Below are 72,089 nucleotides of genomic sequence, written 5' to 3' on the forward strand. Positions count from 1 at the left end.
ACCCGACAAAGGATAGAAAATCTAATATGCCTTATAAAAAAAATCTAAGAACTGGTCATCTATGCAGGATATTATATCACAATTCAAACTAGTAGATGCATGGAGGATTACTCATCTAGATGACAAAGACTTTACCTTTTATTCTGCACCTCACAACTCATACTCGAGAATTGATTATTTTTTTATTTCACAATCTTTAGTTCAATTCATTCACTCCTCAGACATAAAAGAGATCAGTGTGTCAGATCATGCCTTAGTGCAACTTCATCTAAACACTCTTGGTAAACCTATAACACCTTGCCAATGGAGATTCAACAACTCTCTCCTTCAGGATGATGAATTTAAATCTTATGCCAGCATCGCGATTAATGAATACTTTGCCTGCAATTCACCATCAGATACCAAATGGCCCTTCATTTGGGATGCTTTCAAAGCATTTATGAGAGGGATTATCATCTCCTTCGCAGCATCCAAAAAGAAAGCCACATTGTGTGAACTCTCTCATTTAGAGTCTGAAATCAAATCAATGGATTGAGAACAGATCTCCAACCCCTCAGACATAGCAAAATTATGTAAACTGCAGGCCTTGCGCTACTTCTATAATGTCACATTGAGTAAGATAGCAGCTAAACAGATCTTCTCTCAACACGCCACCTACTATTCTGATTCTAATAAGAATGGTCACCATCTAGCTAATTTTCTTAAAGGCAGAGTAGACAAGACTAATATTTTGTCAATTTATTCAGACACTAACACATTGATAATTGATCCTCAAGACATCTTACAATGCTTTCAGAATTATTACAAATGATTATACTCCTCTGAACTGGATCCCAAATGTGACATAACGGGATTCTTATCGCAATTGCCATATGATATGGTATCGGAAGATGATAATCTCAAATTAACTCCAAAATTAACTGCTTCTGAATTACTAGATGCAATCAACTGCATGGCTAAATCTAAAACTCCTGGATCTGATGGTTTAACAGTTGAGTTCTACTCCTTTTTCCAAAACCTCTTGATACCACACTTGCTTGATTATTTTAATTACCTCATAACAACTGGTGAGGTCATGGGATCCTTTACTGAGGGGACCATCATCGTACTGCCAAAACCTAATAAAGATCAACTACGTATTCAGAATTATAGATCTTTATCAATGATTAAAACTGACGCCAAGATATTCGCAAAACTCTTAGCCTCTAGACTCCATCTAGTGCTTTCTAAAATTGTTGGCGTGGAGCAAAATGGCTTCATGCCAAGCAGATTATCTAGTGACAATACCCGCACATTAGCTGATATAATAGCCAGAGCAGATGCCTTAGAGGCTCCTTTTGTCATCATGAGCCTCGATGCAGAGAAGGCCTTAGACAGAATTGAATGGCCTTTTCTTTTCCAAGTACTCAAATGGTATGGATTTCCCCAGACTTTATACAAATGATCAAAGTGCTATATACTTCACTCAGCACAAAGATATAAATCAATGGGCTATTCTCAAAACAGTTTACTCCATCAAGAGGCACACGACAAGGGTATCCTCTTTTGCCTTTCTCTTCAATCTGGCGTTGGAGTCATTACTCATAGCTTTCAAAACCAATACACTTATCAAAGGCATTAGTTGTGCAAGCAATGAAATAAAAGTATCTGCTTATGCAGACGATGTTCTATTGTACATATCAGAAGACTCCATCACTCCCGTTCTGCACACCATTGAATCCTACTCCGCCATTTCTGGTTATAAACTGAACCTATCTAAAACAGAAGTTATGTCCCTGAATGCTCCTGGAGCCCTTGACACAGTGCAAAATATTGGATTACAATGGACAGGTAGAAAAATCAAATATTTTGGAGTCTATTTCGCTCCAACGATTGAAGAAACTATATCCTATAATACTAAACATCTTATTGCTACTGTTCACAATCTTACTACTAGATGATCTTCTCTTAGAATGTCATGGTGGGGCAGATTAGAGACGATAAAAATGATGATAACTATAGTTATCAACTATTTCTTGAGTATGATACCTGTCTTTTTAAAAAAATCTACTTACGAACTCATTGAATCCATGTTAACTAAATTCTTATGGAATAATTCTATACCTGGCATTAGCTTACATAAATTGAAAAAAGACAAGCTCGATGGTGGAGTTAGATTTCCTAGGTTTTTTTTTTAATCTCATACTGCCTTTCTCCTGCACCAGGGTATACGTTGGCTACCCAGGTCTTCTAACATGAATACCCTTTCTTGGACTGCTCTAGAAGACCCTGGAGTTGGTACCGATGATCTGCTCAGCTTTACATTCTCAGATCCTACTTCTACAACACAATATGATCCAGTTAACTCCACTAAGCAAGCACTTGTTGACACAGACAAATTATTAAAGACAAGATGGAATGATACTTCATATGTCTACATCTGGAATAATCCTAAAATCACCATCCAGGGTAAATCTATAAATTGGTCGACTTGGAAAATCTTGGGAATATGGTTTATCAACCAGCTGTATTGCGATGGCTCTTGGATTCCATTTGATGAATTATATCGTAAATATAACCTATCACCCACACACCAGTATAAGTGGTTACAGTTATGTCATGCAATTAAAACCGGCTATGATGTCAAATCACTAAAAGAAACCCTCAATACTGCGAATCTATGAACTTATGATGCTTAAAAGTAAAGGTCAAGCGTCCACTTGGTACAAGATGCTCGTTTCTTTGAAATTTTCTTCACATTTAGGAATTTGTGATGTTCACTTAGAAGCCAAACACTGGCTGAAAGTGTGGAAAGAATCTTTTTCTACTCTACATTCATCAACAATTACACAGTCTGCATTTTTCCTTCTTCACCGAGCTTACTGGACTCCTTACAAACTGTCCAAATTGCCTAATTCAGAAACCAATTGTTGCTGGGCTTGTAAAGCTGATATAGGCACTTTGGATCATATAATATTTACTTGTTCACCTGTCCAAACATTTTGGTCTCAAATTTGGAAAACTATTTCCGAGATCCTTGGCATAAAGGAGAACCTAACCCTTGCCATTATTATTTATGGCAAATTTGGTTTGAAGTCTCACGTTGAAGATGCTAAAGCCAAACTGTTAAAAAGCTTTATACTAATAGCATTAAAGCTTATCTTGACTAACTGGAGAAATGCTGATAATCTATCTCATGCTTTATGGTGGCATAGAGTTTGTTTGATCATGCGATACGAGAGATGTTTTGCAGAAAAGCATAGAAACTCCAAAGCAAATGATGACATATGGCAACCATTAACCAACTATTGTAATGTGATACTGGATTGTGCTCAATCCTCTACCTGATTTATTGTATGTACAGCTCTGTAGACTATCCCTTTCTTTTCCTTGCTCTACAATAGGTCGTTACTACTTTTGCTTTTTATTGTCATCTGGTAGTTTACGATTGTTATTCTTTGTGTACTTGGTAACGCTGTGTACAACTCTGCTATGTACTTTGTTATATTCTTTGATTACAAAATAATAAACATATTGAACTTAAAAAAAAAAATTTCTAATAGATCTAAGTTCTCAAAGCTCCAAATCCTCTTGCCACTACTAAAGAAATCTCCTTCTCAAAGTTCAAACGACTATCAATTATTATTCCCACACAGCACAGGAAAAAAAAATGATGCTCATACAACTAGACCTTACCGCTGCATTCGACTTGGTGGACCATAACATTCTACCTCAAATCCTGGATACAGTAGGTATCACAGATAAAGTATACACATGATTTGAAGGATTCCTTAAATCAAGAACCTATAGAGTAAAATCAGACAAACAAAAATCTGAACCTTGGTCAAACCCCTGCGGAGTTCCCCAAGGATCCCCTCTATCCCCGACTCTCTTCAATCTCTATACAGCCTCCCTCAGCTCTCACCTGGACAAACAAGGCATAACCTCCTATAGCTATGCCGATGACATTACCATTCTCATACCCTTCGATCAACCTGAACTCTCCATGACGAACACAATATACCAAACACTAAAATCAATAGCAACCTGGATGAAAGATCACAAACTGAAATTGAACCCAGATAAAACAAAATTCATCCTCCTAGAAAACAACAAAATACCAACCATAACCAACATTGAAATCAACGCAATCAACTACCCCATACAAACCACCCTAAAACTGCTAGGAATAACTATTGACAGATGCTGCACCATGCAACCGCAAATCAATAAAACAATACAAAAGTCATTTTTAGTCATGAGAAACTTAAGACAAGTTCAGAAATTCTTCGAGAAAACTCAATTCCAGCTCATAGTTCAGTCCTTAATACTAGGCCTACTTGACTACTGTAATATCCTCTACCTCCCATGCACTACAACCATAACAAAACAACTACAAACTATCCAAAACACAGCACTAAGACTCATCTACTCATTAAAGAAACATGATCACGTTACAGAAGCATATCTCCAATTTCACTGGCTTCCGATCCCAGCAAGAATACAATTTAAATTCTACTGCCTACTATTTAAGACTTTATACGGAGACAGTCCAAACTACCTGAATAACCGCCTCATCCACAACACCGCAACCAGACATAGGAAAACTCACACCCCATTCTCATACCCCCCAATTAAGGAGGTCAAACGGAAAAAACTATATGATGGCCTCCTGGCCACTCAAGCAGCCAAACTAGACAACCAAATCGTAGGAAACGTAGGGAGAGAGGAGACATGATCGAAACGTTTATTACCGGCCATATCGAGATGGAAGAAGAGATTCTCTTTCTCAAAGGACCCTCAGCCACAAGAGGGCATCCGCTCAAACTCAGGGGCGGGAAATTTAATGGCGACACCAGGAAATATTTCTTCACCGAGAGAGTGGTTGATCCTTGGAACGAGCTCCCGGTGCAGGTGATCGAGGCAAACAGCGTGCAAGAATTTAAGAGCAAATGGGATGCCCATGTGGGATCCCTTAGAGGGTTAAGCCAAAGGAACCTGTCACCAGGAGTGGGATCCCTAGGATAGTAGACTTGGGGGTGGGTCATTAGAGTGGACAGACCTGACGGGCTATGGCCCTTATCTGCCGTCATCTTCTATGTTTCTAATCTACTGATGGCATCCCTCAACTACAAGACTTTTAGAAAATAAATAAAGATCATACACAAAGTGTGGAGGGCCATGTATGTTAATGCACACAGTTTAGGCAATAAAATTCTAGAACTGGAAACTGAAATAAGGGATGCCAACCTGGACGTAGTGGCAATATCCGAGACTTGGTTCACGGACACACATGGGTGGGATATGGCTATACCTGGGTACAATCTACTTCGTCAGGACAGAGAGGGCAGGTTAGGTGGAGGGGTAGCACTATACATTAAAGAGGACATCAAAACCACCAGGATCACTGATGTCAAGTATACCGGGGAGTCCCTCTGGGTAAACCTGGCAAGAGGTGGCAAAAAATGCCTGTATCTTGGTGTGGTATACAGACCTCCAAGACAACCGGAAGACATGGACGCAGAATTAATTGAAGACATAGAGAATATAACTCTACGGGGCGACACTGTACTGCTAGGGGACTTCAACATGCCTGATGCAGACTGGAACACATTTTCGGCAACAACCAGCAGCAGCAGGAGGCTTTTGACCTCCATAAAAGGAGTACATCTCAGACAGATAGTAAAGGAGCCCACTAGGGCCCAGGCGATCCTAGACCTGGTACTCACCAACGGCGAAAGCGTCTCAGAGGTCTCGATAGGAGATACGCTAGCCTCCAGCGACCATAACATGGTATGGTTCAACCTTGAGAAAGGGTCCACTAAATCAATTACAAAAACAAAGGTACTCAAATTCTGGGGCACCGACTTCGCACGCATGGGAGATTTCGTTCATCAGACGCTGCAGGACCAAGCAGAGACCGGCAATGTGAAAACTATGTGGTCGTACCTGAAATCATCCATACACGAAGCAACTAATCGCTACATAAAATCAGTAGATAAACGACAAAGAAACAACAAACCCCAATGGTTCACTGAAGAGATCTCGCACCTCATTAAGGAGAAGAAAAAAGCATTTCTTTCCTACAAACGTACACAGAGAAGAGAAACTAAAGTAGAATATAAGACCAGATCTGCAGCGGTTAAAACAGCAGTTAGGGAGGCCAAACTTCGAGTGGAAGAAACTCTGGCAAAAAACATTAAAAAAGGGGACAAATCCTTCTTTAGGTATATCAGCGATAGGAAAAGGAACACAGACGGTATAGTACGCCTTAGACAACCGGACGGAAACTACGCGATGGCGGATTCAGAAAAAGCAGAACTACTAAATGAATATTTCTGCTCAGTTTTCACCTGCGAAGCACCGGGACACGGACCACAGTTGATGATAAAACAAGACGTGGATGACCCGTTTCAGAATTTTGTGTTCACACCTGGGGACGTCTACAACGAACTGGCAAGGCTAAAGGTAAACGAGGCCATGGGACCGGACAATTTACACCCAAGAGTGCTCAGAGAATTGAGAGATGTTCTGGCGGAACCGTTGGCAGTGCTCTTCAATCTCTCACTAAGTACGGGGAAAGTTCCGTTAGACTGGAAAACAGCCAACGTCGTTCCTCTACATAAAAAGGGTTGCAAGGCTGAGGCTGCGAACTATAGACCGGTAAGCCTCACCTCAATAGTGTGTAAACTCATGGAAACACTAATTAAGTATAAATTAGATACAATCCTGAACGAGGAAGATCTCCGGGATCCCAGCCAACATGGATTCACCAAGGGTAGGTCATGCCAGTCCAATCTAATCAGCTTCTTTGACTGGGTAACAAGAAGACTGGACTCAGGAGAGTCCTTGGACGTCGTGTACCTGGACTTCAGCAAAGCGTTTGACAGCGTCCCACACCGCAGGCTGCTGAACAAGATGAAATCGATGGGATTAGGAGAGACTCTAACTGCATGGGTTAAAGATTGGCTTAGTGGCAGACTTCAGAGGGTGATGGTTAACGGTACCCTCTCTAAAATGTCGGAGGTGACTAGCGGAGTGCCACAGGATTCAGTCCTGGGCCCACTCCTCTTCAACATATTCATTGGGGATCTGACTCAAGGGCTTCAAGGCAAAGTAACCTTATTCGCTGATGACGCCAAACTATGCAATATAGTAAACGGCTATAATCTACAGGATGCTATGGAGCAAGACCTGCATACTTTAGAAAGTTGGTCCTTGAACTGGCAGCTGGGCTTCAACGCCAAGAAATGTAAGGTCATGCATCTCGGTAACGGAAATCCTTGCAGAACTTACACCCTGAATGGAGAAACTTTAACCAGGACTACGGCAGAACGAGACTTAGGAGTAATCATCAGTGCTGACATGAAAGCAGCCACTCAAGTGGAGAAGGCTTCATCTAAAGCACGGCAGATGATAGGTTGTATCAAGAGAAGCTTCGTCAACAGGAAACCTGAAGTCATGATGCCATTGTACAGAGCCATGGTGAGACCTCATCTGGAATACTGTGTGCAATTCTGGAGGCCACATTACCGTAAGGATGTGCTCAGAATTGAATCGGTTCAGCGGATAGCCACCAGGATGGTCTCGGGGCTAAAGGGTCTCCCGTACGAAGAAAGACTGAGCAAATTGCAGCTCTACACTCTCGAAGAGCGTAGGGAGAGGGGAGACATGATTGAGACATTTAAGTACATCACGGGACGGATCGAGGTGGAAGATGATATCTTTCTTCTCAAGGGACCCTCGACCACAAGAGGACATCCGCTCAAACTCAAGGGAGGGAAGTTTCGTGGAGACGCCAGGAAGTACTTCTTCACGGAGAGAGTGATTGAGCATTGGAACAAGCTTCCAGTGCAGGTGGTCGAGGCACGCAGCATCCTAGACTTCAAGAACAAATGGGATACCTATGTGGGATCCCTACGAGGTCATGCTAAGGGATAGGGTCACTAGGACTTGAATGAGCGGGTAAGTAGAGTGACAGTATAATTACAATTATACTTTAGGGGGTCAGTAGACTTAAGAGGGTGGGTAAATAGTGTGGGCAGACTTGATGGGCTATAGCCCTTATCTGCCGTCATCTTTCTATGTTTCTATGTTTCAAGAAAACTCTGAAAAAAGAAATAATACCGCAAGTCTCAAACTCCACCTCTCACTAAAGCCAACTACCCCAAACAAATAACCTTACCCATTTCTTACTCTTTTTGAAAATTACCAATTTTTTTTTTTTTTGTAAGTTCTTGTTGTAATACATCTTGGATAATTCTTTTGTAATCCTCCTTGAACTGCAAGGTAATGGCGGAATAGAAATCCCTAATGTAATGTAATGTAAATATTGAAAACTATCTACCATCTCCATGGGGCTAATCACAGTCATGGTCTCTGAAAAAAACAACTCCACAAAGCATAAATGTCCAAGACATCAATCTTCATATATTCATGAAGTACTATTTTTAAACATAGGAATACTGAAGGACAAAATCCAAAAAAAGTTCACAAAATAGTATAACTTATTCAGAATACACAAAATTGGTTCAAAAAACAGAAGAATAATACCGGGATGTAAAAAAAAAAAACAATTTCAGTATTCATCAGCCAACAAAGTTTCTTCAGCCAGATCCGATAGCGGCCCTGTTTTGCATTTCAGCTATTTCAAAGGATCTGGCAAAAGTCTTTTCTCCAATCTACCAACTTTTCAAAACAAGAAAAGAAAAATCCCATATCGGGCTGACCAGCAAATTACAGCTTCATTCAGTTATCCAGTGTGTTAAATCCTCTTCTTCAAGCTCTTACTGGTAACGCCCAATGCTGTGCACATCAAATGCTGTGCTACAATGTGATATCACAAGTTATGAAAAGCGCCAAAATTCAAAAATTACAGAAAACAAAAATTACTACCGTGTTTCCCAGAAAATAAGCCCTAGCATGATTTTTGGGGTAGGTTTTAATATAAGCCCTACCCCAAAAATAAGCCCTAGTTAGATCGACCCCCGAAACCCGTCCCAAATGTCCCCTTCACTCCCCGACTCCATCCTTGGATTCGCCGGCAGCAGTGCTCCCTCCCCCCCCACCATGCAGTCGAACCCTGCTGACCCTCCTGGGAGGGGGGAGTCACCAGCGTGTTTCCTGCCTCCGTGTTCGAAAATGGAATTTGACACGGAGGGACACAGCACACTGTCAGGAAACACACTGTCCTAAGTGCACATGCGCTGCGCTGTGCTGTGCAGCTTAGGGAGCAGGTGAAGGCATCTTGACTGGTAAGTTGAATACTGTCAACAATACTTGACTATAGTCATGAATCATCTCTATCATTTTTGGCTATCCATTTGGTTGGCATGGTGGTGACATCACAACCAGCATTTAAACATGGGTAACTGGAGCCTGCACAGAATGGCAGGTGCAACTCTAGCCCCCTATTTGGGGAGACTGGATGGAGTGTGAGGGTCCTTTTCTGCCATCATTTACTGTGTTACTATTAGTATTACAGTATTATTATTACTTATGCATTTCTAAGGTCCTTAGGAAAATAGGAAGAGCTATCTAATTGTCTATCAGAGAGATTGTGAAAGATGCCCAAGTAGGCCAAATACACTTTCAGTGAATCAGTGCTCTGAGAGAAACAGTCTGAAAGAGGGCAACAGTCTTTCTGAATGAGAAAAAAAGCAGTAGCTTGTATTTACAATAAGGAGTCCATGGAGGAATCCTTCTGGCATGCTTCCTGTCTAATGGCTGTAGTCTACACTCTTTGAAATAACTCAGCCTCATAAAGTGCCAAATTTCTAATGATATTGCAATCTCCTGAATTTTTCCCCTTGGGCAACATCATAGGGTCTCCAACTTTGCCCCACATAAATGTACTACTGTGAATAATTTTACGTACATCTCTGTGAATCACAAAAGAGAGGCCTAGTGTGTTTGGTTCTTCCAAATAACTTATCAGAAGAAAACTTTTCTAGGAAATAATAGCACTGTTAGTTTGAGAGATACTTACTTGCCTATATACAATATATATATATATATATATATATATTTTTTTTTTTTTTTTTGGGGGGGAGGGTTAGGGTTAGGATAAGATATTTATTTATATTTATTACTGAATGGCCTTATCCACTTCAGAATGATAGACTAAAATGAGTGCTCTCAGTAGGGTTATCAGATGTCCGGGAAAAACCGGACATGTCGTCTTTTTAGAGGACTTTCTGGGCTCCTGGACATGCTTTTCAAAACCCAGCATTTGTCTGGGTTTTGGAAAGCCCTGATGAACTCCGGCTGCATATGGAGGGCCTCTGAGCATGTGCAGATGACGTCACATGCATGCTCCAGGCCCTCCAGATATGACTAAAGCTCATTGCAGAAGAGAGGAGGCTTGCTGGGGGTGGGGCTGAGGCAGAACTAGGCAGGGCTGGAGATGGAACTGGGCAGGGCTGGGGCAAAACAGGACAGGGTTATGTGTCCGGAATTTTCCTTTGTAAAATAAGGTAACCCTTGCTGTCAGTCTCAGGAAAATGCACAATCATGATTCATAGGTCAAGCCTACAAATGACTTCGTGGTTCTGATTATCCTGTGGAGTCAACTCTCAAGGCTGCACATTAATATTAATTTCTAAGATGCTTTACATAGAACATGCTCAGTTCTTTGTTTTGTATCATCAATGTGGGAACCTCCCAAACCTAGGATTATTCAGAAAAGAAGGGAGCCATTTTCAAGGTCTCCACAAACAGTTTATAACTGTGTTTCTCAAGTTGGTCCTGGAATGCCCCCTTGCCAATCAGGTTATCAGGATATCTATGGTAAATATGCATGAGATTGCTTTGCATACAGTGCCTACATTGTATTCAAATCTCTTTCATTGATATTCATTGTGGATATCCTGAAAATCTGACTCCAGGACCAACTTGAGAAATGCTGGTTTATAGGAACTTGTAATCTAATGTTCTAAGGGAAAATCCCCAAAGAGTTTTCCTTTGGCAAATTTGTGCTGTAAGATTCTATGTGCTGCTATTTGGGATTCTGGAATCTTGTTACCCTTTGGGATTCCAGAATCTTCCTGTTCTTTGGGATTCTGCATGGAATGTTGCTACTATTTGAGTTTCTGCAAGGTACTGTGACTTGGATTGACCACTGTTGGAAACAGAAAACTGAGCTAGATGGACCATTGGTCTGACCCAGTATGGCTATTTGTATGTTTTTATGTCCCATCCTCATGAACACTTCTACTGCTAAAGCCTTGACAAATTTCCCTTCCCTGGACAGAATGAAGGTCAAGAATATTCACGTAACGCTATTGCATTTACTGCAGATCCATGAAGCTGACTCTGACAGAAGATGTGAAAAAGTAAATTAGACCCTCCCTCCTTTCTTATAAATCCTGCCTGTAAACTTGCTTGGGTTTGTATTTTTGTCACTACTTATGTATCATCAGTTGTAATACATGTCACGCAACTGGCAATGAGTGGAGAAACTGTGAAAAGTAGGGGACTGAGGATTATATGATTATCTTGTAATACTTATGAATTCTACACAAGAATTAGAATCAAGATATTGGAATTTTGAAGGTGCATATTAATTTGGGATTATGTGTATTCTATATCTAATTAAGTACAAAATCTATGAGAACATGGCTGTATTTATGGGATCATTATATGACAGTTTATTATTGTGATATGACTATAGGCCTTCCAAACTTTTTATTCATAGACATGGAATAAGAGAAAAAACATAATTAATCAGCTCATGTGGGTCTAAGAATATTAAATGCATTTATCATGAAGAAATAATCTATAAGGATGAAAGAAGGAAGAAGGTATTCTACTACTGGAGTGTCTACCAGTGAATCAACATTTTAGCCATGAAACAGTAAGGGGTAAATGGGGGAACCTAGTTGGAACCTGGACTGTAAAATAAAAACTTGTATAGAAAAAGTCACCTATATGTATTCAAGTAAATTTTGAGAAGCCTGAAAATACATGCAACCTTCTACCATAGAGATCTCCCTGTGTAGTCCAGGAAACACTTTTAAGAACTCAGAATGCTGAGAAAACCTACTGCAGTTCTTCCAGCAAGGAGGGGGATAGGCACAAAAGGAGAAAATGATCAATGTTGGCTACCATTATGACATGTTATTTTACTGTTAACCCCAGTTATTAGTAACTAGATCCAGTGATGTAGTGAAGGTGAGAGGCGTCCAAGGGGGTGGTGCCCCTCCCCCACCTCCACATGCTCCTCCCCGTCTCCTCCTGCCTTGTGCGCACTGCTTCCTTTCACCCATACCTCTGTAACATTCCTGGTACAAGCAGCAACCCCCAAGCTGCTGTTGCACCAGTCGGATATTCCTCTGCCAGGTCCAGGAAGTGATAGAGGAAGAGCCGACACTGTCGTGACTGCAGGTTGGGGGTTGCTGTTTGCACCAGGAACATTACAGAGGTATGGGGGAAGGGAAGTGACACGCTCACGCGGCAGGGGGTAGGCGGAGAGGAGGATGGGTGCTTGTGCCCTCACCAAGATGGTGCCCAGGGCAGACCGCCCCTCCCCCAACTCACTACACCACTGACTAGATCTTATTGCATAAAATGGGACCTAGGCTAAAATAGCACAAGTTCATGATAGAATCTAAAATGAGTTTTTCTCCATTCTTTTTATTATTAACATATAAACACAAGCCATTATAATGAACTGCATCATTTAACAAAAAAAAGCAAGTTTAGTTTATGTAATTTAATTTAATAATAGCACTTATTCACTTTTTCTAGTTTTAAACCATAAATGAATTTTAAATCAAATACTGTACAAAGATAAAAAGCAATCACTAAAATGTAACAGTATAATAATTCAAAAAAATAAAGTCTTCTCTGCTCTCCCCCACCCCATCGCAGCTTCAATATCTATTGAGTCCATACTACTTAATCCATAGAAAATTATCTTTGTTTTAAACTGTCTTGAAAAAGTCATATAAATGTGTGCATTCAAACAACAGATGAAATTTGATTCAATGAAATCAAAAGTGATGCACATAGGGAAGAATGATTCAAATTATAGCTAGGGTCTAGAGAAGAGCGACTAAGATGCTTAAGGGCTGGAAGAGTTGCCGTACAGTGAAAGATTAGAGAAACTGGGACTCTTCTCCCTTGAACAGAGGAGACTGAGAGGGGACATGATCGAAACATTCAAGGTACTGAAGGAAATAGACTTAGTAGATAAGGACAGGTTGTTCTCCCTCTCCAAGGTAGGGAGAACGAGAGGGCACTCTCTAAAATTGAAAGGGGATAGATTCCGTACGAACGTAAGGAAGTTCTTCTTCACCCAGAGAATGGTAGAAAACTGGAACGCTCTGGAGTCTGTCATAGGGGAAAACACCCTCCAGGGATTCAAGACAAAGTTAGACAAGTTCCTGCTGAACCAGATCATACGCAGGTAGGGCTAGTCTCAATTAGGGCGCTGGTCTTTGACCAGAGGGCCGCCGTGTGAGCGGACTATTAGGCACGATGGACCACTGGTCTGACACAGCAGCGGCAATTATGTTCTTATGATGCTGGACTCTACATTAGGAAATACCACCCAGGAAAAGGATCTTAGTGGTACTTGTTGACTGTGAGAGTGTAAGTACTATAGCGACAGGTGACCCCTAAGACCACTCCCTCACTGGTGATGCAGTTATGCAGTTAAGCCTCCATACAACAGGAGGCACTAAATGGCTGTTATAGAGACAGAATCAGAGGGGGTGGAGCTCAGGCAAGGATGGATTTAAATGCCCTCAGTCAGTGTAGGCTTCAAGGACAGAGGACTTCTGCAGGGTTCTTGAGGGCAAGGATTCTCCCAAAGGTGAGCTTGCTTAGGATATCGTACCTGGTGGAATTCCAGGGAAGGATGAGGGCCCTAGCTCAGACCTTGTGTGCTGAGTGAGAAGAAGTCTGAAGCTTATGCTTGAGGGAATTTCAGGGTTGAGTGCTCATAAGAGAGAAGACTGCCAAGGTAGGCTTAGAATCTCTTGGCTATTGAACTGCGGTTGTGAGTAATGAGGACATTGTATATGGAAGAGAGTAGCCACGGCAGAGGCAGTCTATTGAAAATGAGATTGTGTTTGAGAGACATCCATGAAAAGTATTGAACATATAAGGAAACAGGCTTGTTTATTTCCCTTGTACATAGTAATAAAGTTTTCCATTTTGTTCTTATACTGCCCTCTGGTGACACATGTCTAGTTTGCCCATGCTTTAATCCTGCCCTGAAAAAAGATTTGCCTGTTCTGTTCTTCTGTTGATACAGATAGAGGGCAAAGAGGTTATAGAAACATCGTTTCTGGGTTTTATTAATTCACATTAGCTCAATCCATCTCTAATTACAGCATTTATTTAGATAACACATATTCTGGGAAAGAACATAGTTTGAAGGACATGCAGCTCACCTGCAAACAGCTTTTCTGTTAGGAATTGACCGAACAGCAGTGTCCTACCCATATTTTAATGAAATGGCTATTGAGTTAAAGAATTAAAGTATTATCTTTCTTAATTAAATTGCTGTGAGTTGTACTACTTGTTTCATGCTTTAAATTAATTGTTAAAAAGTGCAGTGGGGGAAAAAAAGGTCTAGCTGCAACATGACTGGATTATCCAAGTCATTTTATTTTGCTAATTCATGGGAGTTAATGATAAAAAAAAAGAAAATCATAAAATAAATTTATAAAGCCAGCAAAATTAAGGTGATTTCTCTTTTCACGATAAAACATTCTCATTTGTAGCAAGGTCTCATTTGTAGCAAGAGTCTATCGTTAATTTAAATGATAAAATCTAGTATGGCATTAAAAACATTTCCAGTAAATTAATATTTGGTGGTGTTAACTGAACTCTTAGGGCTTCTTTTACAAAGATGCGCTAGCATTTTTAACGCATGCACCGGATTAGCGCACTATTGCGCGCGCTAGCTGAAAATCTACTGCCTGCTCAAAAGGAGGCGGTAGCAGCTAGCGCGCACGGCAATTTAGCGTGCGCTATTCCACGCATTAAGACTCTAGTGCAGCTTTGTAAAAGGAACCCTAAAAGTCTGCAAATGTTTTCCAGGGCCCTTTCCAGTAGGTGCTACCTGATCTTCTATATGAACTGGGCTAATCCTCTCCCTTTTATGACATTGTCTATGGGTGGGCACAGAAAATACTTCCAGATCATTTTGAATCTTTTGAATCTGCTTGGGTTTCTCTGTTTATACTTTTTTTTTTTTTTTTAAATGATTTTGAATTTATTTTAAGCTGTTGCTTCAGGGTGATGTATATTTGTCAATTGTATGATTTATGTTTATTATGTATGTTGTTATATGGAAATCGCTGAGATTTTAGGTGGTATAGAATTTTTTAAATAAATAAATACCCCCCTTTTTACTAAACCACGATAGCGGTTTTTAGCACAGGGAGCCGCGCTGAATGCTGCGTGCTACTCCTGACGTTCATATGAGCTCATATGCGCGTTGGGAGCAGCGTGCAGCATTCAGCGCGGCTCCCTGCACTAAAAACTGCTATTGCGGTTTAGTATAAAGGGTGTATGTAAATAAATAAATAAATCTTTGGACATTTTTTTTAAAATTTAATTTCAGAAATTAATACATGTAAGATTTTAAACTTGCAAATCAAATTTGGAGATTTTATGCTTGTCTGCTGATGGCAGAAAAAAAGAGGAGGAGAGCAAACACTTCCCAAAGAAGTCTGTCTCTTCACCCCACCTCGTGTATTGTCCTTCCATCTGTAGGAGGTGCTGGCAATCGATGCTTCTTAAATTTTGTTTTCTCTTATGTTGATGTTCCTCTGCTGTCAGACCTGGACAGGCCCCGGTTGTTGCAGTTGTCCAGGTCTCGCTACGTTTGAGTAGGTAGAATTGACCTTTCATCTATCATGCTGTGACTTTCTTCGGGCCTCCATTTGCTTCTTTGCATAGGGCCCACAAAGAGTTAATTCTGCCCCGCATACATGTCTTTTTTACACATATAATATTTTCAAATGAAAACTGCAAACCAAAGGCACACCACATTAACTCCTTTCCTGTTGCTTCCCCATGTATTTTATTTATTTATTCAATTTTGTAAACCATTCTCCCAGGGGAGCTCAGAATGGTTTACATGAATTTATTCAGGTCCTCAAGCATTTTCCCTATCTGTCCTAGTGGGCTCACAATCTGTCTAAGGTACCCGGAGCAATGAGGGGGATTAAGTGATTTGTCCAGGGTTACAAGGAGCAGCGTGCATTTGAACTCCCAACCTCAGGGTGCTGAGGCTGTTGCTTTAACCACTGCTCCACTCTAGAAATCTTAATGTAGCAAAAGTGAGCCAAGTATAGGTCAATCAAGCCATTGTGACATCACTGTTGAGGCTGGCTCTCAGGCATTGGTAGAATGAGCCATTATGATGTCACAATACCAGCTCTGTTCAACGGATGAAACTTTTCACACTACTTATTTATTCAAATTTTCTAAACTGTTCTCCCAGGGGAGCTCAGAACAGTTTACATGAATTTATTCAGGTACTCAGGCATAATTCCCTGAATGTCCCGGTGGACTCATAGTCTATCTAATATACCTGGGGCCAGTGGCGTAGTAAGGGTGAGCGGCGCCCTTCCCCCATCCTTTTCTCTGTCCCCACCCCCTGCATGCCACTTTCCCTTTACCTTTTTAACCTCTTTGGTATGAGCAGCATATCCACGTCGGTGTTAGCTCACCCTTTGGTGTCACTTCCTAGGTGCGGATCCCAGATGTGATGTCAGAGAGAGCACCAATGCTGATGGGGATAGCAACCTCACACTGGAGAAGTAAAAAAGGTATAGGAGAAGGCAAGGAATGCATGTGCGCGGAAGGAGAGGAGCGGGATGGAGGAGAAAATGTGGGGTGCCGCATCCTTAGCAAAGCAGCTCCTGGGGCAGTGGGGGAGCAGGTGACCCACCCAGGGTCACAAGGAGCAGCGTGAACCTGCATGCACAACCTCAGGGTGTCTAAGCTGCAGCACCAACCATGGTGCTGCATTCTCAGACATAGTATGATAATGGATAGCAAGGTAAACTTAGACAAGATGCCATAACATACGGTAGCTAACAGCATGGTAAAACATGAAACAGTGAGACATAGCATGGCAAGCACAGTTCGGCAAAGCAGCATAACAAACAGTTTTACAAAGCATGGTTAATATAGTATGACATTATTTAGCAAAGGTATGCCTTTTTAAGTTCTTAAGATTTGACTAAAGGCAGGTCAAGGGTGGCTTTTAAGCCCTACCACCTCTAAAACACTGCTTAGAGTTCCATCTCATTTCTTTCTGTTTGATTCAACTTTATTGCAACCAATTTGTCTCTGTTCTTAGGCTATCTGGCTTTCTTTGTCTTGCCAAAACATAGAAACCAAGGGGCAGGTTCAGGAGGGTTACCAGCCGTCCGGGAAAACCTGGACATGTCCTCTTTTTAGAGGACTGTTGGGGCGCCCAGAGGGTTTTGGAAGTCCTGAGTTCAGAGGCCGTGTCTGGAAGCCTTGGCACATACGTGGCCATCACTGTGCGCACATTCATATGACATCATTGCCTTAACATCCGCACATGCACAAATGCTTCCAAATGCAGCCTTCGGACTCGGAAAGGTTCTTGTGGGGGCGGGGCTGGGAAGGAACGGGGCAAAGCCAGAGTTGGAATGGGGCAGGGCTGGGACAGAATGGGGTGCAGCCAGGCGTCTTCTTTTTTTTCAAAGAGGAAATCTGGCAACCCTAAGGTTCAGTAAATGGTGCCCAAAGTTAAGTGCTTGGATGATGTATACTAAGCACAAATTCTACAAAGAGAGTTCTGCTTGGGAACTGTCTTTATATAATACTAGCTTAAGTAATTCTCATGCCTAGTATTAGGCAAGAAAAAACTAGGGATGAGTCCGCCACATTCAGCCCTGGGTGTATAAAGAGCGGTTGAATCCTTCAGAGTCTTTATTGGCATATATCAATGAGACCCGACATGGTTAGTGTTTCAGCTCTCATGAGCCTACCTCAGGAGTCTTAAAACCAAGTTAAGTAAGAAAGTCTCATAATGGCAAGTTTAAATGTGATCCCATTTTGGAATGTCTGGAATGTGGTGCCTTCCATGGGATGTTTAAACATATACTTGCCTTTGCAGAGACAGATGCTGGTGATCTTTTTAATCAAGTGAAGACTTTCTTTTTGAACTTTGTTTTAAGATCCTTGAGGTAGGCTCTTGTGAGCCGAAACACGAACTGTGTTGGGTCACAGTGATATATGCCAATAAAGACTCTTCGAAGCACTCAGGGCTGAATGTGATGGACTCATCCCTACTTTATTTTTTGCCTTCATTTCATACTCGTGGGGATTCAGTTCCAGTTTTTTTATTGTTCCCTAACATTAGGCACAAGCATTTATGCCTTCCAAAAGCCGGTGTAAATGATTGTACCTAACTACTGTCATTTAGGCACAGAAATTAACATATTCTAGAACACCATGTCCTGGGAACATCCTTGGCCCACCCCTGTCCCTGCCTTGGCCACACCTCCTTTGGAGATGTGCATGAGATGAATTAGGTACTCATGTTATAGAATAGGTACACAGAGCAGATATGCAGGTAACCAGTAATTATTGCCAATTACGAGTGCTTGTTAAGGCCAATTATTGAGTGCTATTACCAATTTAACCAATTACTTTATGCTTGTATCTGCGATCCATGCCCAAAACTGTGTGCTTAACTTTGGACAACCTGTATAGAATTTGGAGACAAATCACCTTTTGAAGATACAATTAAACCAGCTGTTTGAAGATGTTATCAGCTTACAGTTTAAAGCCTGAGTGCACTAGTCCAAATGAATGTACAGACAGATTATCAACAATGAATGCATGCAGTACAATGAGGAAAAAAAAGTTGCTTTATTTTCTAAGACATTAGTCAATCAGCCATAGGTACTAGTAACTGTTAGGGGTGTGCATTTATTTGAAACAACATTGGAAACACCAGCAATATTATCCTTCTCATTTCATAGTGAGAAGACAATATCCAACCAAAAAAAGTCAAATAACCTTATATCTTGAAAGGTCTTAATGATAGCAACAGAAAATCACAAGGTACTCTCACTGAATGACATATGTTGGTGGCATAAGAGATCGGGCTCAACACAGCTCTGTTTCAGGTGTGACACTTGCATCAGGAGTTAAACAGTCTAGTATTGTTGACACAAAATTATATTATAGTGAGCTTCTATTTGTAGTCAACCCCGCTACAAAATAATGAAAAACCATGGCAAAAAAACTCTAGGAAGCTACTTTTTTTTTGTCTTACCCTGTATGTGTGTCTATATTATAGAATTGCTCCTAAATATGCATATGTGCATTTTTAAATTAAATATGCATGTGAATGTTAACTCTTTCCCAACCTTAGCATTGAGAGAATGCCTCTATTTTGTCTGAATAAACTTATATGCGTAGAGGTTATATGCATATAAGTGAATTCAGAAATCAAAAAGATATTTTTGATAAAATCCTATTTCACTGCATAAAAACACTGCATTTCCAGCACAAATGTTTGTTAAAATTGCCTTCTAATGGTGGAGGTTATCTACATGGGCTACAGTTAAGATATATTATTTTACCATTAAGCCATGCTATTTTAGCCTAGGTTCCATTTTATGCATTGAGACCTAGTTACTTATAACTGAGGTTAACAATAAAATAAAATAATATGTTTTAATGTTAGCCCATGTTGATAACTTCCCATTTAAGTAAAGGAAAAAGAAATGTCTCTAGAAATCGAAATTGCTGCTTCATGTAATAAAAGTGAGCCACATACTGGACAATCAAGCCATTGTGACATCACTGCTGAGGTTGGCTCTTATAAATTGCTGGAATGCAGCATTATGACATCACAATATCAGCTCTGTTACCAGAGACTGAAATTCATCACACTAAAAGGGGAAGTTATCAATGTGGGCTACTGTTAATACATTTTATTTCTCCTCTAACTCCTGCCATTTTATCCTAGTTACTAATAACTGGGGTTAACAGTAAAATAATACAGTGGCACCTTGGTTTACGAGCATAATTCGTTCCAGAAGCATGATCGTAATCCAAAGTACTCGTATATCAAAGCAAAGTGCCCCATAGAAAATAGTAGCAACACCGACGATTCATTCCAGAACACAGGGTCTGTACCTGTCGGGTGCTGCAGCGCCATCTCCTCCGTCCGTCATCCAATGAAGAACCCCACAGTGCCGCTTTGGGGGGATGCTTCTAATGTCTGCCAGCCGCTGGAGAACCCTACAGTGCCGCTTCAGAGGGATGCCTCTACCGTCCGCCGGCCAGCCTCCCACGTCAGGTACCTTCCGCATGTTGGAGAGCCTCTATCTGAGCCTACGCAGCTGAGTGCTGTCCCACCTATAACATGCACAACGTCGATGATTGACGTTGTGCGTGTCATACGCAGCGTGCACTCGGTTGTGTAGGCTCAGATAGAGACTCTCCAACTTGCGGAAGGCACCCGACGTGGAAGGCTGGCCAGAAGATGGAAGAGGAATCCCCTGAAGCGGCGCTTCCTGGGCTGTAAGTGCTTGTTTATCGGGGCAGTGCTCGGTTTGCGAGTCAAAAGTTTGCTGAGTGTTTTGCTCGTCTTGCAAAACACTCGCAAACCACATTACTCGCAAACCGAGGTTCCACTGTACTTCTTAACAGTGGTCCACATTGATAACTTCACCCCTAAACCCTTAAACCCTATACCTCTTCCTGCAGCACCTACTATTCCATAGAGGCCACCAGTTCATATCCTAGCCAGGCCCAATCTCGCTTAACTTAAGACATCACCTGATCAGCATACAAATCCATAGGCATAGACTATTAAACATACTCCCCCCACCCTTTTACAAAACTGTAGCGCAGTTTTTAGCGCCAGCTATGGCGGTGAAAGCTCTGACGCTCAAATGAGCATCACAGCTGTTACTGCCGTGGCTGGTGCTAAAAAACGCACTACAGTTTTGTAAAAGGGGGGGGGTATAATTAGGGTTATTTGTTAAAGAATAATATGCTTTTGCAAATCAATTAGCCATGCAAACAATCCCCCCCCCCTTTCTATTGTCATGTTCTATAATATATGATTTCATCAAGGAAAAATGGTAAGTAGGTGGGATAAGTCCTCTATGCCGAATCTCAACTAGCTTCAAATGCCAATCATTACCAGCAGACAAAATCAATAGACTTCAGAAAATGTGTTCCATGTCCTGATGAAACAATTACAAATCTTTTAGATTTCTCGCTCTGCAAAGTAGTTATTAGACTTTATTTGTGGAAGGATGCTAGCCAGAGAAAAATCCATCGCAATCATTAAACAGTAAGAACGATTATATTTGCAAGGAAGAAAACACTAAATTGTTCTCTTACTGGCAACTGTTGCCTCCCCCCCAAAAAAAAACAAAATTACTAGTATTCTAAGAGATCACATGAGCAGCACAAGTCACAGTTCTCAAGGCTCTGTATAAAATAATGCTCTTTTACAATTTTTGAGGGGGGATTTACTGAATCTGGTGTAATATGAAAAAAAATACTGTACTAGATTTGATTCCTTGAGCCTCTATGGCTAAGGGAAATAGTAAAGAGCTCCTAGGGTGAAGGAGTATTAGTCAACACTCAGTGATAACACCTGCTGATTGTACCAGCCAATCACTAGTAACTCTGCATGGGACAGAAGCAAGGGAAGACAGCTCCTGCTCTGGTTCATCACTGGACCACTGGGGATTTTAAAGGTATTCTAGGGAGGTGAGGGAGGTAAAAGTTTTAACTGTTGTCCAGGACAGAAGGTGGGTGGGATCCCTCCTGTCCCAGCCCACCACTGGACCACCAAGGATTTTAAAAGTATGCCAGGGAGGTGAGGGAGGTAAAAGTTGTAACAGTTGGCCAGGACAGGAGGTGGGTGGGGTCACCAAGTCTTACGTCAGGCCCGGCTGAGACCTGAAACAGGTCTGGGAGAGGGGCAGGTAGGCACTGACCCAAATATAAGCTGAGACCCCCCATATTAGAGCCATTTTTTGGTCCCAAAATCTCAACTTATATTTGAGTATATATGGTAGTAGAAGATGCAGAAAGAGAACATAGTCAGATTTAAGCGGGAGAAATGCAAAGAAAGTGAGATATAGAACTAGAGACTGAGGAAGGGCGCATCAGAAAGATGAGGAGAAAGAGTTTCAGTGGATGGGATGGCAAGATCAAAGGGAAGAGAAAAAAGTTAGGGATGATGGGAAAGGTAAGAGGAGTACTTTTTGTGTGGAAGAAAAGAGAGAAAAAAATCCATGATGGTGAGACAGAAGACCAAGAATAGAGAGGAATGGAGGGAGAGGACCCTACATTGAAGGAGGAAGGGAATAAATCCAGTAAGATAATTTAAGAATCATGGAGAAGAGATGCACGAGGAGGGATGGGTAAAAGAAACCAGTCACAAAGAGGAGAAAAAGATGAAAAAGTAGTGCCTTGGGTATTTGGGGTCTGGTAATTCAATATGACTTGATACCAATTTGTTCTCTGGTTATATGATTGTTATTTATTTGAACAAATTTCTATTTTCTTCAATTTGAGTTGATTCACCTTCAATCTATGCAACATCGCATTTAGGCTCCAGTTTATAAAATTACACAAATCCAGAATATTACCATGCATGCAGACACAGTATTCTGGTCCTTTATGCATATTTTTGGTGCCTAAATATTGGCATCCTCTTTATAGAATTAACCTCCCTAAAAGGCTTGCTACTGAGCGGGAAAGTGCCTTGTGTATAACAGCATACAGTGCCAAGACTAATATGTGATGAAGTTTAAGTTATTTTCCATTTTTTAATAATTGATGTTAGATTAGGCTGCAGGCCAGAGAGAGTGCTCAGCTGTCTTATCCGTGGGCTTACAATGTGAATAAACCAGGGGCCCCCCACAGTCACATCTCTGCCTTCCAAGACAAATACATATGAGTTCCTGTTATAATTGCATAGGGAGAAGTATTCTAATGTTTGCTAGGTAATTTAAAACAGTAAAATAAACAAATAAACTATTCGGAAACACAGGTGTTTTTGTTTGTGATTAGCGGGTGGGTGACTTTGAAATCTATCCACAGAGATGCAAAGTCAACAGGTGCTTCGTCCACTGGCTCTGAACCAGTTTTTAAAAGACAGTATGAGCTGACGTTTCCACTGAGAATCATCTAAAGAAAGTGCCCATGGAGATTTGCTCCTGTGGATACTTCCTGGAGGTGATTTTAGAAACCTGCCGACTGATATTTTTAAAACAATGACCATCAACAGATAGATTTGCTCCAGATATTCAGTGCCAGGCACCAGCAGTGAAAATCAGAGTTTAATTGCAAGGGGTCCGGCTGAATATCAGCCGGGACTCACATAGCTTTGTTTTGTTCTTTCGAAGCCCCCGATCTGCCTCCTGGCCCCTGAAAAAGCCTCCCCTCCTTCCTTCCCCCTTTCTCCAGCATGTGCAAAACACAATTCCCCCCCCCCCTCAGATCTTCCCGCCAACCCCCCAGACCAAATTGGGCTCCTTGCTGGTCTAAACGGGGGCAAGAGCAAAGCCCGCATGCTCCTACCTCATGTGGCTGCCATTGGAAAGTGGCTGCTACAGTCTCTCACTGCAGCTTGCAATATTTGGTCCAAGCTGTCATGAATTCACCAGCCTTTCTTGAAGAAGCATTTCCTCAGGTTTCACCTTCATCCTATGTCCTCTCATTCCAGCCTCTTTTCAGTTGAAAGAGACTTGACTCCTGTACATTTATCCCACAAGGTTTTTAAACATCTTTAGCATATCTCCTCTCTCCCGCCTTTCTTCCAAAGTATGATTTGAGATCTTTAAGTCTGTCTCCATCTGATTTATAATGAAGAGCACTGACCGATTTAGAAGCTCTCTGGACCAACTCCATACTGCTTATATTTTTTGAAGGTGCAGTCTTCAGAATTGCACACAGAGCTCTAATTGAGCTTTTACCAGAGAGAGGAATTATCACCTTCATTTTCCTGCTAGCCATTCTTCTCCCTATGCAGTGGCGTAGTAAAGGGGGGGGAGGGCAGTTTGCTCCAGGCACCGTCTTCATAGAGGTGCCAACCCCTTGCCCATGCCTTCCCTCCCCTCCGACACCCCAGACACCAAGCACCCCTGCCTTCCGAACTCCCTGACCCCTCCCATAAAATCCTAGTGGTCTAGTGGGCTGGGGGGGTCAGATCAGACCCCCCCCCCAAAATCGAGGACCCTACACCCCCGACATCACCCTCCCCATCAAAAATCACGCAAGAGGGATACCCACTCCCTCCTGCCTTGAAGGGCCTCCTCTTTATAATTGCGGCCCTTCCCCCTCCCAGTGCATTCTGGATGCACTGGAAGGGGCCTAAGGTCCTGATTGGCTCAAGCGGCTAAGGCCCCTTCCCTCGCTACGTTACTATCCCTATGTAGCCAAGTATCTGGCTTTTCTACCTGTTTGGCCACCTTAAGATCATGACATGTGATCATACTCAAGTCCCATTCCTCTTTCATGTTTAGAAGTACTTCAACCTCTAAACTGTGCTAGTTCCTCAGTTTTTATAGCCCAAATTCTTGACCCTGAATTTTTAGCATTAAATCATAGCTGCCAAATTCTGGACAACTGTTCAAGCTTCGCTAGGTCCCTCCTCATATTATCCTGTGTCCCTCCAAGCCTACCTGTAATTATGCCTTTGATTTGAGTGTTGTTCCTCCTCACTCAGTGCCAATTCAGTCAACTCAGAAGGGTGGCAGAGAGCCAAGAGAGGTGGAAGGCAATTGGTTGTATGTAGGAATGAATCAGCTTGAGGTTCAGTATCAGAAAGGGGGAGGAGGTTCATGCAAAATATGGAAACAGCAGGAAAGCAGCATTTTCTCACATTTGAGGCAAGGTTCAAATTCTTTAGCAACTGCAGCTGCTGTAGAAGAACAGAAAACATGGTGCCCTCATTATGTCATCTCCTATTATATATTTCTATGCCACTGTACATATACAGAAACAGTTTTAACTGTTAACAGTTTATAATGTCTAATATAGCAATTTAATGTAATGGTAGCAATCATTATAACTAGAAAAGAAATGGGTATCTTCAGAGAACTGGATTAAATACAAAGCCAACACGTAAAGCAGTATTCTTTAAATATGCATATTTGTGGATAAGCATTTGTGGGGCAGTGTCTGAGTGGTGTGTAGGCAGAATGCACAGGCACATTTGTAAATTGCAGAATAATCTTAAACACATATGACTGGAGTTTAACTCTATGGCTTATTGCAAGTGCTTAAGCCTAACTTATGGGAAACACCCCAGGGAATTTTATTGGGGTGGCTTAACATAGCTGAGCCATCCCACAATTTTATTCTAGATACAATGAGCCAGGATAGAATTTTGAAAGTTGGGGGGGGGAGGGGAGGGAGTAAAAGGGTAGAGTAGGAGAATGATTGCTGCAAATCTGAACAGCGTTGCAAGTGGAAGGAAAATTAGGATATGATTGGTGCTTGTGGTGGAAACCTAGAACCAATCAGATCTGAAAATTAAATTTTGGTGGGCTCAGAGGGAGTGATAAGTTGTCCTTTCACCTGCCCACCCTCTGTTTCTGAGTTAGGCAGTTAATGGAGATGGATCTCCTCTCATATGAGGAAAGGCTTTAGAGGCTAAGACTCTTCAGCTTGGAAAAGAGACAGCTGAGGGGGGATATAATTGAAGTCTACAAAATCCTGAGTGGTGTAGCATGGATAAAAGTGAATTGATTTTTTTACTGTTTCCAAAATTACAAAGACTAAGGGTCACTCGATAAAGTTAAATGGAAATACTTTTAAAACAAATAGGAGGAAACCTTTTTTCACTCAAAGAATAATTATGCCCTGAATCTTGTTGCCAGAGGAAGTGGTAACAGTAGTTAGCATAGCTGGGTTTAAAAAAGGTTTGGATAAGTTTCTGGAGGGAAAGTCAATTAGTCTGCTGTTGAGATAAACATGGAGGAAGCCACTGCTTGCCATGAGATCAGCAGCATTAGGGTTTCTGCAAGGTACTTGTGACCTGGATTGTCCACTGTTGGAAGGATGCAGGGCAAGATGGACCATTGGTTTAACCCAGTGTGGATATTTTTATGTTCTTATGAATTTTAATAGTGATTAAGATACATTACTTGTCTTTTGGGGAAATGGGGAGGGACTGTTACAGCAGAGTGGGTTTTTGCCATCCTCATTTAAAATGACTGGAATTAGGGACCATGACAAGAAGACTTCGTTTAAGGAATGGAAAAAGACAAAAACGGACAAAAACTGGAAAAAGCACAAACAACATCAAAGCAAGTGCCATAAGGGGGTAAGAGGGGCCAAACGAGACTATGAGGAAAAAATAGCCAAGGAAGCAAAAAATTTTAAGCTGTTCTTTCGATATATTAAGGGGAAATGACCCGCAAAGGAAGCAGTGGGGCTGTTAGATGACCATGGAATAAAGGGAGGACAAAGCAATCGCCGACAAACTGAACACATTTTTTGCATCTGTATTTACCGACGAAGATATAACCAATATACCAGAAACCAATAGGCTATACACAGGAAATGAAGACGGGAGACTGACAGGGTCGACGGTCAGTCTAAAAGAGGTATGCAGACAGATTGATAGTTTTAAAAACGATAAATCCCCGAGACCGGATGGCATCCATCTAAGGGTAATCAAGAAACTGAAAGGGGTTATAGCTGAACTGCTTCAACTAATAGCCAATCTGTCGATCAAATCAGGAAAGATTCCGGAAGACTGGAAATGGTGAATGTTACACCGATCTTCAAGAAAGGTTTGAGGGGAGATCCAGGAAACTACAGACCAGTGAGTCTGACATCGGCACCGGGAAAGATGGTAGAGGCGCTGATAAAGGACCGCATCATTGATCACCTTGACAAACACAAACTGATGACATCCTGATGGCTTCAGCAAAGGAAGATCTTGTTTGACAAACTTACTGCACTTCTTTGAGGGAGTAAATAGGCAGATAGATAAGGGTGACCCAGTCGACATCGTTTGTCTAGATATTCAGAAGGCATTCATCAAGGTCCCGCATGAATGTCTACTTCGAAAAATTGCGAGCCATGGACTCGAGGGTGATATACTCACGTGGATTAAAAACTGGTTGGCGGATAGGAAACAGAGAGTGGGGGTAAATGGACAATACTCGGACTGGAAAAGCGTCATGAGTGGAGTGCCGCAGGGTTTGGTGCTCAGGCCCGTGCTCTTCAACATATTTATAAACGACCTAGAAATTGGCACGACGAGTGAGGTGATTAAATTTGCAGATGATACAAAGTTATTCAGAGTAGTGAGGACACAGAAGGATTGCGAAGACCTACAATGAGACATAAACACACTCGAGGAATGAGCTGCGAAATGGCAACTGAGGTTCTATGGGAATAAGTGCAAGGTGATGCATGTTGGCACAAATACAGGATGTCCAGTGCTACACTCGGAGAGAGCCCCCAGGAAAGAGACTTGGGAGTACTTGTAGACAAGTCAATGAAACCGTCCGCGCAGTACGCAGCGGCGGTGGCGAAAAGGGCAAGCAGAATGCTAGAAATGATTAAGAAGAGAATCATAAACACATCTGAGAAAGTTATCATGCCGCTGTACCGGGCCATGATACACCCCCACCTGGAATACTGCTTCCCACACTTGTTGCCGTACATGAAAAAGGACATAGTACTACTCGAAAGGGTCCAGAGAAGAGCGACAAAAATGGTTAAGGGACTGGAGGAGTTGCCGTACAATGAGAGGCTAGAGAAACTGGGCCTTTTCTCCCTTGATAAGAGGAGACTGAGAAGAGGACATGATTGAAATATTCAACATATTGAAGGGAATTGACTTAGGAGAGAAAGAGAGATTGTTCACCCTCTCCAAAGTGGAGAGAACGAGAGGGCACTTGCTAAAGTTAAAAGGGGATAGATTCCGTACAAATGTAAGGAAGGTCTTCTTCACCCAGAGAGTGGTAGAAATCTGGAACGCTCTTCCAAAGGCTGTTATAGGGGAAAACACCCTTCAGTGATTCAAGAAAAGGTTAGATAAGTTCCTGCTGGACCAGAACATATGCAGCTAAGGCTAGACTCAAATAGGGCACTGGTCTTTGACTTAAGGGCCGCTGCGTGAGTGGACTGCTGGGCACGATGGACCACTCATCTGACCCAGCAGCGGCAAATCTTATGTTCAGCCTTGCTGACAGAACACTGGAACATGATCCCAGACACATAAGAATAGCTTTACTGGGTCAGATCAACGGTCCATCAAGGCCAGTAGCCCGTTCTCATTGTGGCCAATCCAGGTCACTAGTACCTGGCCAAAACCCAAAGAATACCAACATTCCATGTTACCGATACAGGGCAAGCAGAGGCTTCCCCCATGTCTTAATAGCAGATTATGGACTTTTCCTCCAGGAATTTGTCCAAACCTTTCTTAAAACCAGCTACGCTATCCACTTTTACCACAACCTCTGTCAAGACATTCCAGAGCTTAACTATTATTCTTTGAGTGACACAGACTGTCACTGCACTAACCAGGCTGAAGTAAGCTGAAAAGAGGTATGAAAAGGGGGACGGGACAACCCCCGATCTCAAGCCAGCCAAAATCAATGAAACTATAAAAGTCAATTTACACAGTTTTCTTATTTTGCCCAAATATTGAAGAATCGAGCGTGGCCCATTCACATTGTCTCTGAAGTTTGAAGTACTTTCTTTCTCATTTCATAGATCAGTCATTTATCACATTTTCAGACAAACCTCAGGATTTTAAGCAGTTCCATTATCTTCCAAAGCAGACTCTGTATCTCTTTGCACAGCTGCAAAGTCCCATTTTGCTGTTTTGTTATTCTTACAGTAACTGTGCCTTCCCGAATGTTCAGCAGTCGTTTACTGAGTTATCGCCATCTGGTTTCCTATTTTTGCTGCTGTTGTAAATGAATTCTATTATTTACTGTATCTGTGCCTTGCTCCCATCTGCTCTTCTCATTGTGCATTTTTACCTGTATATGGCAGAAACTTTTATGCATTTAAATTGGGAAACAAGATTGCCTCTTCAAGAACTAAAGTAGTAAAGGTCGATACAAAATTTAAGATGATTATGCTAATGGAACATATGTAGGTCCACTGTATAAATACGCATTTAATTCAGGCTTCCCAGAATCTTGTCATCTGCGGCTCATCCATACAGCAATATTTGTTTACAGGAGTAAACCACTCATGGCATAGAAAAGAAGGCTGTGGTTTTGAGCCCTGTGTCCAACTGAACTATACAAATAAAATAAATTAATTGACCAGTCTCTCTTCTCCCTCACCCCACCCCAAATATCTTCTACAACTAAAAGTTAATCTGATTTTTCTAATTTATTAACTTCCTGTAAACCTATTCAGAACTAATAACAATTTTATTAAATTTAACCAGGAAAAGTAATTCTTTAAGGATGGGCAAACAACCCCCTCCCCCTTTTACAAAACCGTAACGTAGTTTTTAGCACTGGCTGCAGCAGTAACAGCTCCGACGCTCATAGCAATTCTATGAGTGTCGGAGCTGTTACTGCCATGGCCAGCGCTAAAAACCTCACTATGGTTTTGTAAAAAGGGGGGGGGGGAGTATATGTTTTATGGAAATATATGCTGAAATGATAAGTAGAAACCATAGTTGATATAAAATCAAATATCTCAATATTGTTGGTTCCATTCCTACAAAATTCAGGTGATAATATCAAGGGATAAAGATCCACCACAATTTTTAAGGTAGTACAGTAAATGGTATTCATACTGATTTTGAAACTATGAGTTCTATTTATTATTTTAGCATATATTTCATATATATCATTTTAGCAGATATTCAAAAGGTTAAACAAGGCATAAGTGATGCCTGCTCAGTTAAACCCAAATATTTAGCAGCACTTAACTAGTTAATGCCACTGAATATGTCTGAAAACTGGCCATCTTCTAACCAGGTCAGAGGTGGAGTTAGGGCCGAGCATCGACTTAGCCAGTTAGCAGTGATATTTGGTCTGCTGGCAGCTATCCTAACTTTAAGTCCCAAATTAATCAGACTGTAGTTTGAATATTGGCTGGTGCCCCATTAAACACACACACCCCTAGACAATGCTGGGAGCCATACATATCCAGGACAAGTTCAGCCCATGTTTGGGATGAATATTGATCTTTTTATGTTCAAATACGATGCTACTACTTATATGGAACCTTAGAGGTCAATCATCAGCTGTCATGGTCAGTGTTTCTTTTAAATGCTGGCTGCAGTGGTCAAAATATATCTGGATATTCAACAACTTTATCTAGACAATGGCCAGTACTGAATATAAGAATAGCCTTACTGGGTCAGACCAATGGTCCATCGAGCCCAGTAGCCCATTCTCATGGGGCCAATTCAGGTCCCTAGTACCTGGCCAAAACCCAAGGAATAGCAACATTCCAAGCTACCAATCCAGGGCAAACAGTGGATTCCCTCCCGCCTCCCAGACCCATTATAGGCCTCCCATGGGCCTGCCTTAAACCCTGATGGTCCATTGGTGAGCCAGGACAGGAGTGGTCCTTCCCGTGTCCTGTCCCTGCCAACTGTTAACCACCCTACTTCACTTCCACCTCCTGGACCTCTCTACAATATACCTTTTGAACCCTGGTGGTTTAGCAGTGAAGCAGGGTAGAAGCGATTTTTCTTCACTCCTGCCCCGTGCGGAGCTGCAATCAGAAATAGCTGTGCAAGATCCAGGGACAGCCTCCTGAGACGTTGCGAGATTGCCCCAGGAACTTGTGCAGCCATTTCTGATCATGGCTCCACACGGGGCAGGAGCGAAGAAAAATTGCTCCTGCCCTGCTTCACTGCCATATTTTTGGCCAAAAATCTCAGTTTATATTTGAGTATATACAGTAAGTCCAATTGAGGCCAATTTTGAGGTGTTGAGTGCCAATATCAGCACTGATTAAGCCTATTGCTCAATTAAACTTTTGGCAGATTTTATAGAATCAGGGCCTTAATGTCATTGTTTGGAGGCATATAGAAATGAGTTTCTTAGAAAACTCTCTAGGTAGGGCATACTAGTAAAATTTAGCTCTTAAAAGCTGAGGTCCATCTATAAATTGTGTTTTAAAACCAAAGTCAAGATTCTAAAATCAAACAGAAACCCATCCAAACTCCTGAATACAGAAGATATATGATTGCTAGTTTCATATCTATCAAAATACAGGCAGCTATACTTTGGACTAGCTGAAGCTATATTAATTGCTTTTTTTCCCAAGCTGTAAATAAAGTACGGTATTTCAGAAATCCATGTGCCCATTGATAACTGCCTGGATGACTGTGGTCGTATATTCCCTAGATAAATAGGGTTTAAGATTATGAGCCAAACACAATTGAAGAAAATAAATTTGACCACTTATTTTTTTTTTTTTTTTTTTTTGGGGGGGGGCGGGGGGATAGAGCTCAAATGCTCCTTTTCAATAACAGCTCATGCAGAGTTACATTAAGGTATACCAGGTATTTCCCTGTCCTTGGAGGCCTAACACTCTAAGCATGTCCCTTAGGTAACAGCGCATTAAAAGGGTAGGTCTATCTGGCACCTGAATTTGGATAACACTTGTACACATAAATGTACAGAGTATCAGCTCTTTCATGGGTAAGAGTACACTTATGTGTGTAGCAAGTCAAGGGAGCACATAGGGGACTATACCATGTACATTCAAGGGGGGATGTTAACATGGGCAGTTCATAGACTTTGCAGAAAAAGCAGATCCCTATTGAATTATTGCAGGAAAAAGTACTTTATTAAAATAAAGCAACCCAATGTGGTCCACATTTCACCCAATTGGGGCTTCTTCAGGGTATAACTAAAACACAGGTTTAGGATGTCCAAAAGCATACACTCCCACTAGTGGAAAGTAAGATACAATCCACTTATCAATGGTTTCCAGCCAATTGAAAAAATGTAATAGTACAGCAGAAACCGAATTATTCAAAAGCAGTTTCCAAAGCTTGAAGCAGTCCTGATTGGGCAAAACGTGGGCCTCGTCAGGTTGTTTTGGTTTAATAAAGTACTTTCTGTACAATAATTTTTTTTTTTTTTTTTTGCATTGCTACTGACAGATAGGGTTACCGGACCCATAGTCCCACCCACAGCTCCTCCCAGTTCTACCCAGCCCTACCCCATTCTGCCCCAGCCTCACCTCCCAACCCCGTCCCCTCAACCTGTTCTTGTGTTTGGAGCCGCATCAGGAGGGCATCTGCGCATGTGCAGGTGTGATATCACTGCATTGCATCTATGCATGAGCAGATGCCTTCCCGACATGGTCCCTAGGTGGAAGCTTATTAAAATCCAGATAAAGTGTCAGGTTTTGAAAAGCCATCTGGAAACCCTGACATCTGGTAACCCTACAGATAGAGATCTGAAGAATTTCTCTCATATCTGGACCTTTGTAGATAAGCATGTTGGTCAGTTTTGCATTGTTTATTTATGTATTGGGGTCTATTAACAACCTTTATGAAGAGATTTACTACTACTACTTATCACTTATATAGCACCGAAAGGTGTACGCAGCACTGTACATTTTGACATTTATATTTATCCCTGCTCGGAAGAGTTTACAATCTAACTTGGACAGACAGACATGACATATAGGGTTTGGGATGTAGAACCCAAGGTGAAAGGAGTTAGGAGTCAAAAGCACTTTCAAAGAGGTGGGCTTTGAACACGGCCAGAGATAGAGCCCGCCATTCAGGCAGCATGTTCCAAGCATATGACGCAGAAAGGATGGAGTCTGGAGTTGGCAGCTGAAGAGAAGGGCACAGATATACATCATTAGCAGCACTGTAGAACAATCATATAACATGCTATAGGTTGGTACAATACAAATGACACCATACTAGATAGCATGGAAGAGCATTCAAATAAAGATACTGTATAATACAATGATAGGCTGATACTAATTAAATACCTAATAAGCATACATTAAAACATTCAAATAACACTGAACAACAAATTTTTCCAAAAGTTTTGCTTCCTTAAAACAAATTTGTAATTATGATAGACCCCTTCAAAATAAGCACAAATATAATTTCCCACTGACTGACTGTATCATGTAGCCATGGGAGTGGCTTTAGCTATCTGGCCAGTCGTAGTCTTAGGCTACTCCCAGTGCATCCCATAAGACTCTGGTTGGCCCAGGTGCCTAATGTTCCTCCTATGGGAGGGTCCTTAGTCACCTTGGCCAGTCAGGGCCTTAGGCCTCACCCTGGCTCATCCCAGGATGCACCGGGAAGGGGAAGGCCCGCCATTCTGAAGAGGCAGACCTGCCGGCCAGAGGGATATGGCATCCCTCCGGCCGACCTTGCTGTTAAAGGTACGAGGGGGTCCGGGTGGGCTGTGGGAGGTCGGGGGGCCGGCAAGATGGAGTGGGCATCCCTCCTGCCAGGGATGTTGAGGGGATTCCGGTAGGAGGGAGTGGGCATCCTTCCTACCACGAACAGTTTGGGGGAGTTCGGGGGGGGGAGGTGGCAGGAAGGTGTGGGCATCCCTCCTGCTGGCCAACTTGCGGTGAGATTCAGGGGTTCCCTGCTGTGGCCGCTCAGCTGATCGCGGCAGTGAGATTCCCTTGCAGCAATCAGCTCAGTGGCAACATGATTCTCTAAATGGTGCCTGTAACATGGACGTCGGATAGAGAATTGGGGTGATTAGGCATCTGTCCATTAGGATAGATGTGATTCTGTATAGGACGCCTGTGTATGATTCTCAAAAGCCAATTAGGTGGCTACTGAGACCGGGCATCCTATACAGGATCAGACCCTTAATGTGTTCTAACAAATTAATGTGTCATGCAGCTTATAGGAATAGAGTGGCATGGCATTTATTTATTTATATATTCAATTTTATATACGGTTCTCCCAGGAGAGCTCAGAACGGTTTACATGAGTATATTCAGGTACTCAAGCATTTTTTCCCTGTCTGTCCCGGTGGGCTCACAATCTATCTAATGTACCTGGGGCGATGGGGGGATTAAGTGACTTGCCCAGGGTCACAAGGAGCAGCGTGGGTTTGAACCCACAACCCCAGGGTGCTGAGGTTATAGCTTTAACCACTGCACCACACTAATTGTTAGTACACCTTACTAAAAGTACCCCTATATATTTTGCGTATCACATTTTGTTAACAGCTTTCTTATTTTTACCAGTATGGCTTTTTAGAACAATAATTCACATGGATTTTACAATTTTATACGTTATTTATTGTGTCTATTGTTTCAGTTTATAACCACGAGTTTCATATTGTTTTATAAATTATGCTGAATGTCATCCTGGTAGTTTGATCTTCGATTCTCAACTGTCTGGGTTGCCCCAGACCTGGTCCGTTGTTTTAGATCACTGTTTGTGGCTTTCAGCCTCTCCACTTTGGACTTGATCTGTAGGATCCAGTCCTACTCTCTTCAAAAGAGGGAAATAATCATCTCCTATAATTGTTAGGAAAACACCAGCCTATAAAGAGGTATTAATAATCTGACATTCTGATTTTATTATCCTCACATTCTTCAGTAAGCCAGGCCTTGGCAAGCATCAACTTGACTCCCACTAGACTTGGAAGATGTCAGAATTGTTTTCATCAATTCAAGCATTACAATTTATAAAGAACAGACTCTGGGAACTGCAGCCTCTTCAAATGTAGAATCACCTGACTCTACAGCAGACCAACGATTAACACCATTATTAAGAATAGTTAATTCTTCCCCAGTTTCTCAATTTTAGACCAAAATAATTGGCCAAACTACAGGTAGTTGATCTAGTATTTAATGCTCTTCCAGTAAGGCCCTAGGCACACTATTGGAGCACCTAGACTGAAGAACCAGTTTATAGAATTGACTTTTATATGTGCAATCAGAATTAGAATGTAATGTTGCCCCTTGTATACCATGTACCATATGAGTTAATTGGCTGAGTTTACAAATGATGTCCTGATTGTAGGTGACGGTAGACATCCTACTGCCATCTCACCAGCCAATCTTGACACATGTTTTTGTTTGTTTTTTTAAAAATCTATGTGGTGTATGCCTACAATATAGCAATCTGGCTCATGCCTGTGGGGGCATCTTGGGCCACCTACTGATGCCTAACACTGGTGTGTCCACTGGAAGTGAACTTGGGCGTCCCTTTGCATCTCCGTAGACGTGAGACAGGTCTGTAAATGTGGGCCTGTAAAATGCTGGCCCAAATTTAAGGCATCTTTTAGAGAGAAAAAAAAAGATGCAATTCTCGAAAGGACGGCAATGCACGATTGACACGTGATCAGCGCCCACTTCTAGGCAGCTGCCGAAATCAGTGTCCTTTAGAGAATCAGGCCCTCTGTGTCTCTAATAACATAACTGCAAACAAACTTCCCTTTCTGTCTCTCCAATAACATAACTGCAAATAAGCAGTGAGGGGTAATTTCCATTGGGTTTAGCACTCCAATCTTTTTCAAAAGTTGGCTTCTACTGTATGTGTATGAGATATATACACAGAAAAAAAAGAAGCCAGGCATAGGCTCATTCTTAAATGTCATATTTTGTGTTTTATATTTCTCTATCATTTTTTCCTGAGAGAGAATCGCCCAGTCCAGAACCCGGCTATTTTCTTTACTAATCACCATGTCAGTGAATCAGACATGTAAAGCCTCAGCATGGAAGCCCAGATCAATTCTTCTTCTGCAGGTTCTATCATTATCTCCCTATTGATGATCTTTGTATGTAATGGGGACTGTTTTCCTAAGGTGCTTCTTTAATGTGTCAGATCTCTCAGATGAATTTTCTATATGAAATGATTTCCAGTCTGAAAGGAACTTTTGGTTTGCAGTTATGTTATTAGAGAGACAGCACTCATATGATAAGGGCAACAGTAAATTTTAACACTGATGTGGATGAAGGTGAGCCAGTTGATATTGTGTATTTGGATTTACAAAAGGCATTTGACCTCATGAAAGACTCCTGAGAAAATTAAAAAGTCATGGGATAGGAGGCATGAATTAAGAACTGGTTAAAAGATAGAAAACAGAGAGTAGAGTTAAATGGTCAATATTCTCAATGGAGAAGGGTAAATGGAGGGTTCCCCAAAGGTCTGTGCTGGGACTGCTGCTTTTTAACGTATTTCTCAGTGATCTAGATATGCAAATAACTGGTGAGATAATTTAAATTTGCTGATTCACAAAGTTGTTAAAAGTTGTTAAATCACAAGAGGACTGTGAAAAATTGCAAGAGATATATTTAACCTCCTTAGGGAAAGAGGTTTTTCACTTACTGAATAGTGAATGTAGGAAAGGCTTTGCCCTTGAAGACAGTCCTGACTCTGTAGGCATTAAACAAACAATCACAGATTGTATATAAATCTCCAGTTTAAATATATGGAGTTCAAAAATATGCACCAAAATTTGTGTTTAATCCTTGGATGTGCACTGTCGTGAGCTATGCCCCTGTTCAGGTCAGCAGGTGGCGCTAGCCATGACTTTCTTAGGGCTGGCATGTTCCCTTAGAACTGGGGAACCCTTCAGGTAGGTTCAACTTAGGCAACTGCTTAGTGAAAAACGGTGTAGTGCAGTGGTCCCCAACCCTGACCTGGAGGACCACCAGCCAGTATGGTTTTCAGGATAGCCCTAATGAATATGCACGAAAGAGAGTTGCATATAGTGGAGTTGACAGGCATGCAAATCTTCCCCATGCATATTCATTAGGGCTAAGTTGAAAATCTGAGTGGTTGGTGGTCAACTGGTATAGTGCATAAAAATGACCCCAATGAAAAATAACATCCAAATAGCAAATAGCAGTTTTTATTCCAACCATTAACTGGTAATAGAAATATAGAATATGACGGCAGAAAAGGGCCTTTGGCCCAACAAGTCTGCCCACTCAAAATAACCCTCCCCCCCCCTAAGTTCTTCTTTGAAGTGAACCCACATGTTGATTCCATTTGTTAAAATCAGTCACGTTATTGGCCTCAACTACCTGAAGTGGAAGATCATTCTAATGGTCAACCACCCTTTCGGTGAAGAAGTACTTCCTAGTGTCACCATGAAATCTACCGCCCCTGATTTTTAGCGGATGCCCTTTTGTCGCCGTAGGTCTTGTAAGGAAAAAGATGTCTTCTTCCACCTCAATACGGCCAGTAACATATTTGAATGTCTCTATCATGTCACCCCTCTCTCTGCGTTCTTCGAGAAAGTATAGCTGCAACTTACCTAGACGTTCTTCATATGGGATATCCTTGAGTCCTGAGACCATCCTGGTGGCCAACGGTTGAACCGATTCCATTCTCAGCACATTCCATTCTCAGCACATCCAGCGGCCAAGAAAGCTAACAGGATATTAGGCATGATAAAGAAGGGAATCACGAGTAGATCAAAGGAGGTCATAATGCCGCTTTATAGAGCAATGGTCAGACCACACTTGGAATACTGTGTCCAACACTGGTCTCCTTACCTGAAGAAGGATATAACACTGCTGGAGAGGGTGCAGAGGCAAGCGACTAAGCTAGTAAAAGGTATGGAGAACTTGAGCTACAAAGATCGCCTCAGAAAACTGGGATTATTCACTCTTGAGAAGAGAAGACTGAGAGGGGATCTGATAGAGACTTTTAAAATACTAAAAGGAATCGACAAAATGGAGCAAGCTTACTCACCAGCAGGGGAAAAGGATGGTGAGCAAGAAACAGCGTTATTCACATTGTCAAATGTGACTCAGACTCGGACCAGAGGTCATGGACTGAAGCTGAGAGGGGACATGGCCAGGACAAATGTCAGAAAGTTCTGCTACACACAGCAAGTGGTGAACGCCTGGAACTCTCTCCTGGAAGAGGTGGTGGAGGAAACCACCATTCTAAGATTTCAGGAAAAATTGGACGCACATCTTGCAGGACGCATTGAGGGATACGAGTGACTAAGGTATTCGCCAGGGTACGCCTGGCTGAGCCTCCGCATGTGCGGATCACCAGACTAGATGGACCCCAGGTCTGATCCGGTGCAGGCATTTCTTATATTCTTATAATGTGGCCTCCAAAATTGTACACAGTATTCCAGATGTGGTCTCACCATGGACCTGTATAGCGGCATTACCACTTCGGGCTTTCGGCTGACAAAACTTCTCCGGATGCAACCCAGCATTTGTCTAGTCTTGGATGAGGCTTTCTCCACTTGATTGGCTGTCTTCATATCTTCACTAATGATTACTCCCAGATCCCGTTCTGCAACAGTTCTAGTTAAGGTCTCACCATTCAGAGTGTAGGTTCTGCATGGGTTTCTGCTACTAAGGTGCATAACTTTACACTTCTTGGCATTAAAATTCAGCTGCCAAATAGTAGACCAGTACACCAGTAAAAGTATGTCCTGTGTCATAGTGTCGGGTACAGTACCTCCACCCACTATATTGCATAATTTAGCGTCATCGGCAAATAATGCAATTTTACCCCAAAGTCCCTGAGGCAGATCTCGTATGAAGATATTAAATAGGATTGGACCCAGGACCGAGCCCTGCGGTACTCCACTGTGCACTTCTGACTTTTCAGAGGGAGTTCCGTTTACCACCACCCTTTGATGTCTGCCACTGAGCCAGTCTTTAACCCATGCAGTTAATGTTTCTCCTAGCTCCAATGAACTCATCTTGTTTAAAAGTCTACGGTGTGGGACGCTATCAAAAGCCTTACTGAAGTCCAGATACACTACATCTAGGGACTCTCCCTTATCTAGTTTTTTTGTTACCCAGTCAAAGAAGCTGATTCGGTTGCATTGGCCGTATCTCCCCCTTGTAAATCCATGCTGGTGGGGATCCCTCAGTCTCTCATCGTCCAGAACTGTATCTAATTTATGTTTAATCAATGTTTCCATAAGTTTACACACTATTGATGTGAGTCTTACCGGTCTGTAGTTTGCAGTCTCTAACCTGCATCCCTTTTGTGGAGCGGAATGACGTTAGCTGTTTTCCAGTCTAATGGAACTTTTCCCGTGCTCAGAGAAAGATTGAAGAGTGCGGCTAACGGCTCTGCCAGGACATCTCTCAGTTCCCTAAGCACTCTGGGGTGCAATTTATCTGGTCCCATGGCTTTATTCACTTTGAGCCTTGACAATTCTTAGTAGATGCTGCTGGTGGAAAATTCAAAATTCCTGAATGGATCTACTGAGCTCTCCCTTGTTTGTAGCTGTGAACCGGATCCTGGTGCCTCACAGGTAAAGACTGAGCAGAAGTATTTGTTCAGTAGTTCGGCTTTATCGGAGTCCGATTCTGCAAAGCTGCCATCGGGTTTCCTCAGGCGCACTATCCCGTCTGTATTCCTCTTTCTATCACTAACATACCTGAAAAAGGATTTATTCCCTTTTTTAATATTCCTATCTAAATTTTCTTCCATCTGGAGTTTGGCATTTCTGACCGCTATTTTAACAGTTCTAGATTTCTCTAGATAAGCTTCTTTGGCTTCTGGTCGTTGTGATCGTTTGTAGGCTACAAATGCTCTTTTCTTCTGTTTTACGAGTTCCAAGATCTCTGCACAGAGCCATTGGGGTTTGTTATTTCTCCGCCGTTTATTCACGGTTTTTATAAAGAGGTTGGTTGCTTCCTGTAGGGTAGATTTCAGAGCTGACCACATTACCTCCACATTATCTGCTGTGTCTTGGTTTTGCAGCGCCTCATAGACAAAATCTCCCATGCTCTCGAAGTCAGTGCCCTTAAAGTTAAGGACCTTCGTTGACGTGTTCAACCTCGTGGATCCCTTCCTGAGGTGAAACCACACCATGTTGTGGTCGCTGGAGGCCAACGCCTCACCTAACATAGAAACATAGAAAAAGACGGCAGAAAAGGGCCATAGCCCATCAAGTCTGCCCACTCTAATGACCCACCCCCCTGTCCACTCTAGCGTGTCCCCCCCCCCCCAGCTTTACCCTCCTAGAGATCCCACATGTACATCCCATTTACTTTTGAAATCTAGCACGCTGCTGGCCTCAATCACCTGTAGTGGAAGTTCATTCCAACGATCGATCACCCTTTCGGTGAAAAAATACTTTCTGGAGTCTCCATGAAATTTCCCTCCCTTGATTTTCAGCGGATGCCCTCTTGTGGCCAAGGGTCCTTTAAGGAAGAAGATATCATCTTCCACCTCGATACGGCCCGTGATATATTTATACGTCTCGATCATGTCTCCTCTTTCTCTTCGTTCCTCGAGTGAGTACAGCTGCAATTTATTCAGCCTTTCTTCATACGGAAGATCCTTGAGCCCCATGACCATTCTGGTGGCCATCCGTTGAACTGACTCAATTCTCAGCACATCTTTTTGGTAATGTGGTCTCCAGAATTGTACACAATATTCCAGATGAGGTCTCACCATGGATCTGTACAACGGCATTATGACTTCGGGCTTCCTGCTGACAAAACCCCTACGGATACAACCCATCATTTGTCTTGTCTTGGATGAAGCCTTCTCCACCTGATTGGCAGTTTTCATGTCATCGCTAATGATCACTCCCAAATCACGTTCTGCTTTGGTCCTGGCTAAGGTCTCACCATTTAGTGTGTAAGTTCTGCACGGATTTCTACTGCCAAGGTGCATGACTTTACATTTTTTTAGCATTGACGCTTAGCTGCCAAGTCGAGGACCAGTGTTCCAAAAGAAGTAGGTCCTGCGTCATACTGTAGGGCAAAGTGTTTTTACTTACTAAGTTGCATAGTTTGGCGTCATCGTCAAATAATGATATTTTACCTTTAAGCCCTTGAGTCAGGTCACTCACGAATATGTTGAAGAGGATCGGGCCCAAGACCGAGCCCTGCGGCACTCCACTGGTTGCCTCCGACGTTTTGGAAGGCGTACCGTTTACCACTACCCTCTGAAGTCTACCGCTTAGCCATTCATTAACCCATGCAGTTAATGTTTCCCCTAATCACATCGACTTCAGCTTGTTCAATAAACTGTGGTGTGAGACGCTATCACAAGCTTTACTGAAGTCCAAGTACACGACGTCCAGGGACTCCCCCGCATCCAGCTTTCTTGTCACCCAGTCAAAGAAGCCAATTATATTTGATTGGCAGTTCCTTCCCTTGGTAAATCCTTGTTGATGGGGATCCCGTAGGTTCTCTTTGTCCAGGATCGTATATATTTCTGTTTGATTAGTGTTTCCATGAGTTTACTCACTATGGATGTGACACTCACCGGTCTGTAATTCGCAGCTTCTGTCCTGCAGCCCTTTTTGTGGAGTGGAATAACGTTAGCTGTTTTCCAGTCCAAGGGGACTCTTCCTGTACTCAGGGAGAGATTGAAGAGCACGGATAATGGTTTCGCCAGGTCATCATATAACTCTCTAAGCACTCTGGGATGTAGGTTGTCCGGTCCTATGGCTTTGTTTACTTTAAGTTGATAATTCACAGTAGACGCCGCTGGGCGTGAACTCGAAATTTTGAAACGGGTCTTCCTAGCTTTTCCTTGTCTGTAGCTGTGGACCGGATCCCGGCGCCTCGCAAGTGAAGACTGAGCAGAAGTATTCATTCAGTAGTTCGGCTTTATCGGAGTCTGATTCTACATAATTCCCATCTGGTTTTCTGAGACGTACTATCCCATCTGTGTTTCTTTTTCTGTCACTAATGTACCGAAAGAAGGATTTATCCCCTTTCTTAATGTTCTTTGCTAGGTTCTCCTTTATTCGAAGCTTGGACTCTCTGACTGCCATTTTGACAGCTCTAGACCTGGTCAGATAGTCTTCTTTTGTCTCCCTTTTACCTGATTGTTTGTAGGAAATAAATGCTTTCTTCTTTTCTTTAACGAGGTCCGAAATCTCTGCAGTGAACCACTGGGGGTCTGTTGTTTCTCTGCCGTTTGCTTACTGTTTTTATATAGCGGTTTGTTGCTTCGTGTAGGGTAGATTTCAGGGTTGACCACATAACCTCTACATTATCGGTTTCAGCTAGGTTTTGCAGCGCCTGATGGACAAAATCTCCCAAACCTCTGTGAGGCTATCTCCATTGGTGAGTATCAGGTCCAGAATCTTCTGATCCCTGGTGGGCTCCAGTACCATTTGTTTGAGTTATGCTCCCTATATAGAGCTTAGTAGCCTTCTGCTGCTGCTGGTCGTAGCTGAAAGTTTGTTCCAGTTTATATCTGGCATGTTGAAGTCCCCTAACAGTACAGTGTCTCCACGTAGAGTGATGGTCTCAATGTCTTCAATTAATTCTTTGTCTGTGTTGTCCTGTTGTTTAGGAGGTCTGTATACAGTGCCCAGATACAGGCATTTGCCACTTCCCCTGGCAAGGTTCACCCAGAGGGACTCCCCTCTATACTTGACTCCTGTGATTCTGGTAACTTTGATTTCTTCCTTGATATATAGTGCTACCCATCCTCCATTTTTGCCTTCTCTGTCTCGGCAGAGTTAGTTATAACCTGGTATAGTCATATCCCATCCATGGGAATCCGTGAACCAAGTTTCAGATATTGCCACCACATCTAGGTCGGCACTCCTCATTTCCGTCTCTAATTCCAGTATTTTATTGCCTAAACTGCGGGCATTAATGTACATAGCCTTCCATACTTTGTGTTTGCCCGGTCTGCATGGAGATTTTCCCGCTTGACTTAGTTTGCCCCTTATTTCCCTTTTTGAGTTAGTTTGTCCCTTTTGAGTTAGTCTGTCCCCTGCAGTACTGGCTGCAGCGTAAGTACTTACCTCAGACTCAGTAATGGAGTAGTTACTTACCATATAGGGATGGTTACTTACCACACCAGGATGAGAATGGGTTCCCTCCCCCAACTCACCTAGTTTAAAGCCCTCTGGAGCAGGTGAGCCAGTCATCTACCGAAGACATTCTTCCCTCTTCTGGTAAGGTGGAGCCCCTGTAGTGCCTCTCTGTGGTCCAGGAAGCCAAAGTTCATCTCTCTGCACCATCCATGTAGCCACTCGTTTGTCTTCTGGATACGATCTTCCCTGGCTCTACCCTTGCCTCTCATTGGAAGGATGGAGGAGAAGACCACCTGTGCTCCCATTCACTTCAGCTTCTCACCCAGGGCTCCAAAGTCTTCGAGTATCTTCTTTGGGGTGTTCCTGGCGGTGTCGTTCGTCCCGACGTGGATGAGAAGCATTGGATAGCCAATTTCAGCAAAGCACAACAACAAAAATTCTGTTTGTCTCAAAAGAAGAAATACAGAACCTTTTAATTGCATTGGGGCTTTTAGGCTCTAGCAGGCAAGTCCTCTTCACCCGGGCACAGGAACACGTGTCCGCTGTAGTCCATAAACCAAAAACTTATCACAAAGAGAAGGGAACCAACACCCCCACAAAAAGGAAAAACTCCCACCACTGGGGGCACATGTTTCAGCTGAGCCCAGAGCTGGAGAAACTCCAGAGCCTGTTCAAATCTTTTGCTTAGCTAGCAAAACCCTCAGAATCATAATTCCGCCCTGATGATCAAAATTTCAGGTTATTTCTCCAAATAGAGTTTTTCCAAACTAAAACAGTTGTAGCATTCTCACATACATGTGGTGGGACAGTTCACTCTGGGTAGGTATCCGAAAACAAATTTCATTAAAGTAATATCCAAGTGCTGCAAACATAGCTTCACAGTTCCACAAACCTTCTGACCCAGCTCACTTGTGCGCAAACATTCACAAGTAAAAAACAGAAGAAAAAATAAAACGATGTCCAAAATACAGTTCAACAGTTCATGCCTTCTTTGTAGAGCTGTTAATTATACTGAAGCATCTCTCAGGAAGGAGTATAATCTTTCAGAGGATAAAGCCCAAAAATAATCCTCTCTCTCAGTCTTAATTGAAGGCAACTACCTTTTAAAACACAGCAAAAGAAACTTCTCCACACAAATGGTTGAAGTTTAAGCACTCGCATTATCATGGTCCTACCTCCGTGAACTCTTGAGCCACTTCTGGCTCTGCTGGCAATTCCACTATGTCCGTTGCTTTAAAAGGTTCTGGGCTCTCAGAGGCTGGAGGAAAAGACTGTTCCTCTCCTTCTGACATTTCCATCTCCCGGCCCCACCTTGGCTCAGGTGATGTGTTCCACTCCTCACATGTCTGAGCTCTCTCCTTATTCTTTTCCTAGCCACACCTCCTGAGCAGGGGGATGGGATTGAGCTCTCTTCTCCTGTCTTCCCTGTACTGGGGCTGCTTTAAAGGGACAGGATTCCTTTTGGCACCAGAAAACTTGCTGGGCTTTCTAACAGCTTTATTCTGGGATATAGCTTCATGGCTGTTGTTAATGTACCAGTCCTTATCCTGCTCCATCTCAGAATCAGAGGGGTAGTCAGCTGATTCTAGGTCAGCTGTTCTAACCAGGGACCTAGTGCTTTTTCTACCTTTCTCTGGGACAAAGCCATGTATAGCAATGGGTTTGTCACAGCATGCATCTCAATTGTTTAATGAGCCAATTAATTCCAGTAATTGAGCATTAATAATTATTAGCATTAATTGGTCTTGATTGGGAGTTGCACGCCTTGTAGTCTATAAAATTGCCCACAGAAAAATTATGCTGTGTAACTCAAAAGGGAGCATGGCTATGAGAGGCACATGTGCAGGTCAGGAGTATTCTTCCAAGATGCACACGTTATTGAATCTGGGGCATCCGCAGTTGGCATAAATCATCACTACCAAAGTTTGGTGCGGGAAAGTGCTATCTTATAAATGACATGCAACTCAGAACAAACTGGAAGCAAACCACACAGGAGAATGGACGACAAAACTAAAAAAGTGGGGACAAGTCTGAAAAAATCAATACATCATCCATTCAATTAGTAAGTTAATATATGTTTTATGTTTTTTCATGTATTTAGATTTTTGATTACTGATTATTCATGTTCTTTATATTATACATTATTTGGTTTTAAATTCTAATTTTAACTTTTTATATACTGTATAGCCTACGGCCTGGCTGTCCTGGGTAGGCCTGCTCATGCTATTAGAAGCTAAGCAGCGTCAGACCTGGCAAGTACATGGATGGGGGACCACTGGGGAATACCACATGCTGTAGGGCCCTATGTTGGGCAACAGCAACATAGCAGAGCCATACACTGCACAGGAGAAGGCATTGACAAACCACTCCTGTACTCTGCCTTGAAATATCAGAGGGATGATTCCTCACTGTGTATGCATGGTCAACTCAAAGGCATGCACACACACACACATATTGAATATGTTCTATAGATTTTCTTGCTGTGACCCCTGAGGTAGGCCTCTGCATGGGCTGAAACACGGATCATGATTTTCAGACTTAGAAACATAGAAACATGACAGCAGATAAAGGCCAAATGGCCCATATCTAGTCTCCCCATCCACAGTAACCATTATCTCTTTCTCTCTCTGAGAGATCCTATGTGCCTAGCCCAGGCCCTCTTGACTTCAGACACAGTATCTGTTTCCACCACCTCTTCCTGGAGACTGTTCCACACATCTATTACCCTTTCTGTAAAAAAAAGTATTTCCTCAGATTACTCCGGAGCCTATCACCTCTTAACTTCATCCTATGCCCTCTCATTGGAGAGTTTCCTTTCAAATGAAAGAGACTTGACTCATGCACATTTATATTACTTAGATATTTAAACATCTCTATCATATCTCCCCTCTCCAGCCTTTCCTCAAAAGTATACAGATTGAGATCTTTAAGTCTGTCCCCACACACCATTTTAGTAGCCTTCCTCTGGACCAACTCCATCCTTTTTATATCTATTTGAAGGTGCGGCCTCCAAACTCGTACACAATATTCCAAATGAGGTCTCACCAAAGTCTTATACAGAGGCATCAATACCTCCTTTTTTCTACTGGCCATATCTCTCCCTATGCAGCCTAGCGTCTTTCTAGCTTTCACTGTCACCTTTTCAACCTGGCCACCCATTTACTGAATCTAGTCCAAAGTCTCAAGGCTAAATTCTATCAGATTCTTTCTTCCTTCTCTTTTTGTGTTTCCCTTCATTTTTTATAACATATCATTTACAATTTATTTTAAATATTTATGAAATGAATATAGCATGCACTTGATAAGCTACTAAAAGCTTTACAAAATAAATAATTGGTACTGGGATAACACCGACACTAATGGATGAGAAACTGATAAGTTATGCTTTTCCTTGGTGGCTTATATCCTATTTCTAGACAGTTAACTCCTCATGAATTAACATCCAGGCCTCTCAGGCAGGAGAAGAGAGACCAAAATATAAAGCTAAACAAGTGGAGCTAAGGCACAACATTCCAGGAAAAGTGCTAAATCATGGAACTGCATCTTGTGGTCCATTAGATAGTCTCCTGCTGACTCGGAGACGAAGGTAAATCCATGCAGAGAATGTAAAACAGCTTAAATTGTTTTTACTCCAGTCTGGTGCATGGCTGTAAACCAGTAGCATGGAGCCTAAAGTGTTTCAATTTAAAACTTTATTGTGTCTAGGAGCCAGAAATGTACTAGTCTAAACTAGAAAATGACATAGTGACAAAATTCATCACCGTCCCCATCCCCGCGGATAACTGCGGGAAACCATCCCGTGTCATTCTTTAGTGTCTATCTCAACCTCAGTCCTTCTACACCAGCATTCTTCAATGCAAGGCTTGAGGATCAGTGGTTGGGCCCATTCATACTCTGATTCTTATGTGAGCCAAGTACAGAACAATCAAACCATTGTGATATCATTGATGAGGTTGGCTCTTAGGCATTAGTGGAATGAGGCATTATGACATCACAATCTCGGGTCTGGAATGTTGTTACTATTTAGGTTTCTGTCAGGTACTTGTGACTAGGTTTCTGTTAGGTACTTGGGATTTTGGACTTTGGACGTATGGTGCTAAACGTCCAAAGTTGGCAGTAAGAAAATGCCTATTTTTGAAAGGCAAACCACTATACGTCTAGAAATATACTGTATATATATATTTTTTTATTTTTTTTTTTATTTTTTTTTTTTAAATCCTCTAGCTCAGGGATCTCAAAGTCCCTCTTTGAGGGCTGCAATCCAGTCGGGTTTTCAGGATTTCCCCAATGAATAAGCATTGAAAGCAGTGCATGCACATAGATCTCATGCATATTCATTGGGGAAATCCTGAAAACCCGACTGGATTGTGGCCCTCAAGGAGGGACTTTGAGACCCCTGCTCTAGCTAGACTTCCAGGGCTTTGGATTGCCCAGACCACCAGGATGTCTATCTTTATACCACATTTTTGACCATGTCCCAAATGCCCAGAACAAGACCATTTGGACATGGGAGGGGCCAGTCCTGTAATGGACTGCCCACCCAGACATGGCAATAAAGCAGTGGGGGCACCTTAGAGGACACTACTATGAACTTCACACAAAGGGTGCCAGATAAACATCTCACCAGAACTCCCTTATAGATTATGGTGAGCCCCCCCCAACCCACTATACCCACCTGTCTACAACCCCAATAGCGCTTAAGGCTGCAGGTGGCACCTATATGGCAGTAGAATATGGTTTGGGGGAGGGTTGGAGGGATCACATTTTCCACCATGAATGTAGTGGTTAGAGTGGCTTATGGGACTTGCTACTCTTCTCTGTGTTTCACTAGCCCACCCACCTGTGTGGAGCTCTGCTATGCTTTCCTATACCAGATGCTGATGTTCTGGAGACAGGTATGTATATTTGTATTCTGATCTTTGTGAGGGTGAGGGGTTCCATGAGCACTGGAGGAGTGGTGATTGGATGTCCAAGTGATGATTTAGGATGCTTTTTTGGGGTGTCTGTCTTTTGATTATGGGCCCCAAAGTTACATTAACATGGCAATCACACTATTTTTTGTTAAACAATAAAAAGAAATCAGCTAATTGCATCTTGCATCAATATTTAATTTAACTTAATTTATCATTCATTGACGGTTGTTCCCATATGAAACCAAGTAAAACAGATGGAATAATCGTATCCATAGCGATCCATCATAAGGAAGAGAATCAACCTTGATCTATGACGTAAATATATTTGACAGGTTAGATCAAGCACTGTTCCCTCTGAGTGAGAGTCCTCCACCTACAATCCTGCCAGCGGGGAAGCTGTTCCGCCATCACATTTTTAATAACGAGTGACAGGCAAGCTCTACAGGACTTCAGGGAATCTGCCCGTCTCTAATGACTGAAAACACAATATTGAAGCACCCCCCACCCCCACTGGCAACAATGCAATTGGTGGACTCCCGCTCACTTTAGAGGGAACAGTATGATTAGGTGGGCTTTGTGGTCTTTATATGCTGGAATTTTCTTCTTAAATATATTTTTTAAAAGTGCAGTATTGGGCGAAATAATATACAAAGAAAGAATGCCCTAAAAGAGTTATTTGCAAGTGGTTTAGAAATGATTATCTTGTTCACAAGCCTTTTAATGTGTGCCTTTCTAAATAATTATGATTGCTCACAAAACAACAATACAGAGAAGACAAGTGACTGACAGAATTAATGGAGAAGGTTGTATTAAAATGATTACACTTTGATCTAAATCAGTAACAATGTGCAATTTTCTTTGTTACAAACCAACTATAATTTGCTTCATTTGCTGCTCACAAAGAGAGTTCTACTTTTCCTTGCTAATCGCAGTAGGTTCAAAGCAGTGACTTGTCAGACATTGAAACTTCATAGCGCCAGTTAAAGAGAACACTTTCATACATCGACAAGAAGCTGAAAGGTCACGTTCCATTATGATCTGTTATTGCTTAGGACCAACTGTGTGATCTTGCTTAGATTAGACACTTAATTATATCCTTTTACATAGGTTAGTACCAGCATATTGGACCTGTTCAACATAGCACTAGAACAGGGGTGTCAAAGTCCCTTCTCAAGGGCCGCAATCCAGTCGGGTTTTCAGGATTTCCACAATGAATATGCATGATATCTATTTGCATGCATTGCTTTCATTATATGCTAATAGATCCCATGCATATTCATTGGGGAAATCCTGAAAACCCAATTGGATTGTGGCCCTCAAGGAGGGACTTTGACACCCCTGCACTAGAACAATATATACTGTGAAAAAACTGGAAGGAAATACTGGAAAGCTTTTAAAATTCCAAGCCAAGCTACCTTGTGCTATCACTATACTATTGTTTCATTGCGTCTATGTTAATTATATGAAAATCAAAACAGCACAGCTATAGAAAAAGAGCAAGTTTCAAAAACAGGCAGTCCCCAGTTTAAGAATGCCTGACTTACGTCAAACTCATCCTTCCTCCCCCTTTCTGTGCAATGCGCCCCTTCTTCCACCCTTCCGTGTCCCAATGCGTCCATACCTAAAGAAGGATATAAAACTGCTAGAGAGGGTGCAGAGACGAGCAACGAAGCTAGTGAAAGGTATGGAGAACCTGGACTACGAGGAATGACTTAGGAGACTTGAGTTGTTCTCCCTTGAGAAGAGGAGACTGCAAGGGGATCTGATCGAGACTTTCAAAATACTGAAAGGATTCGACAAAATGGAGCAGGGAAAGCAGTTATTTACAATGTCCAGTGTGACACGGACAAGAGGACATAGACTGAAGCTGAGGGGGGACAGGTCCAGGACGAATATCAGGAAGTTCTGTTTCACGCAGTGAGTGGTGGACACCTGGAATGCTCTCCCAGAGGAAGTAATTGCAGAATCCACCGTTCTAGGATTTAAGGGTAAACTAGATGCGCATCTCCTTAAGAGTGGCATAGAGTGATACGGGTAAGGGTAAATTAGATGCACATCTGCCTTGAGAAGCATACAGTGATATGGGGACTAAAACTACACCAGGGTACATCTGGCGGGGCCTCCACGTGTACAAATCACCGGATTTGATGGACCCAGGGTCTGATCCGGAGATGGCAATTCTTATGTTATTATGTTCGTCATTTTTCCCCCAGTCTGCATCCCAAATTCATACCTCTCAAAGGTGTTTACCTTCTGACCGGCTCCCTCACAGTCACACTTCTGTTTGCAAAGCCGCAACCATGGTTCCTATATACAGCTCACGGATGACCCGGCAGCCCAACCCTTTGACCCTCCCGAGGGTGTTTACCTAAGAACATAAGAACATAAGAAGTTGCCTCCGCTGAGGCAGACCAGAGGTCCATCTCGCCCAGCGGTCCGCTCCCGCGGCGGCCCATCAGGCCCATTGCCTGAGCAATGGTCCCAGACTATCCCTATAACCTACCGCTACTCTTATCTGTACCCCTCAATTCCTTTATCCTCTAGGAACCTATCCAAACCTTCTTTGAAGCCTTGTAACGTGCTCCGGCCTATCACAGCCTCCGGAAGCGCGTTCCATGTGTCCACCACCCTCTGGGTGAAAAAGAACTTTCTGGCATTTGTTTTAAACCTGTCTCCTTTTAATTTTTCCGAGTGCCCCCTTGTACTTGTGGTTCCCCGTAATCTGAAAAATCTGTCCCTGTCTACTTTTTCTATACCCTTCAGGATCTTGAAGGTTTCTATCATGTCTCCTCTAAGTCTCCGCTTTTCCAGGGAGAACAGCCCCAGCTTTTTCAGTCTGTCAGTATATGAGAGGTTTTCCATACCTCTTATCAGTTTAGTTGCTCTTCTCTGGACTCCCTCAAGTACCGCCATGTCCTTTTTGAGGTACGGCGACCAATACTGGACACAGTACTCCAGATGCGGTCGCACCATCGCACGATACAGTGGCAGGATGACCTCCTTTGTCCTGGTCGTGATACCCTTCTTAATGATACCCAACATTTTGTTTGCTTTTCTTGAGGCTGTGGCGCACTGTGCCGATGCCTTCAAAGACGTGTCCACCATCACTCCCAGGTCTCTTTCAAGGTTACTTACCCCTAGCAGTGATCCTCCCATTTTGTAGCTGAACATCGGGTTCTTTTTCCCTACATGCATGACCTTGCATTTCCCTACGTTAAAGTTCATTTGCCATTTTTTGGCCCATTCTTCTAGCGTCATTAGGTCCCTATGCAGATCTTCGCAGTCTTCCATGGTTTCAACCCTTGGTGTCATCCGCAAATTTAATAACTTCGCAATTTGTTCCCGCCTCCAGGTCATTTATAAATATATTGAACAGGAGCGGTCCCAGCACCGACCCCTGCGGAACTCCGCTCGTGACCCCATGCCAGTCTGAGTAATGGCCCTTCACTCCAACCCTCTGTTTCCTGTCTGCCAGCCAGTTTTTGATCCATCGGTGGACCTCCCCTTGCACCCCGTGTCTCCACAGCTTTTTAAGCAGTCTTTCGTGCGGTACCTTGTCAAAGGCTTTTTGAAAGTCAAGGTAAATGATGTCAATGGATTCCCCTTTATCCACCTGTCTGTTTACCCCCTCAAAGAAGTACAATAAGTTTGTGAGGCATGACCTACCCTTGCAGAAGCCGTGCTGGCTCGACTTTAGCTGTACATTGTTTTCTATGTGTTCACAGATACTGTCCTTAATCAGTGCTTCCATCATTTTTCCCGGGACCGAGGTCAAGCTCACCGGCCTGTAGTTCCCCAGGTCCCCCCTTGAACCCTTCTTGAAGATGGGTGTGACATTTGCAATTTTCCAATCCTCCGGGATCTCTCCAGTTTTTAAGGATAGGTTACATATTTGGCGAAGTGGCTCTGCTATTACGTTCCTTAGTTCCTTGAGTACCCTTGGGTGAATGCCGTCCGGACCTGGCGATTTGTCGCTCTTTAGTCTGTCTATCTGCCTGAGGACATCCTCTTGGCTTACCTCTAGTTTGACCAGCTTTTCATCCCGATCCCCATTTACGATGTCCTCCGGTTCCGGAATATTGGATGTGTCCTCCCTCGTGAAGACTGACGTGAAGAACTTATTTAACCTGTCTGCTATCTCTTTTTCCTCTTTTACCACTCCTTTTTTGTCTCCATCATCCAATGGCCCCACTTCTTCCCTTGCCGGTTGCTTCCCCTTCACATATCTGAAGAACGATTTGAAGTTTGTTGCTTCCCCCGCCAGTCTCTCCTCATATTCTCTTTTAGCTTTTCTAACCACACGGTGACACTCCCTTTGGTGTTCTTTGTGCTCCTTTTCGTTGTCCTTTGTTTGGTCCTTTTTCCATTTTTTGAACGATGCTTTCTTGTCACTTATCGCCTTTTTCACTGCAGTTGTTATCCACGCTGGGTTTTTTGTTCGGTTTTTTTTGCACCCCTTCCTGAATCTGGGGATGTACAGGTTCTGTGCCTCTTGCACCGTGCCCTTGAGTAGGGACCAGGCTTTTTCTACAGACTCCATCTTCCTTGCGCTACCGTTGAGTTTCTTTCCCACCAGTTTCCTCATGCCATCATAATTCCCTTTTTTGAAGTTGAGTGCTGTCGCTGTGGATCTTTTCACCTTTGATGGTCCAATTTCCAGCTTGCACTGGATCATGTTGTGATCGCTGTTTCCTAGGGGTTCTAGCACCGCCACCTCCTTTGCAGGTCCCCCTAGCCCATTGAGGATTAGGTCAAGAGTTGCATCCCCCCGTGTTGGTTCCGTGACCAGCTGTTCCATGAAACAGTCCCTCGTGGTTTCCAGGAATTTGGTCTCCCTTGTGCAGTTTGAGTGTCCAATACTCCAGTCTATCCCAGGGTAGTTGAAGTCTCCCATCACCATCACGCTTCCGCTTTTGCATATCTGCCTCAGCTCAGCCTCCAGGTCCTGGTCGAGTGCTTCCGGTTGTCCAGGTGGGCGATAGTACAGGCCCAATTTTATGTCTGATCCAGCTCCTCCAGGTAGCTTAAATCCATAGTGATTCCAAGTCGTCCGCCCTTACTATTGTTTCTATCCTGGTTGAAGGTATGGAGTCCTTTATATAAAGCGCTATTCCTCCACCCTTCTTGTGTGTCATGTCCCTCCTGTAGAGTTTGCACTCTGGTATGGCCACATCCCATTTGTTGTCGTCAGTCCACCACGTTTCTGTGACTCCTATTATGTCCAGATCCTTTGTATTGGCTATGACTTCTAGTTCTCCCATTTTGGCTCTTAGGCTCCTAGCATTAGTGTATAGGCAATTTAAGTCCTGGTTGTTTGCCTTTTCCGCTGGTTTTCCTCGTGGTTTGGCGCCCCTGCCAACCTCCTCATGGGTTGCCAGCCCCCGAACTTTGTTGTGTTCATCCCCATCCTGTGGTGTTTCTATGTTGTCCTCAGCCTGCTCCCCCATGTTTGGATGACCCTCTGGCTCCTGTTGCTCTCTCTTAATTCTGCTTGCTAGGTTCGTTTGTGCATTGGCTCCCTGCATTGCGTCCTTGTGTCCTTTTCCCAAAAGTTCCCTCTCAGTCCCGAGCCCTCTTTTACAAATTTCTGGTTCAGTATCCTCGTTTGATACTTTGGTCCGATGTGTCGAGGTCAGGTCGACTGTCGGCTTTCCCCTTCTCCTCAGTTTAAAGCCAAGTCTATGCTGCTCTGGACGTTGCGTGCCAGCAACCTCGTCCCAGCCGTGCTCAGGTGCAGTCCGTCCCTCCTGTAGAGCTTGTTCTTCCCCCAAAAAGTTGTCCAGTTCCGTACAAAGTGGAAACCCTCCTCTTCGCACCATCTCCTCAGCCAACCGTTTACTGCTTGCAGCTCGGTCTGTCTCTTAGCATCTGCCCTCGGTACTGGCAGGATCTCTGAGAAGGCTATCCTCCTTGTCCTCAGCTTCAGTTTCCTCCCCAGGATCCTGAACTGCTCAGTTAGTGTAGTCCTGTTGTAGCTCCTCCTGCTGATGTCGTTGGTTCCAACGTGGATTATCACCGCTGTCTCCTCTGTTTCAGCTCCGTCCAGGATTCTCTCTATTCTGTCAATGACGTCCTTCGTTCTCGCCCCCGGGAGACATGTCACTAGTCGGTCCTCTCTCCCTCCTGCTATGTGACTGTCCACTTCTCTCAGGATTGAGTCTCCCACTACAATTGCAGACTTCCCCTTCCTTGGTTGTCTCTCTGGTCTCAGGTCCGTGTCGCGATCCCCTAGATTTTCCTCTGGGTTCTGTTGGGTCTCTATCTCCTCTGTATGTCCAGCTCCTCCGCAAGGTCCTACTCTCATGGCGTCTGGTGGATTCTGTCCAATTGTTGGTTCCACTCCGATGTGCTGTTTGTCCTGAGCCGCCACCATCCTGAATTTCTCGAGCTCTCTTACTTGCTCCGTGACGTGACTCTCTCCGGTGGTATCCTCCGTTGTCCAGCACGGTTCCTCTAAGGTGCACAGTCCTTCCAGCTCCTGGACCCTGGCCTGCAGTCTCCCGACCTCCTTCCTTCCTGACATCGACCGCATATGTACGCCTGCCTCCCGGAGGGGAGGTAGTCATACATATGACACTCGATGCAGTACACTGGGTAGCTCCGCTGGGTTCCTGCAGCCTCCATTTCTTTTTCCCTGCTCCTTTGGTTCCTCGGTGTGTATGAGTGGTGTCCGGCGTGCAGCTAGCTGAAAGGGTAGAGAAAGAAGAGAGTAATGAGAGAGAAAAAAAGGTTTTTGCTGCTGCTGCTGCTATCTGTGCTCCTTCTCAAGGCTCCTTCGCAAAGGCGCTCTCGCTAAGGCGAGCGCCTTTGCCGCTCGCCTTCGCCGTGCGCCGAACGGCTGGGCGCCGTTGGCTCCCTTCTTCTTATAGGGGGGGCCCGGGCCCGATGTAACCTCTGACACGGGTGGGGGTGGGCGGAGCTAACTCTCGCCGCGACCCCGGTCTAACAGCCTGCTCTGGCTGCTTCCTCCTGCCTTCCCCTCTGCCTCTCCGCTCCTGTAAAGAGAAAGAACAGACAAAAAACGCTGCCGAGGTTTGCCTCGTGCCCTGGCTCCCTTCTTCTTATAGGGGGAGCCCGGGCCCGATGTAACCTCTGACGCGGGTGGGGGTGGGCGGAGCTAACTCTCGCCACAACCCCGGTCTAACAGCCTGCTCTGGCTGCTTCCTCCTGCCTTCCCCTCTGCTTCTCCGCTCCTGTAAAGAGAAAGAACAGACAAAAAACGCTGCCGAGGTTTGCCTCGTGCCCTGGCTCCCTTCTTCTTATAGGGGGAGCCCGGGCCCGATATAACCTCTGACGCGGTTGGGGGTGGGCGGAGCTAACTCTCGCCGCAACCCCGGTCTAACAACCTGCTCTGGCTGCTTCCTCCTGCCTTCCCCTCTGCCTCTCCGCTCCTGTAAAGAGAAAGAACAGACAAAAAACGCTGCCGAGGTTTGGCTGCCTCCTTTGGCTGTCTCTCTCCTCCCAGTTGCACTTCGCTTCGCAAAGCCGCAGCCACTAGTTCCTGCATGCAGCTTGCAGCTGACCCGGAAGTCTTCCCTGAGGGCTAGCCGTGAGCCATGTGCAAGAACCAGTGGCCAAGGCTTTGCAAAAAGAAGTGTGACTGAGATGAGAGAGCTAGCCAAAGGAGGTAAACACCCATGGGAGGTACAAAGGGTCAGGCTGCTGGGTAAGCTGTAAGCCGTGTGCAGGAACAGTGGCTGTGGCTTGCTTTATTGTAACTTAAAACAAAGAAATAAATAGACTTACAATTCTTTAGATCTTAAGGATTTCTGCTCTCTTCGAATCCATACTTCTACAAGTACATCCCAAGAGCTGGGGAACTGGGAGTGTATTTTCACTACTCCCTATGAAGATGGCGATACTGTACTTTAAACTTAATAAAAACCAGATTAATTAGAAGCTAACATATTCAATGTGTAAAATCAGAAGAGAGTACAGTCCTGGTTTAATCCATGTACTCTCTGACAAAATGGATTTCGATCTCACACAGGAGTAGAAAGAAGGGTGGGCTATAGCCAAAGGCTGCAGCCAAGCCCACTGGGAACAGGGGGGCACAACTGAGCATCCTGGAAGCTTGAGTTCATTACATATTCTGTTTACTTCCCCACTAAATAATTACTTCATATACAATACATAAGCAATCTACACTCATGAACATGGGGGCATAACTGGGTCTGGGGTTGGAGAATGGGCATATAGGCCCCAATTTCTATAAATGGTAGCTAAAAAATGTGGCAAGGAATGCAGTGCATAGCGGCTGTCAATCTTCAGTTAGGCGCCGTTTACACAATTGCACCCAACATCGCCTAAATTGAACTTAAAATCTTAGGCACCCCCTATTTATGTCAGGGTTTTCTTGACCTAAATACCAGTGCCTAACTAACGGAGTTTAGCGGTATATAAGAAATAAATTACATTACATTACATTACATTACAATACATGCCCAGGATCCGCACACGATCTGTCCTTAACCACACCCACTTTCATGTAGGCGCCTCAGGCTAAGCGCCAACCTGAAATAGGTAGGCGCCTACTGATTTAGACACCTAACTAGCAATTCATTTTAATTTCAGCCAATTATTGAGCCAATTAAGCTCATTATCAGTGCTTATCAAGCTAATTAAATAATTAAGTTAGGTGCCTAAATCGGCTAGACATGCTGATATGGGCATCTAAATTTAGGCATCTTGTATAGAATCTGGGCCATGCTGTGATAATCGGTTAGCTTAGCTACATTGATGTGCGTCAGCTGATTAGTGTGTGCTTAGCATTGGCTAGGCATGCTGATGTAGTCACCTAACTTTAGATGTCATTTATAGAATCTGTTATAAATTAATATATTGCGTTAAGAAAATGTTTAATAGAAGGTGAACACTCAATCCCTATTAGGAAAGGTACTTTTCAACCATCCATAAAAACCTTCTATTTAGTATTTCTGAGGGCCGGAAGAATTACTAAATTGAAGGTTTTTATGGATGGTTGAAAAGTACTTTTCCTAATAGGGATTTATAGAATCCGGGCATTTGCGCCTACTTTCAGCATGAGCAAAGGCTGATGTAAATGCTGGTGCTCAGTTGATGGCTGTTAGGCACGAAAGTCCAGGTACAGTGCTCCCCCCGGTCATTCGCGGTCCCGATCATTCGCGGTATTTTCGGACCGCGAATGACTGGGCAGGAGAGGGTAGCCGGAGAGGCAGGAAAAGATAGCCGGAGAGGCAGAAGAGGGCAGCCGGAGTACAGCTCCTGATTGGTGAGGCCTGATTGGTGAGGCCCAACTTTAGTGCAGGAAGAGACGGTCGGAGCTTACCACGAGTGATTTCCTTCACTCACCGGCGCTCTGGCTGCCCTCTCCTGTCTCCCCCGCTAAAAACCGTATTCACAGTTTTTCAACATTTGCGGGGGTTCCTGGAACGGAATTCTCGCAAATATCGGGGGAGTACTGTATTCTATAACATCACACTTAACTTCTGAGAATTCCCCTGACCAGCCCCCTCCCATGGCCATGCCCTCTTTGGAGTTGCGCACTATGAGATTTAGAGACGCATGTTATAGATGAAGGTATAGGTCAGATCTGCACATAACTCCTAATTGCTGCAAATTAAGTGCTTATTAACGCCAATAATTGATTCATCTAATTGACTAATTAGTTTATCTGTGGATCTGAGATCCTTGCCCAAATTTGAGTAACTTATAAAGAATCTGGTGGTTAGTGTGAAAAATGTTATGTTCTATGGGGTTGGAATACTTGCCTATATGTTGCTGAAATATTAATGACTAATGATCTCTCAATGGCTCTGTTAAACAATGCTTTTTCTGAATAGTTACAGTGTTAAGTCAAAGGGAGATAGGCCTACTTACTTCCTCCTCCCCCCCCGCCCCCCCCCCCCAAAAAAAAAAGAATGCTTCTTGATTGATTTGAATCAACCCATTGACTATTCAGTGAACTGGATAAAACTTATGTCAACTCAGTATGATATACAAGAGATCAGAAATTCTACCTGAAAGAGCTGCCTTCCACATCATTGTTGCATTTTTCTATCAATTTCCTTTTAAGATTGCTTGATTCTGGATGGAACACCTCTTTTTGGTCCATGAGCTTTTGAGTAAGCAAAAATAAGCTAATATTATGATATCCAAAATGTCTACCAATTTCCAAAGTAATTAGACCTGAGGTAATGTGGTTAGAAAGAAAGGCAATTAACATATGATGTACAGGTAATAGGATATCGTATTCATTCAAACTGATTTACTTAAGTCTAATTAACTGTTCATCTATACATGTTCTCCTAGATGGTTATGTGCTTCCCCATCCATGAAGTCTTGTTCTAGGCTGTGCAATATTGTTTATAGCTGTCAGTGCATTCTTCCCCATGAGACATGAAGCAGAAAATGATTCTTCTTTGGTGTGGAATACAGATGTGTTTTCACAAAGGAAATAGTTGTTCTTGATGTCCAATACTTCTCATAATCAAATGAGGGTGAGATGAGCTATAGAAAGCGAAGGGGGAAATGTGAGTTATGTACATTGTAGTGAAAATAGCAGTTCTTCCCTTGAAATGGAATCACAGATTAGGCATGTGATGAAAGTCACATTACTTCATCGAGATAGCTTACAACAAATTTATGATTATTTTCGCCTGGAAATCTGCAGAAAATTGTTCATGATTATATATCTTCTAGACTGAATTATTTTTTAACTACTTTATTTGGGTCTTTCAAAGAAATCCATAACACGTGTCCAGTTACCTCAGAACACTGCAGTAAAACCAATACTTCAATTATCTGTTCAAAGTATAGTTTTGACACATTAAGTTGAAACTAAGATGGCATCCTTTTCAGCGTCTGGTCCTCTTTTATGATACAAATTACTTAGACCAGTGGTACTTAATCCTTTCCTGGGGACCCCAAGCTAGTCAGGTTTTCAAGATATCCTTAATGAATATACATGAGGCAGATTTGCATATGAGGTGACAGACATGCAAACCTGCCTCATGCATATTCATTAGGGATATCTTGAAAATCTGACTTGTTGGGTATCCCCAGAACAGGATTAAGAACCACTGATCTAAACACCTACATTTGCAGAGAGGAATTGCATAATTTAAGAAATATTTGAAAACACATTTTTATGTGCATAACTGAGGTTGTTTGTGTAGAAACCATGATGGAGGGGGTTATTAGGCAAGCTTTATGTTCATCTGTGTCTGGTGTCTATAATTATTCTGTTTATTTTATATTGTGATCCTCTGAGGCTAAATATGGGCTTTAAGCAGGGCTGGCATAACCACTGAACCTGGCCCAAGGCACCAGTGATTAAGGGCTCAAAAATACCCAGCGTTTGACCTCACCTGGTCTACAGATTAAGCTTTTTCTCCTCCCTACCCCAGGTCCAGGCTCTTTCCTTCTCTCTCTCTCTTCTCCCCTCCTTGCAGTCCAGCACTTCTCCCTCATCTCTCTCACTCTCCCTAGGTCTTCCTTCTGCTGTGTCCTACCTCTCCTGATGCAATTTCCCATAGGTGGGGTGCAGAAAACGGAAGACCCCGGGGCTGGCTGAAAGCAACTTTTCATGCTGCTGCTACTGCTGCTTCCAGTGACAGACGTAAACTTTACAGGACCGTGATGGACCAGTGCTGGACCTATGGAGAGGGGAACAGAGGAAGGGAAAAGAAAGACTGGACCGGGGGGAGAGACCCAGACTCTGAGGGGGAAGAGAGGAGGAGCTACAGAAAGTGATGCAATTGGGGGAGGGGGGGAGGCTGCCACCAAATCAAGTTCGCTCAGGGCAACACTATCCCTTGAACTGGACCTGGCCATACGTAAGTAAAATAAAAAAGTGAATAAATAAGAACAAATTTGAGAGAGAATTGCTTCCAATTTCTCTAAGTATTCAATTTGAATTGCTCTGTTTTTCATTTAAGATTCTTCATACTCACTCCAAGCTATATTACTTGTTACTTACACCTTCGTGTTCTGTTTATTGTAATAAATTGCAACTTTGTTCTGCCTCAGCTGTTCCGTGTGTAAGTTTATGTTGTCATCTGTGGCCTCAGAATTACGGAATTCTCTTCTGGTGGAACAGGTGATTTCTCAGAAAGTAGGAATGGCAGAGATTTTGCAAAGTTAATCTGTGTGTGCAGGCGGGGCATTAAGGGGTCGGAAAGCGTAATAGGTAAGAGGGTTTGCCAGATGTATGAATTTTAAACATTGGAGCTTTAATCGCAGTGGCCGGCGATTAAAAAAAAACCCTAATGTGGCTTGATAAGAACATAAGCAATGCCTCCACTGGGTCACACCTGAGGTCCATCGTCCCAGCAGTCCGCTCAAGCGGCAGCCCAACAGGTCCAGGACCTGTGCAGTAATCCTCTATCTGTACCCCTCTATCCCCTTTTCCAGCAGGAAATTGTCCTGAACAAGTAAGTCTTTAACATTTTTCCACAATTCCCATAATTGCTTTCTAATCTAAGTTATACCACACCACATTCCACAGATACTTCTGACTAAGCCTGCTCTGTACTGTATTTCTGAGAACACCGACTGGCAGCCTGTACAACACAACCCCTTCCATACGTGCTACTTCTCCTCACTATTCTATTGACCATTGTAGTTCTCCTGGACACATAGATAGACGATTTTCGAAAATAAATATTTTTTTGATGTATTTTTCAAAAATGTGTCCTACTCTGTTTTTTGCTTTGGATGACTTGCGACTTAGACGAAAATGGACTTAGATGTTCCTTTCGATTATGCCCCTCCACGCCACCCAAATAGTAAATTGACGGACGGGATAGAAGCTAAGTAAACAAAACAAAATATCATATAAACAACACAGGAAAATAAACAAAAAAATAATCCCTGAAAAAATAAAAGAAATTAAACAAAATTCAGATTTTTGGCTTGCACACAAAATTTCTGCCATTTATATGTAACACAGCTACAATCCTTTCTTACCACAATTACGGTAAGTTATTAAAAGAAAATGTTGTTTTAAATGTTCAGTAGTCAGCATACCAGGGAACCCCCTTACCCCCCCCCCAATCTCTGATAATGAATTAAAGAAACTGAGTGTCACCTAGTGCATGTATCTGTCAGTAATTCTTCCTACTACTTCAGTTTGTGTAATTAATATTATAACACAGGTTATGCTTTTGCAAACTGACTAAATCACAAGCTGTGCTTTTTCATTTGATTATACACATTGACTGAAAAAAAATGAGACCTGAGAAATTGGCCTCTTAAAAGACTGAGAGATGATCACAAATAATGAACAGCACAGACCACAGGTGCCTCTCTGTTGTGGAATCTCCTCTGCCTGCGCCTCTTAAAGTATTAAGTCACCATATGCATATTGACACGGGGAAGATCCTGAAAGCAGGGAGAAAAACCTACAGAAGCCAGTGACAGACACAAAACCTAACAGATGTGCCCAAAATCCTGCGCAGCCTAAAGCCTTAACCTAGTGTTCCACTCAGGTTAGAATACAGAGAGAACAGATCACCTAAGCATACTGCTCAGTCAGGTATTAAGTAGGGTTGCTGGATTTTCCAATCAGAAAATCTCGACCCCCCTAGACCCGTCCCCCAGGCTCGCCCAGTTCCACCCATCCCCGCTCTGTAACGCTGGGTTTTGAAAAGCCATCCAGACCCCCGGACATGTCCTCAAAAGGAGGACATGTCCGAGGAAATCCAGACATCTGGTAACCCTAGTATCCATCTCTATCTGTTTATCCTTTCCTAGAACTAAATCTAAACCTATTACAGTAGGAGTGAAAACAGTGATGTACTAAGAGGGGGAAGCGAGGGGTGGCGGTCTGCCCCAGGCGCCATGTCAGTAGGGGCGCTAGCACCCCTTCTCCTCACTGCCTTCTTTTCCCACTCCAACTCTCGCCATGCAAGCGTCCCTCCTTCCCTTTCACCGTACCTCTAGTTGTTCAACTCCGCGAGCAACAACTTCAACGTTTTCCTCGTTGTCTGGGGGTTCTGAGTTTGACGAAGCCATGGAAGAATGGAAGAAGGCTCGAGCTTGTATGAGAATGTTAATGAAGATTTAGCTGATATGGAAGGAGTAGCAATGGGCACTGCTTAACTGGCTAAGGCACTGCTGAAAGTATATGAGAGTTTGGTTCATGGACAGAAGCTGAAGAGGCTGGAGGAGGAATTGTTGTTTAGTTTTCCTCATGCTAAACTAAGCCTGTCTCAGTATCACAGAGAGGCATGAGGCAATTACAGTGGTGTGCAAAAATCCTGCATCATTTGACTTGGTTGATGTGTTTTAAGCTTTGTATCCATTTGTTATGTATTATTTAATTTTCCATTCTACTATATATGTTCAGTTACTGTACATGTACTGTATATTTGATAAAGGTGTACCTTTAAATACATTTTCAGTCCAGAGAAATTTTGTTGAACATTTGCAGTGATAATGTATTGTGCTCATATGGCTGTATGATATTAAATTCTGTTATATTACTTTTACCGTGTTTCCCTGAAAATAAACCCTAGTTAAGATCCCTCCCTCTGAACGGGCTGCTTTGAGGTCTTCCCCACTGGAGCCTTCCCTCTGCCGGGCCACTGATGGTGTCATTGGTGATGTTGCAGAGGGAAAGCCCTGGCAGGGAAAACCATGAAGCAGCCAGTTCAGAGCGCTGCCACAGTTTTGAGGCTTCGGAGGTATGTAAGGTGGTCGGTGGTGTTCCAGTATACAAAGGAATGGGAGGGAGGGATAGGTATAACACGGAGGGAGGGTCAGTGAGGTTCCATTGAACAAAGGGATGGGAGGGAGGGATAGGTATAACATGGCAAGTGTCAAAGGTAGATACCATGTTTCCCCGAAAATAAGCCCTAGTGCATTTTTTGAAGCACAAATTAATATAAGAACATAAGAACATAAGAAGTTGCCTCCACCGGGATCAGACCAGAGGTCCATCGCACTCAGCGGTCCGCACCCGCAGCGGCCCATCAGGTCCATGACCTGTCAAGTGTTCCCTGCCCTAAAAAACCTATCCTTACTTCTATCTGTATCCCTCAATCCCCTTTTCCTTCAGAAATTTATCCAAACCTTCTTTGAATCCATGTAGTGTCTTCTGCCCCACCACAACCTCCGGGAGTGTGTTCCATGTGTCCACCACTCTCTGGGTGAAGAAGAACTTCCTGGCATTGGTTCTAAACCTATCCCCTTTCAGTTTCTCCGAGTGCCCCCTTGTACTTGTTGTTCCCCACAGTCTGAAGAATCTGTCCCTGTCTACCTTATCTATGCCTTTCAGGATCTTGAAAGTTTGTATCATGTCTCCTCTAAGTCTCCTCTTTTCCAGGGAGAACAGCCCCAGCTGTTCTAGCCTGTCGGCATACGAAAGGTTTTCCATACCTCTTACCATTTTCGTCGCTCTTCTCTGGACCCCCTCAAGCAATGCTATGTCCTTCTTGAGGTACGGCGACCAATACTGGACACAGTACTCCAGATGCGGGCGCACCATTGCACGGTACAGTGTCATGATGACTTCCTTTGTCCTGGTCGTGATACCCTTCTTGATGATACCTAGCATTCTGTTTGCTTTCTTTGAGGCTGTCGCGCATTGTGCTGATGCTTTCATTGTTGTATCCACCAGCACACCCAGGTCTCTTTCAAGGGTACTTACATCTAGCAATGTTCCCCCCATTGTATAGCTGAACATCGGGTTCTTTTTCCCAACATGCATGACCTTGCATTTCTCTATATTAAAACGCATCTGCCACTTTTTGGCCCACTCTTCCAGCTTCGTTAGGTCCCTTTGCAGGTTTTCACAGTCTTCCGTGGTTCTAACCCTGCTGCAGAGTTTGGTATCATCTGCAAATTTGATAACCTCACATTTCGTCCCTGTCTCCAGATCGTCTATAAATATATTGAACAGGAGCGGTCCCAACACCGACCCCTGCGGAACTCCGCTCGTGACCCGTTGCCAGTCTGAGTATTTGCCCTTCACTCCAACCCTCTGTTTTCTGCCTGCCAACCAGTGTTTAATCCATCGGTATACATCCCCCTCCACTCCGTGGTTCCACAGCTTCTTAAGCAGCCGTTCGTGGGGTACCTTGTCGAAAGCTTTTTGGAAGTCGAGGTAAATTATGTCTATGGGTTCCCCTTTGTCTATCTGGCTGTTTATTCCCTCAAAGAAATGTAGTAAGTTTGTGAGGCAAGACCTTCCCTTGCAGAAGCCATGTTGGCTCTCCCTCAGCTGCCCATTTTTTTCCATGTGCTCGCAGATGCTGTCCTTAATAAGTGCTTCCATCATCTTACCCGGAACCGAAGTCAAGCTCACCGGCCTGTAGTTTCCCGGGTCTCCTCTTGATCCTTTCTTAAAGATAGGCGTGACATTTGCTATTTTCCAGTCCTCCGGGATCTCCCCAGTTTTCAATGATAGATTACATATTTGCTGGAGTGTTTCCGCTATTTCCTTTCTCAGTTCTTTTAGTACCCTTGGGTGGATTCCATCCGGGCCCGGTGATTTGTCGGTTTTTAATCTATCTATCTGTCATAGGACGTCCTCATGGCTTACTTCTATTCGCTCCAGCTTTTCATCTAGATCCCCACTTATAATCTCCTCAGGTTCTGGTACATTGGATATGTCCTCGCTCGTGAAGACCGACGAGAAAAACTTGTTTAACCTGTCTGCTACCTCTTTTTCCTCTCTTACCACTCCCTTTCTGGTTCCATCATCCAACGGTCCCACTTCCTCCCTTGCCGGTTGCCTCCCCTTCACGTACCTAAAGAACGGTTTGAAGTTTCTCGCCTCCCCAGCCAGCTTCTCTTCGTATTCTCTTTTTGCTTCCCTAACCACTCGGTGGCACTCTTTCTGGTGTTTTTTGTGTTCCTTCCGGTTTTCCTCAGTTTGGTCCTTTTTCCATTTTCTGAATGATGATTTCTTGTCGCTTATCGCCTTCTTCACTTCCTTTGTTATCCACACCTTGTTTTTTGTTTGATTCTGTTTGCGCCCTTTCCTAAACCTGGGGATGTACATGTTTTGTGCTTTTTGCACCGTGTTCTTGAGTAGGGACCAGGCTTTCTCTACGGTCTCCATCTTCTGTGAGCTGTTTCTGAGTTTATGTCTCACCATTTTCCTCATAGCTTCGTAGTTCCCTTTTCTGAAGTTGAGTGCCATCGCTGTGGTTCTCTTCACTTTTGATGTTCCCATTTCTAGTTTGTACTGGATCATGTTGTGATCACTGTTTCCTAGTGGCCCTACTACTACCACCTCCTTTGCGGGTCCCCCTAGACCGTTGAGGATTAGGTCAAGAGTGGTATCTCCTCGTGTCGGTTCCTTGACCAGCTGCTCCAAGAAGCAATCCCTCACAGCCTCCAGGAACTTTGTTTCCCTCGTGCTGCTGGAGTGTCCAATGCTCCAGTCTATCCCAGGGTGGTTGAAGTCTCCCATAACCGTCACCCTTCCGCTTTTGCATTCCTGCCTCAATTCTGCTTCTAGGTCATTGTCACTTGTTTCTGGCTGTCCAGGTGGGCGATAATAAAGTCCCAATTTTGTGTCGGCTCCCTTTCTTCCTGGTAACTTAACCCATAGCGATTCCAAACCTTCTGCCCTTGTTGCCGTATCCATCCTGGTCGAGTGAATGGAGTCCTTTATGTATAGCGCTATTCCTCCTCCCTTCTTACATGTCCTGTCTTTCCTATAGAGTTTATAACCTGGTAGTACTACGTCCCATTTGTTGTCCTCAGACCACCATGTTTCTGTGATTCCAATTATGTCTAGGTCCTCTTTGTTGGCCATGACTTCCAGCTCTCCCATTTTGGTCCGTAGACTCCTTGCATTGGCGTACAAGCAATTTAAGTTTTGGTTTTTTACTTTCACTGTTGTTCTTCCTTGTGGGTTGATTCTCTTGTCGTCCCCTTCTTGGGGTGCCAGCCCCTGAGTCCCATTTTGTTCTTCCCCTTCCCATGGTGTGATTTCTTTGTCCTCAGCTGTCTTCCTCATTTCTGCATGTCCTTTTAGTTCCTGCTGTTTTTCCTTCTTTTCGCTCTCTAATTTCACTTGTTCCTTGAACTCCTGTAGTTCGTCTTTGAGTCCTTTTTCGCAATTTTCCCGCTTGCCTTGGAGGCCTACTTTGCATTTTTCCCTTTCAATATCTTCCTTTGATATTCCTTCCCGAAGCGTCGACACCAGATCGACTGTCAGCTTTCCCCCTCTCCTCAGTTTAAAGCCTTGTCTATTGTGCTCTTGACGTTATTTGCCAGCATTCTTGTTCCTGTCGTGCTCAGGTGCAGTCCGTCCCTCCTGTAGAGCTTGTTCTTACCCCAAAAAGTTGACCAGTTCCTTACAAAGTGGAAGCCTTCCTCTTCGCACCATCTCCTCAGCCATGCATTTATGGCTTGCAGCTCGGTCTGCCTCCTTACATCTGCCCTCGGTACTGGCAGGATCTCTGAGAAAGCTATCTTCCGTGTCCTCAGCTTCAACTTCCTTCCCAGGGTCTGGAACTGCTCGGTTAGTGTAGTCCTGCTGTAATTTCTTCTGCTGACGTCGTTTGTTCCAACGTGGATTATCACCGCTGTCTCCTCTGTCTCCGCTCCTTCCAGGATCCTCTCGATTCTGTCGGTGATGTCCTTCGTTCTTGCCCCTGGGAGACATGTCACTAGCCGGTCCTCTCTCCCTCCTGCTACGTGACTGTCAACTTCTCTCAGGATTGAGTCACCCACTATGACTGCAGATTTCCCCTTCTTCAGTTTCCTTTTTGGTCTTAAGTCTGTATCTTTGGTGTGGTCCTCTACTTCTCCCTCAGAGTTCTGGTGGGTCTTGGCCTCCTCTCTCTGCTCGGGTATTCCACAGAGTCCTTCTCCCCCGGCGTCTGGTGAATTCCGTCCTCCATCTAGTGGATTCTGTCTTTCATCAGTTGGGTCCTGTCCGACTTGCTGGTGATCCTGTACCCCCACCATCCTGCAGGCCTCCTCGATGAATTTCTCGAGCTCCCTAACTTGTTCCTCAATGTGGCTGTCTCTGGTGGGGTCCTCAGTTGCCCAGCATGGTTCTTCTAAAGCACGGAGCCCCTCCAGCTCCTGGACCTTGACCTGCAGTCTCCCGACCTCATTTTTCAGGCTTTCCAGTTCCTGACACCGACTGCATATGTACGCCTGCCTCCCTGTCTTATTTTCAGGGAAACACGATAGTTAGCACATTGACTTTAGTGTTGACTGTGCTAACAACTACTACTGGAATAGGAATGGCTGGAAAAGATTTGACAGTTGGTAAGCCAAAGGCAGATGGATTGGAGACTGTTGTGATAGAGCATTTCTCTAGTCCTGGGTCATCTGGCCCAGAGTTAGCTACACCAGTTCAGTGGGCTAAGTCCTCAATGGTGACACTGGACTCTGTTTGGGCAGCTCTTGTGTGATTACAGTCATCTGAGGTGAAGTGCTCTAATGAAATAAGTATATTTGCAACTAAGTTAAATTCAAATGCAAAGAGCAGGAGGAAAAGATCAGCTCTTTAATTCAGAGAGAATTGACTTTGGAGCAATATTTAGGACAACAGGTTTACCTAAGTGGCTCTGTGTTTCAAGGTCGCCTGGTGTCCCATCAGAAAATGGCAATGATTGAAAACAGGATTTATTAATTTTCCAAGGATACCTTATGAAAGTTCAAGAGATACACTGAAGAAATATTTTGTAAATGTTTTGAAGATTTCTACAGAGACTTTACCACCTGTAGCTAAACCTTACTATCTGACCGTGAGGACACAGCAGGGAGAAGATCAACCTGTAGAAGCCTTTGGGGTTAGGTTAGATGTAACTGCTATCCTAGAGACTTCAGTAGAAGAATATAGTAACATGGTAAATGATGGCAGATAAAGACCCGAATGGTCCATCCAGTCTGCCCAAACATACATTCTCTATAATTTAATGATTTAATTTAAATTGTTCTTTTTCTTAGATATTTCTGGGCCTGAAACCCAGACTTCTGCCCGGTATTGTGCATCTACTGGAGTCTCCATCGAAGTTCACTCCAGCTCATCTAAACCATCCCAGCCCATCCTCAACTGGATGGCCATAGACATAACACAGACCTTGCAAGTCTACCCAATACTGGCCTTAGTTCTTCAATATATACCATTATTTTCTGATTAGAGATCCTTTGTGTTCATCCCACGCTTTTTTGAACTCGGTCACCAATTTCCTCTCCACCCCCCCCCCCCCCCCCCCTTGGGAGCACATTCCAGTCATCAACCACCCTCTCCGTAAAGAAGAATTTCCTAACATTACTCTTGAGCCTACCACCCCTCAACCACAGATTATGCCCTCGGGTTTTACCATTTTCCTTTCTCTGGAAAAGATTTTGTTCTATGTTAATACCTTTCAAGTACCGTATTTGCAAGTGTTGGTTAGATTTGTTTGTAAATGTGTTGCTACAAACCAATCCCAAAAGTTTCTTGAAAGTAAGACTTGGCTCTTATCTCCTAAAGAGCCTTGAGTTCCATCACCTGAGGCTGTATGATTGCAACTGAAGTTATGATGGTCAATCCAATTGAAAAACACTAAAAAAAAAAAAAAAAACCCAGAAAATTAAAGTTTCACACGGGAATTGACCCAGTGCTTACCGGCACCTACACTGAGACACCTACTGATGCCTACAGGAAAAGTAGGCATGGTTAGGGGTGAAGTTTGGGCATGGAAAACATTAGGCATTAGGCATCTGTATTTTAGGCCAGTACCTAGGTTGTAGATGCTTACCGGTGCCTAACTCAATTTAGGCACCAATAGGTGCAATTCTACAAATATTGTCTAGGCACCTACTGATTTAGGCACCATTTATAGAATCAGGTCCATTGTGCATCTTATTGAGTATAAAGGGGAATGATTGGGTATATTGCTATATATATTATGTATCCTCTGCTTTTCCTCACTTGGATTTCTCACCTTAGTTTAGTTCTACATGGGTCTCATTGAAATTAATATATCTCTTTTTATGATTGTGAAATTTCCTATTTTTTCCTTTTCTTTATGTAATCCTTTGCTAAATCAATTGTTTTGATTAATGTAATTTGAAAATTCCATGAAATAATACCTTTTTTTATAAATGCTAAAAAAAGAACATTAAAAACTGCAACTTTAGAGGGGCAGTACATAAAAAAACAAGTTAACCTTACCTTCAGAAAACCTATAAAAATGCTAATTTTGATAAAAATTGAATGCTTGCCAGTATAAAAAGAATTAGGGCTCCTTTTATCATGCGTTAAACCGCCGGCCGCGCTAGCCACTGATGCCTCCCTTGAGCAGGTGGTAATTTTTTGGCCAGCGCGGGGGTTAGCGCGTGATTAAAAGTCACGCGTGCTAACTCCACTAGCGCGGTTTGATAAAAGGAGCCCTTAAAAGTACACCAAAAAATCACAACCTGACCTCTATATGGGTTCAGATTTAAAAAAGGGCTTGGGTGTTTCATTATTTTAAAAAGAGGGCCCTTTAAATAAAACTGTGGTGGAAGTGGTTACAAAAGAAGTAAATAAATCATGAGGAGGAATGTGTGGCGCAGTGGTTAAAGCTACAGCCTCAGCACCTTGGGGTTGTAGGTTCAAACCCACCCAGATTGAGAGCCCACCAGGACTGACAGGGAAAAATGCTTGAGTAAAATTGCTTGAGTAAATTCATGTAAACTGTTCTGAGCTCCCTTGGGAGAATGATATAGAAAATTGAATCTACTATAATAAAACCCTAAGTGCGCATGCGCACTTAAAACTTCGTGATCCATGCATCTGTAGCTCTGTGCCAGTCCTACTGCGCATGCAGAGTTAGAAATGGTGACCATGGACGCAAAGAGGCGGAGAACACTCTGTCGACTCCTCCCTCCCGCCTTCTCTCACTCTAAGGCCCGCGGAGTGTTCAAAATTGGCCCGCCAGACAACAAACCTCTGCCGCCACTGCTGCTCTTCATTCTCGTCTGCCCTCCCTCCTCTTCAAAGTAGCATGCTGAAGATCGCCAGCCGTCTGTAGCGAACCTTGCAGGCCGCTCTCCATCTCAGTAGCACGTTCCCTCTGACGCGATCCCGTACTTCAGAGGAGGGGCAGGATCGCATCAGAGGGAATGTGCTATCGAGATGGAGAGCGGCCTGCGAGGTTCGCTACAGCCGGCCGGTGATCCTCAGCAGGCTGCTTTGAAGAGGAGGGCAGACGCGAATGAAGAGCAGCAGCAGCGGTGGTAGATGATCATGCTGGTGGGCCAGAAGAGACCAGGAAGCCGGAATGGAGGGAGGGTACGAACGGCGGTTTGGGAGTAGGTATTAGGGAGCAGGGAAGAGGTGATGCTGGACAGGGGGGAGATAAAACAAAGGGAAAAGGGATGCTGCTGGACAGGGGGAGCAGGGAAGGGGTGCTGCTGGACAGTAGGGAGGTAAAAGGAAGGGAGAAGGGCTACAGCTGGACAGGAGAGTAGTAAAGGGGTGGTGCTGGACAAGTATTGTTGGACAGGGGGAGTAGTAAAGGGGTAATGCTGGACAAGTATTGTTGGACAGGGGGAGATAAAAAGGGAGAAGGGCTGCTGCTGGACAGGGGGAGCAGGCAAGGGGTGGTGGTGGACAGCCAAGGAAAAAGAGAGAGAAAGACAGACAGAAAGCAGCCAAGGAGAGAGAGAGAAAGAAAGGCAGACGCACACATCTATTCTAGCACCCGTTAATCTAATGAGTTTAAAGACTAGTAAATAAATAAAAATAATAAATGAAAATGAAACAAAAATAAAGACACCAGTACAGTTTTGCTCTACTAGGTTTCTGCAAACATTATCAGTTTTCAAGTATTAACAGATTCTATGACACCTGATGCAAATCTTGTATCTGTTGAGGTGTTTTGTTGTTTTTTTTTTCATACTCTCTGAATAAATACTATGATTGTTCCTCCTGCTCTGTGCTCCAGTCTAGTTTTGTGGAATACTATTGCCTTATCCCCACTTTGTGAGTTTTGTTTTAGTATGCATAGGGGTACCCTCTTTTTCCTTTCTGATTTAGATATTATTCAACAATGGCCATATTTTTACTCATATACTGGTTAGACATTCTTTTTAATCCAGATTACCATAGATGAAATGCATGTTTTACCCACAGAAAAAGCTTTGAATATTGTGCTGTATGCAGATTAGCCAACTGACAGAACAGAATGCATGGTTTTATATAGATTTTGTGGCAAAATGTTTTGACTACGTGTTCTTGAAGTGTACTTACTTTTTTTTTTTCCTTTGCAAAATCACATGCAAAACATTTTTTTGTATGCTTAGTTGAACTCCCCACATTCATAGGCAATGAGATGCTTTCCATAATTAGGTGTTGTAGTCACTCAGCACTGAACTTGTTCCTGAGGAGGAAGCTAAATTAAATGTAAGCAAAGCAATAGAGCTGGATGGGATACATCAGAGGGTGTTAAAATAACTTAAGCAAGTTCTAGTGGTTCCATTATTTGACCTTTTCAATGCTTTGTCACAAGTAGTCTCGGAGGACTGAAGGAGAGGTGATAAGGGGAAAGAACTGATATGCTGCCTTCTGTGGTTACCATCAAAATGTTTAATATTATATATTCAGGTACTTATTTACCTCCCCTTTTACAAAACCACGAAAGAGGTTTTTAGCACCAGCCGGCGCGCTGAATGCTCTGCGCTGCTCCGACACTCATAGGAATTCTCTGACTGTCGGAGCAGGGCAGAACATTCAATGCGCTGGCCGGTGCTAAAAAAACCTTGTGTGTGTTTGTAAAAAGGGGGGAGGGGGGTTGTTGGTTAATAAATCCCAATAAATTATTCAGTAATTAAAAGGATTCTCTGGATTGATGGGGCATAAGATCAATGTGAGAGAGGATAAACACAGGAGCAATCTGAGTAAATGGGCCTCAGCAGAGGTGGTAGAGACGAAGACTGTGTCTGAATTCAAGAACGCATGGGACAAGCATAGTGGATCTCTGGGGGAGAGGAAGGACTTGTAGAACTTAATGGTCGGTATTGATGGACAGGCTCTATAGTCCATATACCGCTCAATATTAAGTGCTGGGTTGTGTTTTTTTTCCAATATGAAACTATGCACAATAATACAAGTGTAATTAAAATAAATTTTGTAAATAGTAAAAAATTGATCCAAAAGAAGACAAATTTAACAGATAAACCAAAGTGTTATGTTTCTTTGCATTAGGTAATGAAGAAGAGATAGCTCTCCAGTTCTGACCATTTCCTATTTTGTTTATAATTTGTAAGTAGTATTCCACCATAAAAATATTGAAAGGCGTGAATTATTTTTCCAATTTTGAATAATCAATTTTATAGCTATAGATATTAAAAAGTTCAGCGGAGCTTTGTCCACATCAAATATAAAGCATGTTAATGTGAATATTCACAGTCAGCAGCCAGCCCAGTCGCCGGCTATGTTGCGTGACACGGCCAGTTAGCGCCAATATTTACTGATTGACTGGCAAAGTTTAATGGCCCCATAGACCCACATAAATAGTAAGTCTTTCTTTGGCTGCTATGACTTAGCTGATCAACTGATGATTATCAGCTTAATCGGCTATGTCGAAAGTGGCTAATAATA

Source organism: Geotrypetes seraphini, chromosome 7, assembly GCF_902459505.1.
Source record: "Geotrypetes seraphini chromosome 7, aGeoSer1.1, whole genome shotgun sequence".
Taxonomy (NCBI): domain Eukaryota; kingdom Metazoa; phylum Chordata; class Amphibia; order Gymnophiona; family Dermophiidae; genus Geotrypetes; species Geotrypetes seraphini.